This window comes from Cyphomyrmex costatus, unplaced genomic scaffold, assembly GCF_001594065.2.
Source record: "Cyphomyrmex costatus isolate MS0001 unplaced genomic scaffold, Ccosl1.0 scaffold199, whole genome shotgun sequence".
In the NCBI taxonomy this organism is placed as follows: Eukaryota; Metazoa; Arthropoda; class Insecta; order Hymenoptera; family Formicidae; genus Cyphomyrmex; species Cyphomyrmex costatus.
Genome location: NW_017276028.1, coordinates 582,440 through 654,528, shown reverse-complemented (window position 1 = coordinate 654,528; position 72,089 = coordinate 582,440). Strand labels below are relative to the sequence as shown.

The 72,089-nt window shown below is 29.8% G+C and overlaps 10 protein-coding genes across 10 annotated transcripts; 5 read left to right on the top strand and 5 right to left on the bottom strand.

The window, feature by feature from the left end:
* Positions 1-510: 510 nt before the first annotated feature.
* On the bottom strand, positions 511-9,410 carry hrm (solute carrier family 16 member hermes). Its single transcript, XM_018538807.1, has 5 exons — positions 8,724-9,410; positions 4,410-4,622; positions 3,565-3,691; positions 2,841-3,020; positions 511-2,298 (listed from the first exon to the last, which is right to left on the bottom strand). Exons 1-5 carry the CDS (start codon positions 8,857-8,859, stop codon positions 1,056-1,058), a joined length of 1,899 nt encoding a protein of 632 aa, XP_018394309.1. The 5' UTR covers positions 8,860-9,410; the 3' UTR covers positions 511-1,055.
* A 10,727-nt stretch (positions 9,411-20,137) lies between these two features.
* Positions 20,138-22,129, bottom strand: IscU (Iron-sulfur cluster assembly enzyme). Its single transcript, XM_018538823.1, has 4 exons — positions 21,961-22,129; positions 20,994-21,218; positions 20,572-20,650; positions 20,138-20,383 (listed from the first exon to the last, which is right to left on the bottom strand). The coding sequence occupies exons 1-4, from the start codon at positions 22,060-22,062 to the stop codon at positions 20,304-20,306; spliced, it is 486 nt and encodes a 161-aa protein (XP_018394325.1). The 5' UTR covers positions 22,063-22,129; the 3' UTR covers positions 20,138-20,303.
* A 388-nt stretch (positions 22,130-22,517) lies between these two features.
* Positions 22,518-30,893, top strand: LOC108773090 (uncharacterized). Its single transcript, XM_018538808.1, has 16 exons — positions 22,518-22,779; positions 23,378-23,643; positions 23,814-24,024; positions 24,135-24,451; positions 25,080-25,289; positions 25,416-25,595; positions 25,814-25,928; positions 26,209-26,423; positions 26,560-27,118; positions 27,207-27,321; positions 28,765-28,867; positions 28,973-29,493; positions 29,844-30,048; positions 30,197-30,378; positions 30,565-30,622; positions 30,740-30,893. The coding sequence occupies exons 1-16, from the start codon at positions 22,723-22,725 to the stop codon at positions 30,768-30,770; spliced, it is 3,345 nt and encodes a 1,114-aa protein (XP_018394310.1). The 5' UTR covers positions 22,518-22,722; the 3' UTR covers positions 30,771-30,893.
* Positions 30,894-31,616: 723 nt separating this feature from the next.
* LOC108773107 (early endosome antigen 1) lies at positions 31,617-34,337 on the top strand. Its single transcript, XM_018538828.1, has 4 exons — positions 31,617-31,648; positions 32,295-33,558; positions 33,696-33,755; positions 33,893-34,337. The coding sequence occupies exons 2-4, from the start codon at positions 32,371-32,373 to the stop codon at positions 34,208-34,210; spliced, it is 1,566 nt and encodes a 521-aa protein (XP_018394330.1). The 5' UTR covers positions 31,617-31,648; positions 32,295-32,370; the 3' UTR covers positions 34,211-34,337.
* A 7,830-nt stretch (positions 34,338-42,167) lies between these two features.
* Positions 42,168-46,465, bottom strand: LOC108773121 (E3 ubiquitin-protein ligase RNF25). The gene is made up of 6 exons (XM_018538842.1): positions 46,440-46,465; positions 45,817-45,888; positions 44,447-44,687; positions 43,310-43,528; positions 42,863-43,177; positions 42,168-42,353 (listed from the first exon to the last, which is right to left on the bottom strand). Exons 1-6 carry the CDS (start codon positions 46,463-46,465, stop codon positions 42,168-42,170), a joined length of 1,059 nt encoding a protein of 352 aa, XP_018394344.1.
* Positions 46,466-47,384: 919 nt separating this feature from the next.
* LOC108773070 (phosphatidylinositol 4-phosphate 5-kinase 3) lies at positions 47,385-49,193 on the bottom strand. The gene is made up of 3 exons (XM_018538788.1): positions 48,964-49,193; positions 48,558-48,852; positions 47,385-47,564 (listed from the first exon to the last, which is right to left on the bottom strand). Exons 1-3 carry the CDS (start codon positions 49,191-49,193, stop codon positions 47,385-47,387), a joined length of 705 nt encoding a protein of 234 aa, XP_018394290.1.
* Positions 49,194-49,507: 314 nt separating this feature from the next.
* LOC108773069 (uncharacterized) lies at positions 49,508-51,765 on the top strand. Its single transcript, XM_018538787.1, has 4 exons — positions 49,508-49,531; positions 49,880-49,974; positions 50,851-51,072; positions 51,423-51,765. The coding sequence occupies exons 1-4, from the start codon at positions 49,508-49,510 to the stop codon at positions 51,763-51,765; spliced, it is 684 nt and encodes a 227-aa protein (XP_018394289.1).
* A 425-nt stretch (positions 51,766-52,190) lies between these two features.
* Dsk (Drosulfakinin) lies at positions 52,191-55,056 on the bottom strand. The gene is made up of 3 exons (XM_018538841.1): positions 55,034-55,056; positions 52,866-52,995; positions 52,191-52,610 (listed from the first exon to the last, which is right to left on the bottom strand). Exons 2-3 carry the CDS (start codon positions 52,991-52,993, stop codon positions 52,430-52,432), a joined length of 309 nt encoding a protein of 102 aa, XP_018394343.1. The 5' UTR covers positions 52,994-52,995; positions 55,034-55,056; the 3' UTR covers positions 52,191-52,429.
* Positions 55,057-57,051: 1,995 nt separating this feature from the next.
* Positions 57,052-58,288, top strand: LOC108773117 (uncharacterized). The gene is made up of 2 exons (XM_018538838.1): positions 57,052-57,291; positions 57,477-58,288. Exons 1-2 carry the CDS (start codon positions 57,143-57,145, stop codon positions 57,736-57,738), a joined length of 411 nt encoding a protein of 136 aa, XP_018394340.1. The 5' UTR covers positions 57,052-57,142; the 3' UTR covers positions 57,739-58,288.
* A 4,697-nt stretch (positions 58,289-62,985) lies between these two features.
* Positions 62,986-67,339, top strand: LOC108773118 (tetraspanin-7). Its single transcript, XM_018538839.1, is given in 6 exon segments — positions 62,986-63,097; positions 63,157-63,251; positions 65,084-65,272; positions 65,804-65,974; positions 66,201-66,338; positions 67,008-67,339. Coding segments are annotated over 6 exon segments (861 nt in total). The 3' UTR covers positions 67,164-67,339.
* Positions 67,340-72,089: the final 4,750 nt, after the last annotated feature.

Sequence of the window (72,089 nt, the reverse complement as noted above, 5' to 3'; positions counted from 1 at the left end):
AATTACATTTCTATTGTATTAAGTATTATTTATTTTAAGTACCTCTTGCACTTCAACGTCATAAGTACTAGTTTTAAATGCATTTTTCTAAACTTTTTGTGCGCTGTTCTCAATTTTTCGTTTTAATATTAAAACAATATTGAATTTTAATAAAATCATCTTTACTTACTTGGAAAGATGAACGATAAATTAATTTTTAAACAAATTTTTGCTTTAATTTTTTCGTGTTATAATGCACATGCGATATTTGATTTTCATAAGAAAAACATTCTAAATGAATTATTACTTCACTCTGTACATACAATAATCAAAATTGCAATTGAATGTAACAGTATTTACAATAAATTATTTTTCGCTTAATTTACTAAATGTAATGACAATATAGAACAAAACGTTTTTGTTTCGTTTTCTGAGATAAATGTTTTGCACGAATTAATTACTTACATACAAGCATTAGTAATTTCTCAAAACAACAAACAAAAAAGTGCTTAATATATAACTTTTTTTCTCCACATTTACCGCTTGGCGATAAATTATATTTTTTTTACAGTCAATAGTTATTCGACAATTAATTATCGTAGATAGTTCGTATAGTCATCGGACTAAGCGAAAATTTTGATACTTCCTTTCATTATAACTCGCTCGGTCCGAAAACTTCGTCAATGTAACTTCATGACACTCGTACTAACATCACAGTTTAATATTATATTATATAATTATAATATTCGATCACTCTCACACTCTCTCTTTCTCTCTCTTTTTACACACTTAAATATGTATACGCTGCTCGCACGACTTTTAAATGACCGCGTAATTAAGCTCGTGCGTGTCCTCGCAAAATATCGAGTCGCACGCTTCTTTTTTTATAATTTTATATTTAATTTTATATTTTAAAATTTAAAAACCTGGGATATTTTTTTCGTTCGCATGTATATGTTTACGATACACGATTATCCCAAAACTTAAATTCGAAAATATAAAATGAAAAAACTACGATTTTTCAGATACTAACGACGAAGACAGACGTCTATACTTTATTTTGTTTATTTGGTCTACTATATTTTGTCTATCCTGGCGGGCTTTTTCAACGCTGCTTGTCTTTTCCGGATGAACGGCACCATAATCCAAAGAGATGAGCCGAACACCAGAATGATGCCTAGTATACTAAAGATTGGTCCGTAGCTGCCGATCTGCTCGAACACTATACCGCAAATTGGCGGTCCCACCAATTGAATGACACCGTTGACGAACAACGAGATGCCGTAGGACGAGGTGAGTTTCTCCGTGCCCAGCATATCAGCCATGATAACGGCGGTGATACCGACGTAGATGCCGGACGCAAGACCAAAAAAGGCGCAATAAACGGACAGTACGGTATACGTATTGGAAGTGGGCATGATGGCCAAAGAGATCCCGGAGGCGAGCAGACCGCCGATAAAGTACCAATGCTTGGGCATGATCTTGATGTCGGAGAGAGCGGAACCACCGATACGGCCTACCAAGTCGAGCATGGAGACGATCGACAGTAACAACGATGCGTCCCAATTGTTGTAACCTAGAGAAATGGCATAGGCTGGCAGCAGAATGACGAAATTGGTATAGCTGATGGCGTTGGTGGAATTGGAGATGAGGATGACGAGGTAGATGGGATCTTTGAGCAAGCTGAAATCGAAGAATTTGTTCTGTTGATCCTTCTCGTGGTGCTCGCGCCGCTTCTGCTCCCTCATCGTCGACTTTCTGGTGAACGTGCTGGAGATTGCGTTTAACGTCAACGTGGACGCACGTTCTGGATGCAGAACTGAGAGCGTGCTACCGTGATACGGCGTACTGACGTAATTGAAAGACGACGTGCTGGGTGAGTGCAGGGGTGATCTCGTTGTTCTAATATATTTGGTGGATTCGACCATGACACCGCCACGCTCCGGCACGGCATGCAACGTCGGTGTGCTGTGCATCTGACCACTGATCTCGCGTCCAGTGGGCATACTGATCTTTCGCGTACGACTTTGCACCGGGGTGTTCTTGTAATATTCCAAGGCGACGCTCGATGCGCTCTTCGGCACGATCGGCGCAGCCTTTTCGTTCGTCGAGTTGCTCAACGATGCCAGCTGACTGTTGCCCTTCTCTGTCGCTTGCTCAGGGCGACTAGTGACAGTCACCGACATAGTATCTCCATTATCATGCGCCTCGCTATCGTCTGGAGGTCGAGCTGGCACCAAGTGCCATTCTACCGGGTGATACAGGAGCGCGCTTGCCCAGACATTTAGCGTAACAGCACCCATTATTAACACTGCACCTCTGTAAATAAACACACATAGATCTCAATGAACTTTACAGATTATGATTATCGCTGAAAAGGGATTAACAGTTAACAGTACTCGTAGAACCAAGTAGAACGACTGCAATTACTATATGTATATGTATATACTATATGGGCATGGCAACCGATCGAAAAATTATAAATAAGATTGTTTTCACAGTAATTTTATTTGTTACACATAGCGTTTATCAGTTTTCGATAAATATAAGATTATATTTATCCTGTATATTTATCCTCTCCTCTCTCCTGTTATTCTTTATTATTATACATAAAAAAACATTGTTACAATTTAACATCTGATAAGCGCTTAGATAAAACAAGCCAAATTTAAAACTAATTATAACGTTTCAATATGTCTGAGAACCGCTATTTTTCAAATTTATATTTGTTTTAATTTTGATGTAATATTTTCAATTTTCAATGACAGATTTGTTCAAAAAGAAAATATGCAGAAAGTATGAATTTCATTCAGGTAATAGAGCCGTTTTAATTACTTGTCAAATAGTGCACGCAGACTTACCTGTAACCATACTCTCGTAAAAGAAATCCCAGAACGGGCGGAAGAAATATTGAACCTAATGCACTGCCAGATATACAGAGCCCGTTAGCGAGTCCCCGAAACCGTACAAAATAAGATGTCACAATATATACAGTCGGAGGAAATGCTAATCCAGCACCCGTACCTACGAATACACCGTAACTGGAAACAGAGAGCATTGCATAAGAAATGTTTCCGTGTATTATAATATTTATAATATATGTATAATAATTATAATAATAACATGTTACGCAACGAATATCTTGAATTCGAGAAAACGCAATTCCAATAAAGATAATTCCAACTAAGACATTGAATTTTACACTTTTTTGTACTCTCTTCATACACTTGAATACTTTTTCTTTTTCATGTTGTTGCTCATGTTTATTAATGTCGAATAGATTCATCTGAATATACATCCAATTTGCCGTTATAATTTTGCAATTTTTCTTTCTGTAATTCCATTGGAAAAATGTTTTACAGTAATTTTATCTCATTATAGAGTAAAACTAAATACATCGAGAAAATTATGTTCTTTAATAAATCTTGTTTTTTCTTCTTGAAATCTAGAGTTTCTATTTTTTTAAGCAAAGATGTGTACATGTCGTGTGAATACGGAATGGTCTTTTACAAAGACATTCGTTGCACAAGATAATGACCGACTAATTTATCTCTATTTTATATGTGAAGAGTAAAAATGTATTACCTAACGCATAGAAAGGCCACAGAGTTCGCGAAATAACTCAACATCATCCCCGCCGCGGCGAACGTTCCCCCTATTAAAGTTACCGTACGATAGGAATACTTGACCGAAAGTACACTAGAGAGTGGGCCTGGAACAATAAAATATTAGTGAAAATATAACAAATACAAGTAACAACAGCGATATTTGTTCAGAAACTGTTTCTACAGATGTATTTATCGTTCAAATTCTGAATGGAATTTTATCGCGATTATCGGTTTCGTAGAAAATGCATTCTGTCGGTGTGATCTAGATTCTTGTTAGACACAATAATACGCGTAAAGATAAAACAAAGTAATTCCCAACTCTATGTTTGCTCGGAAATGCATCAACGTGATTCATAAATCTACCCGAGGGAAAGCGCGTAAACATCGCGCAGACAATAAGCAAATTAAGTATATGCAAATATTTCTCGGAATTTACTATTTTGCATGAATTACCTTTTTCCTTTGCAAGAACGTAATGTACATTTGCTCGCAGCGTACATCATGACGTAATGTGAAAGTTAATATAATGGTTGCCGATAAACTCCAAGAGTTCTATCTCCTTTCATTATAAAAGTATCATGAAACTATAATCAAATAACGTAAGCACACGGTTTGGACGTTTTGATAAGGCATGATAAGCAGAGATAATGACACGTATCTAAATATTTAATCGTAAATTACGTAAACGCGAAACTGGAACAAGTTACGGAAAAACAGAACCCTCGGCGGGATTCGATCTGAGAAGAGGAGTCTAAAAAAAAAAAAAAAAAAAAAACGTGAACCCGCGACCTCGAAATACTCGACTCTCGCAGCGTTTCTTACCCAGCGAACTGTATAGGAAATAACAAAGCGACGGTATCCACGCAGCTGCCGCTGGTGACGCATTAAATACGTCAAGGAATTCGACGAACAATACCCCGAAGGACTTGATGGTGCCGGGGATAAGAAGGTTGACCATGACGGCAGCTAGGAGTACCAACCATCCCCAGCCTCCGTCCGGTGGGACTAACTCTTCTTCTTTCGTCTCATTTTTCTCTGTAATAAAGATAGAAATCTTCTAGAATCTCTTCATCGAATTATCGATTTTTCTAAAAAACTTTATGTCGCTTATAATATAATAATACAAATCAGTGTTATATATTTCGCGATTGTCTTTCCTCCAATTTAATTTAAATGTTAAATTCATTATCCTCTTTTTTCCCTCAAGTAGTTGAGAGTCAAGAAGTCAAGATTTTTTTTTTTGTTAATCAGATCGATACTCCAAAGTTCATTTGGCTGCTAATAATTTATAAATTTTAATTTCTGGACTTTATACTTTTTCAACGTTGTATTCAATTAAGTAATACAAAAAGTAAAATAGATAATTCTTTAAAAAACATAAGCCAGAGAAAAGGGTTAGTACAGTCGAGATTAGATAGTGCCTAATAATAATCATAATTGTTGTATGTATAAATTCTAAATACACCTTTCGGTTATAAATACAAACTGCGTGTTGCTTATTGTCAGATTTGAAACGTAATCACAAATTGAAACCGGAATAATAATATCACAAATTGAATTGATCGTCGATTTTTCGTTATAAATTATCCTTTTTTGGAAAGATTGAGCAACTGCTTCATGAAACATGTTTATCAAATATCATTTCATTTAAGAAGTAACGTGAAGTAAGATTATTCTTTCAAATTATGAAAAAATAAAAAATTTGTTCACTTCAATGATATTTCATATATATGGTATATGAAAATATAACTCCATTAGATGAAACGAAAATTCAAAATTTACGGAGTTACAAGTTTATTCTTTGAAGCTCGTCCTTACGAAAAACTTTAAACATCGAGTTTTTCTCAAAACGACATTTTTCAAATCGACATACATCATAACTTCTACAATTTTTCTTCTAAAAGTTGCAGAGAATCTTATTAATTAATTATCTTTAATATAATTATCTAAAAAAATAAGCGTTTCTACTTAGCGATTTTTCGATTAGTTAAAAACTATTGTTACCACTTTGTGTAAAATTTTATGGTTAAAAATAATACTTTTTTCAAAATGATGTAGAAATAAAATTTTTTACTAAACCGTTTTGTGATAATCTTGTATGCTGATTAATCGCTCGCTGAAAACCAGTCTATTTGAATCGATCGCAGTGCCATTTAAAAAAAATATTTTGTACATTTCAATACATGTATAATGAATATCTCTTAGATTTTTAATTTATTTTTAATCTTTAAATGAATTATCCTTTTTTAGAAAGATTTCGCAATTACGCTTTATAGAACATGTTTATCAAATATCATTTTATTTAAGAAGTAACATGAAATAATCTAAATCGAATAGATTTTTAATTTATTTTATCCTCTATAGAAACAAATTCCTAAAGATAGCCTTTTTTTTAAAAGAGTATCAAAGTGTAAGGCCTTAAAGAGAAAACGATGAAAGAAAATAGCGAGAATATCTTTTACTTCCGACAGTCTATCTATCACGCGAATAATGGTTCAATGTTCGGTAAATAAAATATGGAATAAGCGCGGTTTGTACATTATTAATCTTGTATAATCGGTTCGCGAGAAGGCTGAGTAAACGGCAGCAATTAGGCCGTCAAACAAGTGGATAATAACAGATATCCCAGCGTATACTCTGCGACAAGAACGCGTCCCGACGATAGCGAGATGAAAATTGGTATGCTAATAAACGCTAACTTCCTCTCATATTTTGATTTTACGAGTGAACCTGGTTAACATCGTCCGACATAATACTGATATGAGCGAGAGCGTCAACATCGTAAATACGGGTAAATCGCATTGAATACGACACGAAAAATCGGGCGATTCATGAGAGAAGTAAGGAAAGACAAAGCCAATCGCCATGTATAACGTATTGGATGGCACGCTCATAGACAAAGGCAAGTTGTAATTTCTCCTGTCGCCGACAAAGAGAAACATTCATCGGTATGCAACGTTGTAATACCAGCCATCTCACACGCGGAAGTCATTTCCGTTGCGAAGTGCAGTCTCATTTGATTTTTATGCGCACGGACAATAGATGAATTAAAAAGAGTCGCGCGACAGGAATTCAATTTGCGTAAACGAGTTTCTTTTTAATTTAAAATCTTTATTTAGTTTTAACATGATTTCCTTCCCTTTCTTACAATAAAAATTTCTTTTAATTTTAAAAAATTTGAATCAAGAGATTCCTTTACGGAGGAAAACACTGATATAAATTATTTGATTTGTTTAATATTAATATATACAATAATCAAATACAATTTTTTTTAAATAATTCGTTTTTTTATCTATCAAATATTTAAAATATCGGTACATTGGGAAAATAGAACGAAACGGGAAGAAATTTTTAAATTAATTTAATATTGTGGCTAATTGCGCTCTTATACACAAAAAAATTGCACTATTTTTTTTTTATTGAAACGTCTATAAGATCGTTTTACTTTTTTATAACAGAAATAAGTTATTTATTTTATTTAAAACTTACATAATTACATGTTTTAGTAGACAATAATATAACATGATTCCTTTAAAAACATAATTCTTTTATTATTAAATCTCAGATATTTGAAATGTCAATATATATGAAAGAAACTCCAATTTTCAGAATTCATTTAATATCTATAGCAAATTTGGTTTTGCACAACATTTCTCTACATAAACTTCTTTACATCTTTTAACATCTAAAAGGAATGATATATTACGGAAGGAACGATATATGTATAATATTATAACGCTTTCAAATGTATAAATCATAGTGTTATATATACTCATATTACGAATAAACGAACATTATCGTTATATTAACAAACTATAAAAGATTTTACGACATCAATAGTAAGTATATGACACATTGTGATTACATCTGTTTTACTGACTCTCATTTTATCTCTTGGCTCTTAAGCCAATTTTTTATTCAATCTTTCTATTTATAAAAGATCTATCTATAACAGTCAATCCTAAATGTTATATGATCCCAAAGATGCAGTAGCACAGAAATGGAAAAAGAGGATATAAGCGAGTAAAACTGCTCTTATTAATGTAGACAGTTATAAGTGCAGACGCGCAGACAAAAAAATATTAAAAAGTAATGATAATATAGCAGCGAGATAATTTGGCGATACAGTCATATCGTGATAAGAAAGTGAAATAAAGATGCGAATCGTGTCAAGCACTAGAACTGTGCTATTTCTGATACGTATAGACATTTTAGATTTAATAAATATTTTGACTTATAATTTTATTTATATATTTTATGTGTGTGTGTAATATATCATAGTATATAACATGTATATAATTTTTTGCTAATTTAAAAAATGCAATCTGTTTTCAGAGTGCATTAAGGTTTATTAGTTATATTAGATTTAATTACAATAAATATAACATAATAATAATAAACATAATCCGATTAAAATTTTATTAAAAAATAAAATAATATTATACAATATATATTAATGTAAAATATTGCATCAGTCACGTCAATAATACTTCATAAAATAACACGCAATATCTATAACAAAACGAAAACGATATCATACAATACTTAATCGAGTATATGAACTTTACTTGTTGGAAGAATTATAAAAAAAAAAAAAACGTGTAAGCGAAACAACATACGTATAACATGCCTCTGAGCTGCGCTGAGGTTATCAGTGACACCAGTTGGCGTTAGCAAAAATCATTACGTATCCAAAAGATAAAAGAAGGATAGCAATCGTTCTAACAACTGTCCCTGAGGCTTCCTCGTGATTCCCATAACTCATCACTATGTAATTGTGATATCATTTGCAAACATCAGCGACAAGGCAAATTCTCTGCTTCGGACAGTTTCAATATACAACATTTGTAATTCATACGTTAGAAATAACGTATGAATATCAACATAAATTTTGAATAACACACGCTTTGTGATTTCTCACGTTTTTGCGCGGAAAAAACTACACAAAAGATGAGATTCGCGTGTAAAACATCGCCGATGTTTGCTGATTGACAAAACGCTGGGAACGCGTTCCCTTTCTTGATTTTCTAGATTTTCCAGAAAATCGATTCGGAACACAAAAACGGCCTAAAAGTGCGAAACGAAGCGTTTTTACTTCCGCGGGCGTGTTGAATCATCCGTCAACGTTGGGCTCACCTGATTTATTGGTCCCATTGTGGTCTTGATTGTTGGAGCTCTGCGACACCAGCCTGTAGTCGCCCTTCCGGGGTTTGCCCGGGCCGAACTTGATGTTAATTCCATTGTCCTGATCTTGAACCCGTTGCATCGTCATCGACCTTTAATCGCGGCTCTCGCGCGCGCGCGTATCATGCAAAAAAAAAAAAGCAAAATGTGCGAGCACACTAAAAATGACACACACGCGACTGCCGTATTGTACAGCACACGTATATATATACGGGGGTACGAGAGAGTAATATGGGGGAGATAAAACGCGCTGGAGGCCGATCGCCGGCTATGGGGAATAAATATATCGCGTGTGCGTATACGCGCGTGAGAGAGACTAAACACAGTGGCGCGAAACGGCAACAGATAAACGTAAAACGACGAGAGAGAGAGAGAGAGAGAGAATTAGAGATGACGAAACAAAGAGGGTGGGAGGGAGAGAGAGAGAGAGAGAAGACAAGGGCAATAGCCGCTTTCCTTCCTTCCTGCTTCTCTCCTTCGAATTATATCTATCTGCCCCTTCTTCAGGACGCGCTTTTTGTCACGCGTGGCGCGGCGCGCGCGCGCGCGCGCGCGCACGAGCGTGCTGTGCGCTCTGTGCGATGAATATTCACAGCGGCGTAGATAGGTGGTGGATAGGTAGATGCCGCGACGATGACATTATCGGGTGCGAGGCGCGGCGTCAATGCTCCGCGCGGAAACGGCGCTGCGTTTCGTCGCACGGCGAAGAGTCGTCCTCCTCTTCGCGGGGCCGTGTCATGAACCCGTGCTTGCCGTCGTCGTCGTCCGTCCTTGTGCGCCTCCACCGTCTACTACCGTCTTCACGATCATCCGCCACCGCCGTTCCAGTCATAGACCCCGTCGGCCGACCGTCGATCGACCCAACCGCGCCGTTCTTCCTCCGCCCTCGCGGGACAATCTCGCCGCCGCAGATTGTCTCCTCCTTCTCGTCGTCGTCGTCGTCGTCGTCGTCGTCGTCTAGGCGCATAGAGAACGCGGAGCGACACCAGGGCATGCACATGAATCACGCTCTCGCTTCGCCCTCAGACCGTCGCCGATCATCCTCTGTGCTCCGCGCGTGTATTACGCGCGGCTCCGCAACCACGCGTACTCGTGACACGCGTACCCGACACGTACGTCACTGTGCGCGTCACGAGCCGACTGATCAGCTGTGTGTCACGACGCGCAGGGGCGTCGAGTATCTCCCCCCCCCCCCCCCTCCTCGCCAATCCCCGCTCGCCGTTCCCTCGCTCTCTCCCTCTCCCTCCTTCGCTCGCTCGCTCCGACAATCTTATCTTTTGTGCACAGACATGCGCCGCAGCGGGAGTCGCAGCTTTTCCTTCTCTTATTGATGGAGTACCTATATATCTCTACTCTATATCCCTCCAGCGGACTGCCGCGGATTCAGTGTTTTTCTCTTTTTCTTTCTCTTTCTTTGTCTCGTGAGTATAAGAGTTGCCACTGTCTTTTTCTTATTTCCGTAATATACCTGCAATAAGGGTGCAATTTAAATTCCCTCAATGCGGTAATGTGGTCGGTGCTGTAGAAGTCTTTTTGTTCGAGAATCAGAAGAGATCGTAAAATGCATCCATCATCGTGACTTCGCGGCGAATTCAACGAATATCGATGTGAAATTATTTGAAATTACGTTACTTTTACTCTTATCATGGAGGTAAACATTCGCATCGGTAATTACGGTTGCTGATAAATAAAATTACCGGATATAACGGAGGATAATACATAAAATATTTTGAAATAAGGAAATTAAAAGAAAGAAGAGGTAAAGGAACTACAAGCTATTATATCTTTATAGCTGATAACGAAGAAAGCAAGCTTCGCATTAATGTTCGGAGTCTCGTATATATGAGATTCGTGAAACGTAAATATTTAAACACCGAGATTGTATACACAGGTCCAGCGTTGTGAAGTAACGCGTCACTCATAACGTCGTTGTTTCGTTACTTTTTTCAGTAACGATCGTTACATTTTTACAATAACGATAAGAAATTCAGCCTTACGTTTATCGTTACCTTAATATCCCTTATTATCCTAATTATGCAATTGATCATTATTTTTAATTGGCTAACTTTTACACAAACACATACACATACACACACATCTGTTCATTGATTTTTTCAATAAAAACAGAATCAATTATAATTGATGATTGATTAAAAATTGTCTCTTATTAATAACTTTTTCGAAAAAGATTACTGTAAAACATACAAAATAAAAGAAGGGCTAAGAGCCAAAAGTTGACATTTAACAAAGACACTTTAATTCAAATTAATAAACATTACAAATTAAATAAAGAGAATACAAATCAAATAAAAATCAAATAAAAATATCAACAATATCAACAGACGTTTCGACACTGATCGGGTCAATTATCAATGTTCACAAAAATTTAAAATGAATATGTATACAAAATTTATGAAATTTAACGTAGTCTTTATGCATACAAAATTTATGAAATTTAACGTAGTCTTTATGCATACAAAATTTATAAAATTTAACGTAGTCTTCATCGTCGAGTCGACATCAATTCGATGTCGATTTTATTGTCATTTCTCACTAGGAAATGGATGTTATAAGGAAGTCAATTTTAACTTTAAAAAAATAACATTTTTGAGATTACTTAATCAAATATCCTCAAATACACACGTAATGTGTTTCTACAAATTGAATAATAAAAGTTGACTCTAAAAAATTATTATTGAAAAAATAACATATTTTTATAGACACATTAAATAAGTAATCTGAAAAACGTCAATTTTTAAAAAGTATTTTTAAACTTTGGCTTAAAATGTTATTGAATATTGTATGTATGGACTATATTGCTTTCAAAAAACTATCTCACATTTCTGAGAAACCACAAATAGAATGAAAGAAACGAGCCGCGGTAAATTTCCATGAAGCGTTATAGTTTCGTATTTTACGAATCTTTAATGTAAGTATTATGATTAACGTTGAGAGCAATTAAGTCAATCCTTATCGCGTGCCAAACACAAGACTGAAAGAAATGAAAGATCGATAAGGATCATTTAACTTGAGTTTTGTAAAGTAGTTTTTCGAAAAATAAGTGAAAGACAAGAAAGGTGTATATACACAGAGAGTAAACGAGGAGATCGTTTTTTTTTAACAGCACTCGTTTCGTTTTAATTCTTTTTTCATGATTTTGAATATTCTCTCATAGCTTTTCTGTATGTGTCTTGTACAACTAGATGAACACATCCGTGAGTCGGATGCCAAGAACTATTTCTCATAAGCTTCGCTTTTGTTTCACACCACGTGCGCTTGACTCGATTTCGGTCTCTCTGTCCACGTCTCTGCCACTCGACCTTGCGGAGCTAAGTGTGAAGAGGAGAGTGATAGGAGAGAGCGAACGGATTGGATACCGGAGAATGGAAAATTTGTCGTGGAAGCGCAAGGCGAGAGGCGTAGAATTTCACGTAGCATTAGTCATAGTTTACCACTGATGAATTCAGTATTTATTATTCGAATCGTGCGCATGCCGCCGGCTGTCCCACTTCACGAACAGTTAGTTAACGGGTGACATATATGGGATGTTACGAGATATAATTGTTTATCTAATAGCAGAATTATTATCTAGACAAGTTTAAATACGTTGTTAGAATTATGTAGAATTTATTTTCAAACAAGTATTATTTTATTATTTTTGTTTAAAATAGTAGGAATGTGTACAATAAACGTACCTATATAGAATATTCCATTTTAATCAATAGATATTGCTTTTGAATATGTTTGGAGATATTGAATTATTAAACGAAATGAAATATAAAGCCAAAATACTATACGATAAAAAATTTAAATATTTACTAGCAAGATGTTACATTGATAATTTTTTCAGCCACGGTTCGGATCCTCTTCATTGTAAATCGGTACAAATAAAAATTGTCCTCTTATGCTTTTTGAAATACCGATTTCGCCTTCTTTTATATTCTTTTTAAATATACATTTACAATAGATCTCAGCAATAACAGTTCATGTTTTTACATTTGTTTTTTCAATTGCACCGAGGAAGACTTAAACTGCGGTTGAAGTATTACGTTATTTAAATATGTAATATTCTACTGAAACATTTAAACTTTACTCTGTAATGTCTGCGTTGGCTTTATATTTCATTTCATTTGATTTATTCTTAGAGTCTTTTTTTATACAATGTCATTGAATTATTACTTTTTAAAAGTTGAATGCTGGTACTAAGACAGATGTATTCTTACATTAAAAATCTGAAAATTCTCAAAACTCTATTTATTACATTAAAAAAATTGTACATTTGGTTCTGTTTACAAAACTTGTATGTATATTATCTTATCTATTTAAATAATGTAAATATTAAAATTGATGTCCTCGAATATAATGAACTGTAAAAAAACTCAATTTCCAAAGAATCGTAAAAGATATCCAGGAATATAAAGCATAACAAATAAGATATTTCTAAGAGAGCTAATTATATTTCAACGTTATGTATCATTCGTGGTGAATTACATTTCTTATAACAATATCTCGAAAGAAAGAAACTTTAGAAGTGATTTATGGAGATTTAAATTTGATGGTAAAATCTAACAATAAGATTATATGTAGGTATCAAAAAAATAAAATAACCTATGTATTTAAACTTGTACATTGGTATAAAGGCAATAGAGTCATAATGTTAGTTGTAGTTTAACAATACTTATTAAATCTAATTCGTCCAATGATCACGATCTATTCCGGACGTTTCGGCAATAGTTTCTTGCCATCTTCAGCAATGATATATATATTCATGTTTCGATTGAAAAATTAATATATCCAAGAATAAGCACAACCCTCGGCCAATGAAGTTCTTCAACTTCTTGGTTACGATATTGTTGTCTGAATCAATTTTAGATTTCAGATTTTTTAAATTATTATTTTAATATTTACGTATTAGTATTTTGAAAAATTATTTACAATACTTTTAATACTAAAATTGATTCAGTACAACAATATCGTAATCAAGAAACTGAAGAATTTCATTGGCCGAGGGTTGTGCTTATTCTTGGATATATTAATTTTTCAATCGAAACATGAATATATATATATCATCGCTGAAGATAGCAAGAAACTATTGCCGAAACGTCCGGAATAGATCGTGATCATTGGATTACGAATTAGATTTAATAAGTATTGTTAAATTACAACTAACATTATGACTCTATTGCCTTTATACCAATGTACAAGTTTAAATACATAGGTTATTTTATTTTTTTGATGTTTAATTGCGAGAGTCGTTAACTTGATATTATTTCAATATTTAAAGTTTTTTAAACTATTATATGTAGGTATATGTAATCATTATAATATATATAATGTATAAGTTATTAATGCGCCTCTCTCACGCATTTTTATAAAAAAAATATAGATAATAATGGACCCACATTTCTATGATATAAAATGTGAACAACCGCCGAATTTTTATCTGTACTCTTTTAAGGAATTTGATAGCTCAATATTTATACGCCTCTCAAAATATTGTATTATTCCATAACTATAGAATGTTTTTCGTTGTCTGATTGTAGAAATCTCTGATTTGTCAAATTGCGTCTCTACAATGATTGCGATACTGACACGCATATATTATAGAGTATATATAAATTAGTGAGATTTAACGGTGTGTTAATAAATCAATAATTGTAAATCATAATAAAGAATATTCAAAAATCTCTGCCTAAATTTTAGAATAAATTAATTGGATGTTTTAAAGAAATATACTTGTCGAGATAATTGTTTTAGTTTCTTGTTGTTAATAAACATAAATACCTCATTTCTAAATTAAATTTAGATAAACGTTAACGTAATATACCTATTTCAAAAAATTTAAAAAAGATATCTAATTATATAAGAAAGTATTTCGAGGATATCAAACTTATATCGTGTTATTGATTAGTAATACGAATATATTGTGACGACAAGTGTCGGAATAATCCATTACATCATATTATTCACATCAGAGCTACGCAGCTGTGATAGAATCATCTGAAAGATAGTCCATGATCGAAAATAAATTCACAATCTGATATTGTATAATAATATTACATAATTTTGAGACTTATCACATATAGAAAGTGATGCACAGAATGTCATATTATCTCATTAAAATTATATTTCTAGAATATCGATTTTTTTAACTGTAAATTTTAATTATGTGCTTTATAAGAAAATTCTGTTAAGTGTGACATATATATTACATCTAACAGGTGTTGGGCGAAACATCATACCATTTGTTTTACATGCATATGTAACGCATTTTTAATAAAATTATCAAATTTATATAGAATTAATTACCAAAGTTCGCGAAAAATTGTCTTTAATGAATAACATTCAATATAACTCCTCACGTTCTTTTGAGGATGCGGCCTTATGTTCGGTTTTTAATGTTTTGGTTACCTCTTTTGACACAAATTTGTAAAAAATGCATAGCATATAATAGCAGTAATATTACGGTCGGCAATGTATTTGTCTTTATCAGCATATTTCTTTGTTTCCGTAAAAACGGTACAACTTTCACTTTATGTTCAACATTTCAAAAAAGTTTGATGTTCTTCATTTCACACTGATGTGTACGCCTTTAATTCAAAGACTTGTGGTATCATATCTAAGACCCGGTTCCACAAATGTAAGATTAACTTTAATCTTGGTTCAACTTACTCTCTTCATTTTTTTATTCTTTTTTCAATTCGAAAATTAGAAAAAAGGTGAAGAGTAACTTGAACCAAAATAAAGTTAATCTTACATTTGTGGAACCAAACCTAATAGAATTTCTACAAAGTATAGTATTATACTACATATATGCGCCGTTCGGATTCGGCGTTAAACTGTATAGGTCCTATACATTTGGTATTTTTAATACTGAAAATAAGTGATTAATTGGCCAGTATTAGTGTTAAATTTCTATAAGGGGCGCCGTTCGGATTCGGCGTTAAACTGTATAGGTCCTATACATCAGCATACGTCAGTATATATTAATAGATATATGTCTCTAATATCTAACTGAGGTAGGATTCTGTGGATCAATCACCCACAAATCTGAAAACAATTTGATTCGAGAAACGAATATAGACCTCGGACAAAAAGTGGAAGAGTTGTCCTATGCTCCACATTAGGAGATGAAAGGAGTCATCATCATATTATACTATAAGCCAAAACCGATACTCCAACAACAAATAGTTTTAATGAGATAATTAAATGGTATATATGACATACATTTTGTGCGCCATCCTATATAATCGATAAATAAAAAAATTAAGATATCAATATAAGAGAAAAATTAATTAAAGTAATTTGAAATTCACATTGTTTTATATGTCACATGTGTAATTTTTTTATCTTTAACAAATAATGAGCGAGATAATAAATGCAACGTACGAAAACGTTCGTACACACGTCTCGTAGAAATATCTCGTGTTTTATCTCCGTAATATGGGGATTTTTCTCGTATAAATTTTTATGGAAAATTCCGCTATTCGCCATAAAAGTCTTTCGATAAGTCCGACAATACTATCCCAGCTATACCATAACGCCGAGGTTATATTGTGCGGAGTAAAATAGTCTCGTGACGCCATGACTTAGCTAATAATTATAGCCATAAACCAAGTGGAAACGTACAAACAAAACAGACACGCGCAGTTACAACATAAATTCGTTCTTATTAAGCATCAATTGGTGTTGTGATGACAATTGCAAGACAAAGAACATGGAGTTAGTGATCATCGTGCGCCCTTGCGCCCATAATGTGTCTTCGACGGTGCGTATTGTTTTTCTAGTTAGAGATGTATCACTTTAGAAAATAACAATATAAAGAATACTATATGTTAGTTTTAACATAGCAAAGCAAGCAAATTTAATTTTTAAACAGTTCAAGAGAAAATAATATAGAATATTTTTGATTTAATTTTTTACTTAAAACATCATGTTTTTTTTTATAAAGAAGTGCGATTAAATAAATTTTACTATAAATTAATCGAAGAGGGTACAAAACAATACCATATTAATTATTTACAAAAAATTGGATATGGTATATTTTTTTCATGTATATCATACAGATTATGTAATTATATAATTAAAATCTCTTTTAAAACAATAATTTTTTGTTTAAATCATTGTAGTACTTTCTATAGAAAATAAGGATCTAAATCGATAGTGACACACAAAGTTAAATTTATTAAAACCGTTTAATTTTATGTGTGTGTGTTTCTCTCTCTCTCTCTCTCTCTCTCTTTTCTTAAATCTTTTTTATTTATTTGAAACCGTTTTGGCAATTCATATTCATCAGATTAAATTATTATACTATACTATATGTAAATGTTATGTGAAGTTATCCATCATATATGTAATACATAACTTTTTTAATTCGCTAAAATTTTTAGTTTTTAGAGAAAAAAATAAATTAACTATTAATGTTTCTAGAAAATTATTATTTTATATAACAAATTTAGAATTTTGATTCATAAAAAAATTATACTGTTTCTTACGACATTCCATTAACTAAAGCTATGCTATATGTAGGAAGGGATGAAGAATTACGAATCAGAATTAATTAATCAAGATTGTCCATGAAATTCCTCACAAGTATTCTTTTACAAACGTTTTTGCTATGTTCGTTCTAATTGCGTTGTTCTTAGAAATAATCTGCAATAAATGCATGTTTTCCGCATCAAGAAGACCGTTATCGAAACAGATTATCTGTTGCGAAATCAACGTCTCGTTATATCGTCTTAAAGAATCATTAAGTACATATTTGTAATTAAATTGACAGCGATAATTCGTCGTGCTGATTCGAATCTGCAACGCTTTCGGTTATTATCAGCATAATTTGTCGAATAAATGACCTCGATTTAATTCATATAAAAAAATTGCTGATTCAAAAAAATGTTAGCGTTTTCTGCATAAATATGTGTATCTAATGTAAATGTAACATTATGCAAAAAAACAATAACTAGATTATTTCTTTAGTTATTAGTTTTTTTTAGTTATTATATATATATATATATATATACATTTAGAGAGTAATTATTATTTTAGAAATTGCAGAATTAATCTTTTTTAAATAAACAGTGTTAAAATATCGTTTCAAATTTATTAAATTAATCTTTGTCTCTCTCTAGATTAAAATATTCCTCAATTAATTTTTAATTAACATTTCAAATTTCAAAATGTATATAGTTTGATTTAAAAAATATGTAGAAAATTACAAAAATTAATAAGATATAATATAAATAAATTAATAATATATAATAAAATAAATTAATAATATATGAGAGTATCTATTTATATTTTTATATAATATAAAGGAGCGTTAATAAAACGAGAAATGACGGACTTGAAACGAAAATTTAAATCAAGAATATACGTGACAAAAGAAGTTCTTGCGAGACATGGATATATTTTATTTATATGAGGAATTGCACAATACATATATTTTCCGTGCACCTTTACGGAGAAAAGCTGTAGAAAATACGCGCGTGTTCACAAAGCACATGTTTTCGTGAGTTACTTAAGTCACATGTTTCTCATATGTTGATTGTGGAGCGCTTTCCATTGATAACGACTAACGTCAATGCACGTTATTTATTATTACGTCAGTCATCATCGTTTACATCACGTTTAATTTAGTATTCGTATAGTTTTGTATTCGTTTGTTTCTTAAGCTCTTCTTTGCTATATCAATTCATGATGAAATCAACATATATGTATTTCACGATAAAAGAAAGAATATCATATGCACGAGGCTTTTTCGTCTTTATGTAATATATGTATAATAAATGCAATTTAAATCGTTGAGATAATCCATTTAATAAAATCGTAACCGAATAACTTTCGTTTAAGACTCGTCGATCGTTACATCGAACATTTTTGAACGCAGATATATATATATAGAAGCCCATATTTAAACACAATTTCGAGCTAAATGGTTTGAGCAACAAAATTCGTCCCAAACCAACAAATTAAGAATAAAATAGCACTAAATTTTTTACCAGGTCCGAACTTGATTTAGATGGAGGTCCAAATGGGAGTATCGTGGAAGGTTCTTTCTTTACGATATATTATTATGTAGAATTTCATTCAAAAAACATCGAAATCTTGTAGATGTTTAAAAATATCTCATTAAAAATATCTTCAAGACATTTTTAGAAAATACTTTTGTAGAATTTCTAAAAGATTATACGTGCCTCTATTAGAGACGTAATGTTAAAAAAAAACATCTCAAAACCTTTTTAAAGCATCTTTAACATATAAAAAGTGTATTCGAGCAAACACAACTAAAATATATATCATATTATTCAATAATATGATAAAAAATATAGAAATATACAAATTAAAACATTTTTTATTTAAATTTTAAATATTCTTCGTTATATATAAATTCTTTAAAAATAGACAGTATATATATATAAACCAATATAAAGATATATGTGTACGTTATTTTTTTTATTAATTATATGATGTAAACATTATAGCTGAATTGTGTATGGTATAAAATACTTGAAACGAAAAAGTTCGGAGTTTCTATATATAATTCAACTTCAAATACCAGAGCTAACTTCAATGGAGAGAAGATTGGAGGCACCTTATATTACAATTTCTAAAAATAAAATATAGAAGAAACTATTCTTTTCAGAAAATTACGTCAAAAGACAAAAAACAGAATTTAAGTGCATGAATATTAATTATGTTTGATAGAATGTTATTTTTTTTTTGGAGTATGAAATATTATCAATCTAATAACGGAGCATGTTTGGAACTGTTTTTCAAATTAAGGGTTTAAAAATTTATTTCTTAAAAAGAAAGATTTATTTCTTAAATATACTTAGAGAATTTGGATGCTAAAAAGTCAAATTTAGCTAAGTCTTAATAGGAAACTAAATAGTCCAAATTTATCATATCACATTAATATTGTTTGCCGAAGTGGTTTTAAAACAATGTTCTTCAAGATAACAATGTATCGAAGTCATCTTCATTCCAAATAGAAAGAAGAAAATGACGTGAGGACTAATATTAAATTGACTCTTGCAGTCACTAGATTCATATCTAATTGACAATGTCTTGAGAGTTAATTTAAATACTACATTAAAAAAAGTACATAATGAAACAATTATTTCAACAAATTCATCCGATACGTCGACGTTTACCTTAAGATTAAACTACCCTACTGTAAAATTGATAAAAAATCATCGCCCTGATATTAAACAATAGTGGTAATTGGATTTATTAAAACGATTTTGTTATTACATATATAAACATTGTAATATATAAGATTTAAATAAATTTATTTCATCAAGTATAAAGAATACAAGTACGATTTATTCACCATATTAGTAAATATTTTAAGAAATTTTACAGGTATTATTTTAAGGGAATGATACTAATCATAATTACTTAGATCGAGCTAATAGAAATTATACATTCTTTATAGGCTATACATACATATTATGTTTTCTATTTTGCTGCTATCACATTGCGTAATTAAAGTACTTCCATTAGTGGATGGAAGTACTTCAATTTACTTGATTACTTTGTCTCGTTAGTCTTTGACTGTTGTTTAATGCGATAATCTGACAGAGCAGCCTTAATTGCGTCCTCGGCAAGCACTGCAATTAGCGAAAAAATTGTAATTAATAAAATTGATAACCAATTGTACTGATCACAAATCCTAATATTTAATTATATTTTATTTTTACATTTTTGATTGGAGTACATATTTGTCTTAAAAAATATTGCAATGACACATTAATTTAAAATTAATAAAACAAAATTTTTAATAAGTATGTGTACTTACTCGAACAGTGTAGCTTGACAGGTGGAAGGCAAAGCTCTTTTGCAATATCAGTATTTTTCAATGTCAATGCCTCATCCACCTGAAAAATTTAATAGTAAATTAAAATTCCTACATTTAAATACACTTTATAGTATATAGTTACAACTCGAATATAAAGTAACTTGAACAAAATTGAGAAAGCTTATAAAAAGTGCATTATTCATTGCAAATATTGAAAATCCATTGTTTGCATTACATACCGTAGATTTTCAGTATTTGCAGTGAATAACAGATTATAATTAGTGATGACACCATAATTTGTATGTTTAAAGTTATAGCTATATAAAATGTTTCAACATATTGCAAGTTCAAAGAATTAATATAATTTAGCATAATTAAGAATTAACCATAGTAAATTATAAATTGACTATAAAAAATCTCACAGTTTTTCCTTTAACCCATTCTGTTGCTAAAGAACTCGAGGCAATAGCAGAACCACAACCAAAAGTCTTGAATTTTGCATCAATTATCTTGCCATCTCCATCAACTTTGATTTGAAGTTTCATCACATCACCACAAGCAGGTGCTCCTACAAGTCCTGTCCCAACTTGCTCATCATTCTTATCCAAGGAACCAACATTTCTAGGATTTTCATAGTGATCGATTACCTGTTTAATTGTAAAGTCAGAACATTTTCATTTAAGATTTTTTAATTTAGAAATTATAATAGACATAAACAATATGTATGGTACATGTAACAATGACTTATTAATAACATCTTTAACATATTATATAAATTAATTATATATTTATATTAAAATATACAAATTAATTGATAAATAAAATTTGTATAATTTGCATAACACATAAATTTTACATGAATGTTTATACTATGAAGTAATAACATGAAATTTTAGATAAAACAAATTGATTACAATAAATAGAAGTCATATGCTATTGACTTTGGAAATGTGACATATATAATTTATAAATATAATAATAAAATAAAAATAAAATGTCATAAAAGAGATGCAAATGCAATTTATGACCATATTTTGATATACAGCCAGTACTCCAAAAATCTATAGTTCATATTACGTATATTATACATCATCAGCACTGACATATATATTGGAACACGAGACACAAACTATATATTTATATACATATAGTAAAGAAGATTACGCCATATTACAACACACAAATAACCAGTAATAAAATATTTTAACAACAGAAAATATAATAAATTTTTATAAAATTATTACACGCGGTCGTTTTCTACATATAATTATGTATATAAGAATGCATTAATGATGCTTATTTAATATAAAAAGTGAGTGCATGTAAGGCACACGTGATTAAAGGTTAGAATTGATATAATGACGGATATAAAAATATGACAGTAGTTACATTTGCGTGATAAAACACAGCCGGTAAACTCTGAGAAATCTTAGTATTCTTAGTTGCGCCGATTCCGGCAGGCAATGCCCGGAATCCCCGGAATAATGCCATCTCGATTCTCGCAGCTCACTGTGCTTTCGGTGTTTTCCAACAACGTACACTGCGTACACAGATGACACAAACACTAGGTTTGTTCTTTTTCGCTGAACTGGCTGCACTAGTTCAAGAAGTGTACACTGAAGCGTTCTTTTTGACGGAAATTACCAACGACATATCGTTGGTCGATGGTCACACTACGGATTGTGGACGTGGATCGGATTGAAGATTGCGGATCTCGCATCGGAATTCAGCCAACCAAGACAAAGCTGCTTTGTTTTGATTGGCTGAATATCGATGCGCAAAATTACAGAGGCAAATTCGTTCGTTTTTCGGAACGCCTGTCCGTGCCCGTCCTGTCACACAACTGTTTACGGAGCGTATGCAGGAACGACGACTAACGGTTCTCGCCCTAAAAATTTTGAATATAACGAAATAGCGTACATCGTCCTTTTCTGTTTGCGAAGGATGCTCGAGCACCGTCGCTACGAGATCGGACGAAATCGCGCGAGTCCGTGATTAAAAGCGATGCTTCGAATGATCGACGCCGCCGAATCGAACACATCACGGTGATCCAGTTCTGGGACATGTGTTTCGCGGACGGCACGATCAGTAAAGTGTTTGATATTCGCCGATAACGGTCTTCACTCGTGCGCAGCGTGCTTTAAATCAAGAATGGCGAGCCGTGACCCGTCGGTCTCCTCCAAAATCGCGGACGACCATAGCGTCGAGGTTAGCATTGAGGTCGACTGGTTCCGTTTTTTCGTTCTCTAGCTGCGCCCTTATTTTATTTCAATACAAAAAGTAACGTGAGAAGGCACAGTCAGAGCAACGAACGGATCTATTATTATTGCGTAACGACAGCTATGAAACTCTATTAATGCCTTTTTTCATTTCAAAAATTTACAATAATATTTTTGCTGTAAATCCGAAACTTTTGTTTCAAACATATTTCATTATTCTGAATCAGTATCCTTATAATTAAGTAAATTTTTTAACATTAGATGCTCATAATTTGTTCATTATTTATATTTTTATTTATATCTAAGTAGAACATTGACATTTTATTTTGTAGATTATTGTAACAGAAGTCAGATATAAAGATTCTAAAATATATATTAATGATAAAATTAATGACAGAATGATATAATGAAAACTAATACTTATTTTATTATAAAATTATAAATAATTATTATAAAATACACTATAAAAAATACATTATTATATACATATTAGACTGATTATTTATGAATCATAATGTTATAATTGCATACTATAATATGAGATTATTAAAGGTAATAATTAAAAAGAATCTCTTTTTTTATTATAGACATTGGCAGAAGTTTTCCGATGTTTTATTTGTATGGAAAAGCTGAGAGATGCGCATCTTTGTCCTCACTGTAGTAAATTGTGTTGTTACACCTGTATTAGAAGGTGGCTTACTGAGCAGCGCTCTCAATGTCCTCACTGTCGAGCTTCCCTTCATTTACACGAACTAGTAAATTGTCGTTGGGTTGAGGAAGTAACTCAGCAACTTGATACATTGCAAGCTGTTTGTATATCTAACTTTCGACATGACGATTCTAGCAGAGACAGGTGTGAAATATTCTGGAATTTTAGAGACATTTATTCTTTTTATAAACTTGAAATTTTAATATATTTTCTAATAATTTGATTTTTTATTCCTATTATTAATTTAAAGCATTCATATTTTTATATGTAACTTTTATTTGTAATATTTGAACTTTTATTTGTTATTATTACAGATGCACAGCACATCAGGAAAAATTATCTGTGTATTGCTGGACTTGCCGTAAATGTATTTGTCATCAGTGTGCTCTTTGGGGAGGTACTCACTCAGGACACACATTTAAACCTTTAGAAGATGTTTATGAGCAACATGTTTCTCAGATAAAAGCAGAACTAGGTCAATTAAATAGACGACACGTGGAATTAATCAGCCTTGTTCAAGAAGTGGTATGTTTATAAATATGAAGTTTAAAAAAATGGAAGAAAATTGAAAATATCTAGTAATTCGAATTTATTCGATCACATTTTATAATTTTATCATGTTTATATGTTATTAGGAGAGAAATGTTGAATCAGTAAGAGCTGCAAAAGATGAAAGAGTCAGAGAGATCAGAAACGCAATAGAGTTAATGATAGCTCGTCTGGATTCTCAATTGAAAGCTAAGCTACTAACTCTGATGGGTCAGAAGAATTCGTTGACTTTGGAAACCGAACAGTTAGAGGCTCTGTTACAAGAGGTGGAATATCAATTGCACACATGTACACGCTCCGAATTGATCGTTAAAAGCGCCGAGCTTTCTCGCAAGATACATCAAGTTCGCAAGAAACCAATGACAAGTTTTGTCACTGCGCCAGTACCTGCTGATTTTCACAGGTAAAATTTCTAAAGTAAAGATTAGTATAATTCAAAATACAATAAAATAAGGGCAAAGAACCAGTAACAACAAACAAATATAAAAAATAATCAAATTTAAAAAATAATAATCATATGTAAATAAAGTAACAAAGAAGTTTAATATAATAAATAAATAAATGACTAATACATACGTTTTGACTCCAATCGGGTCATTCTCAATGTTACATTAAAAAAATCTTAAAACGGTGATTAAATTACAAAAAATAGTGTCTACAAAAAATTAATTAGATTATTATTCAAGTAATAAAGTCGTCGTAATTCTGATTCCGCATTCCTCACTCTGTTCAATGTTGCAAGTCAAAAGTTAACAATAAAAAGACCATGTTAGTCAAATAAAAAAGAAGATGAGAGAAGCGTGTATATTGTCATCCATTTTATGATGGCACAATTTACTTTCTTTAAAACAATTTTGCAAATTACTATCATTAAAGAGACACATCTGAACTCGACTTCATATGATGTGTATATTAATATAATTATTGTACATGTACATATTTATATATAAAATTTGTTTACATAACTGTAATGATTAATGGATTATTATTATAATTTTATATTAAATTTCATAAGAGTCATTTTATTCTAGTGAAATTGTGCCAGGCTACGACAGTGCAACATTTGCCATGCAAAATTTTACTCAACTTCAACTAAAAGCTGATCCAGTATATTCTACGCCATTGCACGTGAATGGGCTGTGCTGGCGATTGAAAGTATATCCGGATGGTAATGGAGTTGTACGTGGAAATTATTTGTCGGTATTTTTAGAGCTCAGCGCTGGATTGCCGGAGACTTCAAAGTATGTAAATTTATAAGTAATGATTTATACATTTTTTGCACTAATATTTATAGGTCATATATCTCTAAAAATATAAAACAAAAAAAAATATATATATATATTGTTATATTCTAAATATTTTTATAGGTATGAGTACAGAGTTGAAATGATTCATCAGGGCTCTCGTGATACGAGTAAAAATATTGTTCGTGAATTTGCTTCTGATTTCGAGATCGGCGAATGTTGGGGATATAATAGATTCTTTCGATTAGATCTACTCGCGACGGAAGGTTACTTAAACACAGAATTAGATACCCTTATATTGAGGTAAATATTTTTATGTTATATCATTCTTTAATAAATGTTGCTAAATTTAAAGTTTTGAATATTAATATTTGTGTACATAAACAACTTTTTATATCTTATATATTTTATATAGATTAAAACGATTAAAACTATAGTCATTAGCATTATCATTATGAATATATTGAATTATAAGTAATACCTTACAAATTATATATAATTATGTAATGTAAACTTGATAGATTCCAAGTACGACCACCGACATTTTACCAACGCTGTAGAGATCAACAGTGGTACATTAGCCAATTATTAACTGTCCAAAATCAATACATCACTCAAATTAATGAATTGAAAGAGGTAAATGGTTCAAAATAAAATCTGAAAATATAAAATAATATATAGTACACAATTATAAAATAATTTAAAATAATTATAAAATAATTCTATGTACACAAAAATTTATTTTATGAAATGTTTAACTAAAAAAGGAATATAAGCTAATTTTGGTATTGTGTACATTATACACATATAATTCAGTACTTATCGATTATATACAATATAATAATACAAAGAAAATTTTTTTTAGGATATAATATAGAAATATTTTATGTTAAAGAAATACTTTTTTTATACACAGAGACTAGCGATAGAAATTTCTCGTAATGCCATGGCGGCTACCAGAGCTACTAGTGGAACTAATGGAACAATGAGCACAGCAACTGTAAATACATCATCTGTATCTATGCAACAGCAACAACAACAGCAGCAACAGGATGCAGGCGAGCCAATGACCAATTCAAATACTACACGAACAATCGATGCGTATCCTACTATGAATGGAACACCAGTGAGGTATAAACGCTGCAAAATTGCATTGTGGATTAGTTGAACCTTCATATATTTTAAACAAAAGGCTTTATCATTTTTAGTTTTCAATATTCTGAGCACAAGTAGATATTCTATAATAAAACATTTTTTTTTGTAATAGATCAATACCGAGTACACTTCCTAATAATAATGGCAACTCGACGATACCAAGCGATCAATTGATGCCAATGTGTGAGCTGAGCGAGCTCTCGAATATGCATACTCTCAGTTCTACGTCGACATTGTTGTCGAAAACATCATTAAAAACGCACCGTGCCAACGGCAATTTGAATGTTATCGAGATCGAAAATACTTCATCGCCACGTCGTGCTAACGACACGTCACCCGAGGAATGTCAAGCCACAGGAATTCACCTAATTTCCTCGTCGCCTTATTCATCATCTAACGTACTTGGTCATCAACCGCTGAACTTATTGTCCAATAATAGCGCCAGCGATCCCCTGCTGTCTACGTCGGTATTATCGTCGATGACAAGTAATGTGCATCGAGTTAATAGCTCAAGTGTCGCGGAAGGCGAAACCGTGCAACGTTGCACCAATGATGCACCTCTCCTGTCACCAGGAGAGTGTCAGGCTGCCAACACCGGTGTCCATTCACCATCATCATTTTACTTGTCTCCGTTAAATCTCTCATCTGATAGCAGTATCAGCAGTAGCGACGTGAGTATAGTCTTTATATTTTTTTAATTTTTAATTTTATATTTTTAACTAACTTTATTAAGAATGATCTATTATCACATCATTATAGGAATTAAATGAACATGACATTTTTATGGACGAATGTGAACACAACGAGCCTAACATCACGACGCTTTTGGATTTAACGAATGACGAAAATGATGTAGATGACGAGACTATGTCAGGTATGCAAATTATATATAACATGTATGTGTGTGTGTGTGTATGTGTGTGTATATATGTGTATATATGTGTATATGTGTATATATGTGTATATATTACATGTAATATATGACACTTTACAGATATTATTATTATCTATTGCTCTTATACGGACGTTTGACTTTTTTAATTTGACTATTATAAGAACTTCCAATTTATTAATTTGACTATTCCAATACAACTACAATATTCAACAAAATGAAGACTGCGTTACTTTATATCTGAAATGAAGACTACGTTAAATTTTATAAATTTTGTATGCATAAAGACTACGTTAAATTTCATAAATTTTGTATACATATTCATTTTAAATTTTTGTGAACATTGATAATGACCCGATCGGTGTCGATATCTGTTGATATTGTTGATATTTTTATTTTATTTTTATTTAATTTGTATTGTTTTTATTTAATTTGTAATGTTTATTAATTTGAATTAAAGTGTCTTTGTTAAATGTCAACATTTGACTCTTGGCCCTTCTTTTATTTTGTATGATATATATATATATATATTTTTATATAGGTAGAAAATAACGTTTTATCTTAATATGTATTTATATAATAAAAGAAATGCATTAAATAAGAATTTTAAGGTCAAAGATTAATTGTTAGCTAAAATAAATAATACGTAGTTGTATAAGTCATAATTAAAGTTACAAAAGATGTATGTTCGAGATGTTAAGTAGTGTATTGTAAAATTAGGTGCTAGCTCGAACGGAGATTTATCCAGAGGCCAGCAAGGACGACGATCGTGTACTGTCGATAGAGATGTTGAAAGTGAAAATCCCATGAATGAAAGACAACATGAAGAATGTGTGAAAGAAATCCCTACGTCCATCATTCCTAATAGTTTTTATGCAAGCTCTTAGAATCCTATTTTTATTCTTATCCCATATTTAAATCTGATTTACACTTTGCGCAGTTTAAATCACTCTGTATTTAACTGTACTCCTCCTAATGTGTGTACGTATCCTATATTATTAATCCTATATTATTAATATTTAAATACTCATTAAAATTACTCATACTAAAATTACTTTGTTCTAGTGCATCTGCGTATCCTATGTATAATTAATATAAATTGTTAAAATTACTCCGTAATTAGTCAAGCTATTCTGTACATTTTCATGTACATAAAAAGTACTTCTATTTATGAAAACTACTTGATTATTCGAAAATAACAAAAATTTCTTATTTGACAAATATTAAATCATAACTGTGTTAACTATGATTATAGATTCTTTGTTTTTAAATAAATATAGACACTTAATATTAATATACACTAAACATAATTAAAATAATTCTGATAAGAAAAAAATACGATAAATAAAAAATTTATAGGATAAAAACGATTAATTGATATAAATTTATTTATAGTAGTGATATAAATCAGAATATTTTTTTTAGGGGAGAACGATGTTGAAGTTGCGGAATCTCTTACATCTTGGGTTCAAAATAAGCAACGTACAAAGCAACAAAATAATAGGGATACCGTTACGGATACATGCAGGTATATTTACTGCATTTGTAATATAAAACAATAAGAAAAAATATATGATCGTTTCATAAATATTATAAAAATAATTATTTAAGTATAGAATCTTTTGTGATTTAGGTTAAGGGAAATAATGTTGCTGCATCTTTTCGAGATGCAAGACAGAAATTCAACATGGAATTCTTTATGTCTTGGTCAACAAGCAGATAGGAGCTGTGATTCCAGGAATTCACTCGCAAGTTTACGACGTCACAGTTCAAGTCCATTGCACTTCAATGCTCCGGTGCAATCTACAACGCCCGTGGTGTACTCGCACAAGCATCCTGAACTAGATACTGCCGCTTGCAATGATTTAAATTTAAATACTGACAACAAGCATCCTAATTGCGCTTTTCACCATTCCCAACCGCAAGCACTTTGCGGTGCTAAGACCAAGTTGAATCGACTACCGAGCATCTGTCAGTCGGAACTAGCTGCAACATTAGCTTCCAGCAGTCAAATACCGATAACCAGATCCGAACCAGCGACGCGTTCCAATTCAATAGACTGTGAAAATGATATCCCGAAACTGCCAGTAGCTAATAAAATCAATCATAATATGGAATCGTCTAGATTGCGTCTAGATCTCATAGTGCCAAATGGTGAGTAATGAGATTAATTAGAAAACATAATATTGAATTGATAATAGTTCATCTCACAGATAATGTAGAAGTATCAGTAAATATACTATTTTTGAACAGATTAAAATTAATTATATATATAAATTAAATAATTAAAATTAAAAAACTTAAATTTGTGTATACGTGCGTGCGTATGTGAATACATACAACAGCTTCTGCAACAAATAATTTAATATTGGGTATAAAAGTAGCAGAAAGTTTATTTTATATTGTTATGAACCAATGTTATTCAATTTATGGTTTTAACAAATGACAAAATTATGAGAGAAGCAGCAATAATATATTTACGTGTTTGAATAATATTGTTTCAGTACTCCTAGACAGTAATAAAATTATGTCAAAGCATTTATTATCTCGGCGTCAATCATCTCCGAGTTCATCCACTAGCATGAATTTAATAAATGACAGTAATAAGATATTCAAGTTTGATCAACTATTCGAATCCATTCAATTGTCACCAGATTCACAGAAAGATGCAACAACTGCTAGTGTCACAAGCAAATCATCAAAATCAAGGTAAAATTTGAATATTTAGTGTCATTATACGATTAAAATAAAAATGAAGCATTTTAAATTAAACACAAATATAAAGAGAGGTACCTTTACACTTATTGCCTTTACTTTAACAGTTTTAATCGATTTGTGTTTTATATTTGATGTGTAGAAAAAATGTTATGTCCGATTCAAAAAACAACACTTGCACTGCTAATGGAAGTTCTGCTGCACTCTCATTGGCGCAAGAGAGTACATCATCATCGTTATCATCATCTACAAACACTGCTATAACAGTGGACACTATTCCTAGTCCTAACAGTTACAGCTGGTCACCGGCATTGTATCAGCATGGTAATTATTACAAAAAGAAAATAATATATTTTGCATAAAATTTACATGTAATTATATATGTATATTATGTAAAAGTTTAAATTAATTGAAATTATCTTTTTCCTTTTAAAATCACTTTCTTTTTGAAATATCAAAGTTTGATATTTTTTAAATTTCCCATTGAAAAACATTTGTTTCATCTTTCAGGACAAAAAACTGTTTTACAAGGTTCTTCGAATAATACTCCTAGTAAGACTATTGATAAGTAAGTAAATTACTTGCTAATTATATCTTTTAACAGTCTTTCAAAGATGGATGTATATGTTTTATTATAAAATAAATCATGAAATTACATTCTTTTCGCTTTTGTCCATTTGTGCAGGTCCACAGAGGAAGCCACCAGTTTGCCGTAATAATTTATAATTTAAATAACTATATATAGCAGATGTTCTGTGATTTCCATTTTATCAAATATTAATTATAATCGAGAGGTTGAAAAAGAGAAAAGAATAATTATTCTGACAAATAGAATTCTGGGATGCATATACATTAACATTATATGTACGTTTTATTTTGTTCGTTGCTTCGAAAATCAACAAGATATTTCTCAGATCTGTTACGTATTGTGCAACATAAAATGTAACAGGCACAATCGCTCTATTTCAGCTGTTACTTATGACTATGTACATGAAATTATTATCTTTAAACTTGCATTCCAAGAAGTGCATGGGCTAAGATGATTTATTAGAATATATTATTTAATATTTATTTCTCATATGTGAGTTACACGTCTAGAAAGAACAAATAAAGATTAGCAATGAATTATAGCCAGACGAACTTATATTCCATTTCCATTCCCCATCAACAAATACTTTTAACAAAATTTTATTTATTATATTTGAATTTAAAAAAAAAAATTAAAGATTTCTTTATGTGTACAATTAAAATAGGAAGATTAAAAAGAGTCAAATTTAACAACTTGATCTGCAATATGTATAATTATCAAAATCTTTGAATATACACATTCGATTCTTTTTTCTTTGAAAAATGAGAAGACGAAAGTATACAGATACACCTCGGTATCGGTAGTTCGGAGCAAAGTGGTACAGAGTAGACTACAGAGTGCAGTTCTGAGTTCGGATAAACAGAATCAAAATGGCGGCGCGCTGTAAGGATGTTAATTATTAGATTAATTGTTGCTAATTTTAAGCAATTTAAGTTGCTGACATCGCCGAATGATAACACAGTTTACGAGAGAGATTTAATTAAAGATGATAAAATCGCAAATGAGGTATGTCATTCTGTATCTTTCATTGCGACAAAATGTAAAATATGCATAACACTTGTCATTGAAAATATTAACACTTTGCGTAATCACAGCTGTTATTAATTTATAATTCGAGAAAGAAAACTGCACTGTCAGAAACTTACTTAAAAATATTCTATTTTTTATACTTAATAGAAAAACTTAAAGTCTTTCAACAAACGAATCTCAAAGAAGGGTTAAGTCAACTTTCACCGATTAATTTTACCATATTTTTGATAATATCTGTTATATATTATCATATGTTATATAAAATTTATTGAGAAAAAAAAATGGTTAACATTTTATCATGCAAGAATTACGTGTTTGGTCTTTTTGTAAAATTGCAGTTTCAATTATTTTTTTTCATTAATTTAATTTATTATTTCTTTCTCACGTTCTCGTTTAGAAAAAATGGATGATAATTTAACGGGAAATATATAACAGAAACTACAGAAATACCTTTTATTTGTTAATGATACAATAACATTATTGTAATTGTCAACATCTCTCGTCATTCCTAGCTTGAATATATACTATACTCTCTCTTGGCTTTATATCTCATCAGTTAACATATACTATACTTATATATTAATTATTAATCTTCAATACAAATTGTTATGTGTGTATTCAGGTGATCATTTCTTGTTGACTATATGGATACAAGAGTTATGTACAATTAAATATTGGTCTGCTATCAAATTAACACAATGGACAATCTATCAGACTCATTTCGAGGAGAGTTGGATTCCGTGACCTCTACGGATTCTCTTCAATTGATCACCGATGAATTCCATCTACGACACCTGTCCACACCTGATGTTTCCAACATTGAACTGTCTAAGCGAGTGGCTTTGTTGGAATTAGATAATGAACGACTGCGTGTCGACTTGGAAAATGTGCGAATTGATTTAAACGCTCGGATCGCCGCAAATCAGGGTCTTAAGGGCAAGATAACCGAGCTATTTGTGGAAATGCAAACGGTGGTACAGGATAAACAAAAGTTACAAAATATATTGACCGATACTAATAATCGTCTGTCTGCCGCGGAGACTTCCGCAAAGTGGTATCAGTCGCAAATGCATATCCTGATGGCCAGCAAGAAGTGTTTGCAGGTGGAAATAGACACGTATCAGAATGTACTGAAACAACGACAGCATGCGATAGAGGATATAAATGCTAGTTACAATAAACTGAGTACTGAATTCATAGAACTTACCCAGCAACATCAGAGGGAAAAGCAAGAAATGCAAAATACAATGAGGGATTTGCAATCACATATTCGAGCTATCAACACCGTGCAAGATACATTAGACGGAAATTCGACAGACAGTCCGATAGATACATCCATGATGTTGGAGGCGACCGAAAACGAATTACAAAACACTAAAACTGAAATGAAGATTCTAGAGCAACGCTTGTTGAGCAACGATATGGCCAGAATGTCGATGGAGAATACACTGAGCAAGCAGCGTGTCCTGATTTCGTCCATGGAAGAAAACATGCAAGAATCCGAAATGGAGAAAAACAAGACTGCCGATCTGTTACGGAAAACACAATTTGAGATACAGAAGCTAAGATCCGAAAATGAAACGTTACAGACTTCGTTATTGACGTCCAAACAAGAGCAAAGTCAAGTGGAGGATGCAATATCTTATCTGAGACTGCAGCTGACTAAAATGATAACGCAATATAAACTGTTAAAATCCAAAAACGCGGAATCCGAAGAGAAATTGAATACTATGCAGGATCTCATAACCGAAAATAAACGTTTAAAGACTTTATCATACAAAGCGAATAGTGCGCTGCTTAAAAAACTCAGAGAAGAGAAGACTAAGATGAAGAATTTGGAACGCAATTTTTACTACAAGCAAACGAACGTTCAACTTGGCAATGTGGTATTATTACTATATATTTATATCACTCGATAATCATCTATTTATTTATTGCATAGCTTGTAAAAATATATGCAAGTATCAAAATTCTGTGTTGTGACATGGAATTGCTATATGCTAAGTCTTCTTCTATTTTTCAGAAAAACAAAACGGAACGTTCTTTGCAAGAATATCTGAAACAAGTTCTGTCGAAAAACAAGGTAATTTTTGATTTTGTATGAATATCACAATAAATGATGTTCTATATTTGTTTAATTAAAAACAATATTGTTATTAAAGTATTTTTTGTATTTTAAAGTACCTTTTGTGTATAACAAAGTATTTTTGCACTTTATAGGATTTAAAAGACCAATTAAAATCGATAACTAGAATAGCCGATGAAAGTATTGACGAGGGATACGGTGACAGCAATAGCATTAATACTTCCTCGAACTCGTTGGACATACTGTCGCCGTCTCCTATAAATTCAGTATTATTAAACAACGCTGTCAACGTTCTTACGCGAAGTAAAGACTTTGGTTCGCCAATGCAAGAAGAGCTAAACTCACTTCGATCGAAGATAGAGATAGTTCAAAATCAATGCAACATATTGAACCAACAAAAAGATCATTCCAATGTCAGCGATATGACTTATGTTCCAAAAGATTCTACGTAGTTTGTGGCTTGTTTCTTGTTCGTGAATATGCAAATAGGATACAATCCTAGTAAATACACATTCATTTTACACGATATATTTATATATATCGTGTATTTAATTGAATTTAATTTTAGAATTATATATATGTGGCAAAAATAAACTGAAAGTAGATATTGCTGTGTATTAAACAGATGTTTACATAATAGTACCAATGGTATTGTTGAAATATGTAAAGAAGGTTGTAAAATGACATTAATATTTATTTGTATTTTTAGACATTATATAACTGTTATTTATTATATATATTTATTCCTAGTTTTGTATTCGACACTCGGTTTATAATATTGAAATTGATTAAAAAATACGACTAAAAGTATGGAAGAAATCTATCATTATTTTGCAAATAAGTATAAATAATAATACTTATCACAATTACGAAAACTGTGTACAGTGCCGCGCGCGTAGTAATTGTATATTATATAATATAGTGCTTATTATTCTAATATATAAAATGTGGCTGTAATACAAATGTCAGTATTATAAAATGACATGGAGTATTATTGTTATTAAAGAGAAATTAAAATTTTAAGAGATACGTTAATTTCGAAAAGAAATTTCTGTAAAAATGTACGCGACCTGTACAAATATTTTTATTAAAAATATATTCGGAATAAATTAGAAATGGGTGCGACGTATTACGATGTAGTACATCGTCTTATGTACTTATAACTATAGTAGAGCAAATGAAGAGAAGAAAATCATAAATATTTCTTTGCATTTTGCAATAAAGCGTTCAAAGGAGCGGGATAAAGTTGCTGATCTTCCAAATACTTGCAAAAACTGAAAGTTCTATTCGATAGTCTTGATACTTAAGTTCACTATCAAAACAAATCATAAAAATGTGAATTACATCAATCCCATTTATATACATATAACAATAGATATATAATTACATATATAATATGTAGTATAACAGCGTTGAGATATTACTATGAAATAATTATCTCGATTTTGTATTGTATTGTTTTTATAATTCAGTGCGAATAAACGCACTGAAAATATGTCGACAGAGATTAAATATATGCATATACTACACGTTATTTGAAGATTTATATATGTTATTTCTCGATAATCTCATAAGTTTAAATAATTTTCTATATTCCATTTATTTTATAATGCTAAGCCACGTAAGAAGGGCGGCTCAATTCGATGTTAATTAAATGCCTGGACATTAATGAAAAAAATCCTATATATTAATAATATCACACCTTTTTTAATTATGAATTGCCTTTTTAATTATGAAACTAATTTTTCTAACGAAAGTGATAATATAAAGCTTAAGAAAATGCTTCTATTAATATAAAACTATAAAAAATTTCACTTCTATAAATTCAAAATGAAAAAAAAAAAACCTTAATGACTGTTAATCATATCAAAATACAAAGAAAATACATTATATGTAAATAATATAAACAGCTTTACTAATTTACTAGATAATAAAGAAAAGTTAAGTAGTGTGTTTAGAAATATTAAGTTAAAGTTTAGAAAAACATTGACATAATAGATATACAGCGAATATAGCCTATATATAATAGATCAGCTTAGACTTCACACTAATTCCATGCTGGATAATGATATAGTTGTATGTAACAAAAATAAACTAAAGATTTTCAACTAAAAATTTAATTTTATCTTATACATATGTTTTTCTTAATCAGAGGAATTATGCAATAAACGCATTGCATTGTACAGAAGCTCGTATAATTCGGCAAGCTCTTGAGCTTGAGGCATGTCAAGGATTGCTCACAAACAGTGATATTTATATATATCTAAAAAAGTGGTGTCATAAAAACTAAATAAAAACCATTGCTCTCTAAAATATCACAGACATACGTAAAACACGTAAGAAAGGAGTAAATAGGTACTCCCTATATGTGTATATATATATGTATATATATATATATATATATAAAGTCAATCCCTGTGTAATTTTTTATCTTCTTTTTCCTCTTTTAATAATCCGACATTCTTTGGTATACTTACAAATAGAGAGAAATAGAGATAGTAGTAACTTAAGATTATATCCATCATACACACACACACAGAGACAATATTTTTTTCATATTTAAAACATCAAGAATCTTTAAAACTAAATCGGTACGAATGTTTACTTATTTTCGCAGCATTACGCTATCAGTTTATATATAAAAATAAAAAATACTTGCATTTTAAATGAATAACATATAATATTTTGTAACACTAAAAGAAAGAGAAAACTATTAAATATAAATATTAGATATAAATATTTAAAAACTTCTGCATTTTGAATAAGGTCTTTAAAATTAAATATTTAATGATTACATGTTTTTCGTTTCTATAGAAAAATAAATTTCGAATAAAATATAACAAAAATTAATGTTAAGAAATTCAACAGATTTTTAATATCTAAGAAAAGTTATCTAAAGAAAAGTTTATGATTAATGTTGTGCCATAATTTATACTTAACGCAAAGTCAAAATACATTTCAATTGACGCGAAAGATACAATTCTTAAAATAATACAATTTAGTTTTCTTCGAATATTCTTTTCACAATGGCATTATTACAATGACTAAAATAATTTATGTATTATATTTGATCTCAGGATCTACGCTTTAATTGTGTTTTTTCCATTTTAATCGTCATAAATTTATTATAAATATGATTTCTTTTTTGCGGAAAATTTAATGGAAAGTTTTATTGGAAAAAAATTAAATAGCTGGCGAATTAAATTCTAAAGTAGATTAAACACTTAATTTGAATAGAAACGATACAATTTTACGAGTAAATTTTGATAAATCTAAATTACTTGAATTTTCATGTGTTTCATGTTCCAAAATTTCCTTACTCTTTAGCCTATTACCCTTTTGTAAGTATCACATTCATGTGGAAGAGTTTATGCACAAGGTTGCTAACAATTTTTTTTTTATCGATATAATATTTAATATATGTATATATATGTGTATATATACATATATATAGAATGAGGGAGTATCTACAATAGACGATGCCTTCGCCTCCTTAAACTTAAAGTCCAGTTTTACGCAAAAAAATAAATTGAATTATAATATAATAATACAGTGAGAGAATGCAAGGAACTTTGCGAAAGAGGAATATAACTTAAAGTAACAGACTTAGTTCTTAGCCGTATTTAATACGAAATACGTTCTGCTCTCAAATTTGAGGCGATGAATATATTTCGCTTCTTTTTTTTTTATCACAATTGTCTATACTTATCGATCACAAGCATTTCGATAATAAACTCGAATTACGAGTGACATAAAAAGACAAATCTAAAAATTCACATTACTTTAAAGTGTATCAATTTGCAAAACGTCTGCAGGAAATTGTCATAGATGCCATATACAATACTTTCTTCATGAGTGAACGATATTGTTAAATGGCACAATTTATATACAGAATGTTCTAAAGGTCGCTCTGATGTAAATATTTTTTGCACATACGATCAAAAAATTTTCAAAATTATTAATTATATCTATTTCTTTTAATGGTCGACAGGAGTGATGAGCTAACTCATTTATATCTCATTTGCGGTGTAGATGTGTATATATATATATATATATTAGAAAGTAATTATTACTTGTAACTAAGTTAGAATTACTTCCTTTTAATAGTTTTAACTTAATTTCTTTCCCCTCTTTACAAGCTGTAACTGTAAGCCTTTTTTCCAAATTCTGAACTAGTTACACTGGTGCAATAAGTTAGAGTGAGACAGATATAGTTTGTTTCACTCTAATTCATTGCACTAGTTCAGAAGATAAACGGTATGTTCAAAAATAAATTTGATTACTTCTTTTATTGTAGTACACTTATTTTCGAATGCATTAAAAGCTACTGTTTTAATCGCTTACATAAGCAATAGACAAAGCGGTAATCACAGTAGAGAATATAAAGTTTTATTACTGTTTTACATTTTCTATTGTGATTGGCTGTTTCGCTTAGTGTTTACATCTTACTGCCTTACATTTTTCTATGTAATTCTAGTTTAACAATTTCTATCTTTTAAATAAAATCGTATAACATATATTAGGTGTATAAATAAGTTTTCCGTCGTTTTTTCATCAAAAAATTGGCATTTATTGTAAAAGAACGGTACCTAAGGTTTTATTCGAAGTATTGTCCATCGCTAGCCACTACTTTTTCCCATCTTTCTGGTAATTGGTGGATATCATGTCGAAAAAACAAAAAACGTCGAAACTACATTCTTTGTCTTCTTAAACTTTTGAAACCACTTACGGCAACTTCTCTCACTTAAGCAGCCTCACCATATGCTTCTACAAGCAATCGATGCGCCTCAGCTGCAGATTTCTTCAAATTAAAGAAGCTCCCGCAAATGACGCTTATTCGGCTCAAAACTCGATATTTTCACACGAAAAAAGATATATTCTTCTTCTTCTTTAATTAATGGCTCCCGCCTCTAAATAATAGAATAGGAGGTTGATACGGCCAGATCACGTCTTTAATGTAAACCGTATAAATATGAAAACAAATGGATGATGCAAAAAAGATATTATATTGTTAAACAATGTCTAAATTAAGTATCGACTAATTAAATGTTTTATTGTATGAACAAATATCTTTTTGACTCATATCGCCCTTGACATCATTTATTTATTTTTATATAACGAGTCATTGTTTCTTTTGTATTAATTTTTCAAAAAAGATATATAATGCTGATACAAAATCGCTAATATTTCAAGGTTATGCTGTTGCCAGATGTCCAACTTTACGATATGACATTTTACAGCAGACAATTTTAACCATAACATACTGGTGGCGCCATCTTTTGTCAAACGGCGGAAACTTATTTATACTCCTAATAAAAAAAATTATAAACCATTCTTAAGATATAAACCAATCTTTTTCTTTTTTGATCCTAATAATATCAAAATGTACTTATGTTCTATAATGGTAACAGAAAAGTAACTGAAAAGTAACTCATTATTTTTATAAAATAACTTTTCCAATCCAGCATTCTATATATTGTAGAGTAGAAGAAATATTTTAGCATGAAACTTTTTTTTTTCTTATATTTTATGAAACTACAAAGCCTACTAAAGAACAAAGCAGAATTTTACAATTTTGTTTTTAAAAGCATAATAATTGATAAAATTATCTGCTTCTTACTCGCAAATACATGTCTGTATACTATTTTATCTCCTAGAAATAATATTGCGTTATCACATATTTTTATCTTTTTTTTTTATAAAATTACAAAGGCGCATACACAGCAGAATTTTTGTTCTTAAAACATTATAATAAACAAAATTATCTGCACCTCAACTGTAGTATAATGCAAATCGAGTGAGATATTGTATAAAATACATATTTTTATTTTATCTTTTTTACCAATAAAAACGTTCTGTATGAGCCTTTAAACGACTTTTATAATTACGAATGTCATAATTATATTGTGATTTTCTCAAGATTTTAGCTGTAATTTCAGCTGAAAAATTCATCTTATATCTTAAAGAAAGTCATCAACAGAAGTTTCTTTAGTTTTTCCTGTCGACCCTTAAAAGTTTACGCGCGCGCGTGTGAGTGGATTCTGCTATTAATAATTTTCCAACTACTATAATCTTGTATAGCTTAATCAAATGTAACATATTTCTTAAGTTATAAACCACGACATAAAAATTCAATCTAATGTAATAAGGAACCTGTCTAATTAATATAATTTTAATAAAGCGACATTTTGGACACTCTATATACATATACATTTTGACAATTGTAATTAAATATTCTAAAGAATGTTAAATAGGAGTTGAAATTGGTGTAATTTCGTTAAGCTTGAGTCACTTAAAACTTATCGAAATTATACTAATTAGAATACATTATACTTGATAATATCGTACACTAAATAATTAGTGTCTGTTAATTTTGATTAGTTCAATTTTATACCAACGTATAAAATATTTTGTTTCCGTAGACAGAAGAGATTTTTGATTGCTTAAAATTTTCTTGTCATTGTTTCTGTTGCACGAGAAACGGAGAATTGAACTATTCGCATTGTTACATTGTTCAATGTTATCGTCTGATTTTATCCTTAAAAAATTGAGAAGTCCAATATGAATGTTTATACAAGTCATATTGTGTCGAGTAATAAATATTTTAGTTGCAAATTGTTTGACAAATTTATAATATTATTTATTTTTTTAACAAAAGATCCAAAAACATGAAAAACAAAATTACATTATCAACTGATAAATGAATATACGTTTACGAAATTTATTTTCTGTGCAGAGAAACACCTTCAACTTCAATATCAATATTTTAATATTATTTTCGCTTCGAGCTTTTCATTTCGAGATAATTTATCGATATTTTTAAAAGTTTGTATCATAAAAATCATAAATCTGTCAAAGAAAATTTGTTTCTAAAATATTTGCTTGTTCTGGAACTTCCTATATAAAAATGGCTACCTCTCGTAAGCATTCTCATTTAGCATTACATGTAACTATTTTAAACTTCGTTTAAATACTTTCTTTAAAAATGAAGAATGTATTTCGTTGATATAACAAAAGATAATCCATAGTAACATCTAATGTGCGGTGAGAAATGTCCATGTGAATGCGTAATCAGCAAAGACGACAAAAAGATAATCATTAAAGATAATGAATCTGAGACCTATCCATAATCGCGGCAGTGGATATGAAGATAATTATATTATTATGTAAATCATTGGTTTTCTTCGTCTTTCAAAGTTGTGTCGCTTCAAAATACTTATGTAAATATATGTATGTGCATGTATAAAATGTTATTTATATATATTTTATATAAAAGTATTCGCTAAACTATTTCAAGGAGATAAGTATATTTTTTTCTTTTATTTAGTAATTTTAGATCTAATGCAATTATAATAAAGAAAATAGATTTATTAAATACAAATCTTGCAGTATCATATAATCTTCTATTATTTATATATTTTTAGATAATTCAGATAGCTTCCTAAGCAAAAATAAAAGTGTAGGCTATTCTTTTCATTTTTAAAAGCAATAATATTAAAACAAAATACTAATCTTTTTTAAACCATTTCTTTAATAATAAAAAAACAGCTAATTTTATTTTATTTATAATTTTAATACTATTTCTTAATTATTTTAAACTATAATGATAGAATAAAATAGAATTTAATATAATAAATATAAATTATAATTAATTTAACACATCACTCAATAAGTCCCGGACCTGACATAATAGATGGCGCACTAATAACAAATCCATATGATTTTTAGAAAGTACTAAATCTCCAAACATACGTGTCAAAATTTTAGCTCAATCCGACCTTTACTTTACAAGTTACAGTGATTTAAGTGACGCTACTTTATGTCCGGCTCGGGACTTATTGAGTGATGTGTTAAATATAAGGTTCAAATCTTTTGATTCATTATAATAATCCATACATATAAATAAAAATGTATGAATTTTTTCTTTTTTTATAAATACATTTTTTAAATATCGCAAAAAAATATTTTTGCCAATTTCTTTAAAATATGAAACATTGTTAATTTATATTTTGCGAAAGACGAAGAGAACCAATGGATTGAATGTCACGAAATTCTGCGTGAATTAAATAGTAAAGAAAAAGGAACTAAAGCAAAACGATATCAACTACTTTGTACGATTACGAATTGTTCGAAGAAAGAGCACCATGGCTTCGATCTACATAGACAGTCCAGAGAGGAAATCGCGACGCATCCCATCGCCATTATAATGACGAAGGAAATCTTGTTGTCAAACAACGACACCTATAAGTTTATTATCGCAATGAGACTATTCGAGGAGGACAAACAGCCATCATATATTACACTGACGATTATACTACTAATGCTAAATAGAATATTGTATACACTTAGCGAAAGAGCGAAGAGGAGACCAGACCAGACTTGGGCGGCGAACTTATCACCAGCCCATTGTCATCTGGGAGTAGATTCCGTCTGCCTGACTTTGTCAAAGTGGCGTCGGTAATGAGCTCGACCGCGACCTCGGTGGCGATGGCCATGATTGTGATTGTTGTGACCGTGATTGTGCTGCATCTGACGTGATTGATATTGTGAGTGATGATGATTCTGTGACTGGTGCGTCGACTGCTTAGAGTGTTGCTACGATAAAAATAAAAAATATTTATTTCAGTTAATTAAAGATTCGATGTGTCAAATTAGAATTGAATGATAAGAAATATACCAGATTAAGTAAATAATTATTGATAATAATTCCTGGTAGAAACTTTGTTAATTATATTTAAAATTAATCTATTTTTTGAAGCTTTGATAAGAAAATATCCTGTGTTATTCTATCAAGTGTAAAATTATGTACAATATTATAATATTTGTTTAATCTGATTAATATAAAATTTGAAGTAAACATCAAATTTAATTTTAATACTGCAGATATTTTAGAATTTTTGGAAAAAAAAACTCAACATTAGAACAAATTGTTAATAATTAAAAAAAAACATTAGAACAGATTATTTTATCATTATTGTAACACTTAGTCATTTTCCTTTATTTTTCAATATTTTAATGGAATTTATTATGAGTTTAGCATATTCTGTTAAAACAATATCGTCCAATGCACTGTATCGCAATCATTGAGACGACTGATTACTTACCATTTGTGTGACTGATTGCATGGTGGTGGTATTCGAATATGCATTCAAACTCGTACCGGGTGGACTGACTTCTTCTGCAGCAGCCACAGGATCATCCTCTGTCCTCACCAACATCTTCACGCCTTCGGCTTCTAGATCGATTATACCGCCTCGCTGTTGCTGCCGCAGATACAGAGCAGCCATGTGCTTCTGCAGTTCCCTCAATTCGGCGGTGACAGAGAAATCGGTGGCAGCTTCGACGTCAATCGGCGGCGGCGCTGACCACAAGCTCTCAACGTCGCAGTTGATTGATTCTCGGCAAACGGGACATATAGCCTAACAAAATGAACATTTATGAATAAATATAAATACAGAATATAAAAGATGAACATTAGCAAATGTTATTACAATAACGGTGAAAAGAAATATGTATTTTTTAGTAATATTTTATTTGTAACACAAACATACTTGGAACTTATTTGTAGTATCCTGTTGCCATTGCGGTAATTTCTCTTGCTCTTCCCTGTAATATCTCTCGGCAGCGGCGACGTGTGCCGCCAAACAGTGTGAATGAAAATAATGATAGCATTCCGTCTTCGTAAATTCATCTCCTTCTCGAAAACCATACAAGCATACGGCGCACTGATCAGTGGGAAGATTGCTTCTTGTCAGATGTTCTCGTATTAACTGGATTATTACCATTATCATTGAATTAAAATTAATATTATTATTATTATGTATTATTATTATACTATTATACTATAATAATTAAAATTGCTATTATCATTGTCACCGCATTTTTATCAATATATCTAATACTGAATGAAATAATTATCTGTTCATAAGTGGTATTTTTTACTATAATTTTTATATAAAAATCAAAACAAAAGATTCTATATTTATCGTATTTTATTCTGAATTAGAATATACAAGTTTTTTATTGTATCACGTTTTATTTGATTGCAAAACCATGTAAAAAAATTATCAATATAAATTGTAAATTATAAAATAAATAAGATACAAATTAATCAAAGATCTAATTTGTGAATTAAACATAATTACTATTAATTATATATAATTATGTATAATTTTAATAATATAAACAATTTTAAATATTTTTATATAGTAGTAACTAATAAGGTTAATAATCTTATATGAAGACTCTAAATATCTCTATATCTATATCTATATATTTAATTTTGATAAATATATTTTCTCTAGAAAATATATATCTATATTGCATAGATACCAACATTGCAATTATCTAGTGAGTATTTTAAAGATATATATACATACATATATATATTATATATATTATATATGTATAACTTTTATATACATATATATTTTTTTTGTTCTTACAATTTGAATATTAAAATAAGAATTACATAAGTATATAAAAAAAAAAACATAAAAGTATGAACTTATTGTATAAGATGATAATTCATTTCATGAAGAATAAATTAATACATGTATAATACAAAAACATAAATTATGGAAATTACTGAGATATTAATAATAGATCCATTATATTATTTTTTTACAAAGTGATTGTAAAGAGAGGAAAATTATTTTCAAAAAGAAACTGATAGAATAACTTCTTACCTCAATTAATTCAAACATGACTGGCTGACCTATGAAATCTTTACATTTGGCTTCAGCATCAGATTGCATCAGCTTTACCGTATTCTCGTCCAATCCTCTTGGATTTCTTAAATTGATAGTCGGTGAAATGTCAGGATAACCCGAAGGTAATCGTACAATCAGTGTAACACAAACATATTGCGATTGTGAGTCCTCGCCGGTTGATGGAAATAGTATTGTTTCGATATATTCTGGCTCCCCTCTAGATAGACATAATTAATCAATAATATGTAAAAAAAGAACTGAATAAAATTATAATTTTAGCTAACATATGTTGAATAAAAAATTACAGTTATGTGGTCAACAATGTATGATAATTTTTTAGATACTTAATACAGCAAAATTATAATTAACACACTGTATGCTGATTCCGTCACAATAGGATTATATCGTAAAAATGGAATCATCCCGATAAATTGAAAACGCGAATTACAAGCCTATCAAACCATTTTGTCGACAACACTATCAAATGTGTTGCGATTTAGACATTGAATTGCTCTCTGCATTCGTAGTCAGAGACAGCAGTTCGAACATGTACGAAGGTGATTATTAAAGTTCATTGGCTATTTCATTTTCAATATCCTTGAGTTATACTGCATTGAACTCGTAATAAATATGGTTACAAATGTAGGTGTTTAAAAAATTAAATTTTCATTTACAAAAATAAAGTTGATCTTTAATGTGTCCATCCAAGGTCAAACCCTGTTTATCAAAATATGTCTCTCTCCATACCAAAATGAAAATAGTATTTCGATATCTTGCATAGTTCCAGAGAAATTAAAAAAAACATTCTTATATCATCAAACATAATATAAGAAATGTTTATTACAAAAATTATAATAAAATAAATCTTTTCATTCATAAAAAGTACATTTTTGCCTTTTTGTAATCTTACTATTGAAAGTCATTTATCCCCACATATAGGGTGACTAAATTGACATGTAAAAAAATATAAATTTTAAAAAATTCTAATTTATTTAACAATTTTTTTAATTTTTACAAATGATAATCAAAATTGTAGTAAAAATATACATTGTCCTTTTTATCCTCTCATAGAAATTAGAAGAAATAGACAAACCTTAAGCTTGTCATCTTACACCTCTTTTTCATACCTTTCGGTATGTTTGAAACATTCAGAATTCATGTTCATGGAATATATAATATTGTACAATTCTCTGGACTAAAAGAATTAACTTTTTCTCTGGCAAAATTATATTCAAATAGTATTTTTCTCTTATTTTTTGACATAAAAAATCATATTATGTTATTAGAAAATTATAATATCCTATGTGCATGTAAATAATTTTTAATAATTCTATGTATACATATACCTATCATTTTCCTTGATGTTAAGTTCATTATCCAATAGGATTGCTTTCAATGCCTCAATCTCATCAGTCACTCTGTAAACACCATAAACAATGGCATTTGAATATATATAGTCTTAATTTAAAATAACTAAACCTATTTAGAATAATCAAAATGATTAATTTAATAAATCTGTTACATGATGTATAGAAGATCTACTGCCATTTTAGATTTACAAAGGCAAATCCATTTAATAATTCGCATCTTTATTTGAAAATTGACAGACATTTCCATCTTTCTTTTTCTCATACACGACATGGAAATATCGTTTAAATAAAGTAAATATTATGAAAATAATTGACAAAAGAATACATGAAATAAAAATTGGCAATAAAAATAGAATAATTGTGTTAATGGTGAGTCTACGTAATATATGTCGCAAATTGACAAAGCAAAACGTATGACTAAAATTATTAGGATACATATATTATTAAACAGAGTAAAAAAACGAATCGATAAAACGTAATCGGAGAATATCTTTCAGGACGGCCGAAGGGACTTTACTCAATCGAAGTAACATCGTGAATTCCAGGAGGGATGTCAGATCAATTCATGTTAATTATTGACTAATATTGATGATAGTTACCGTTCATCCATCATCGCGTCCGACATGGTTTCCCGTTTCAGTGAACGTCGCCGAAAAGCCGTATTTCTTTAGCCGTGAAAGGCAACTTCTTTCGAGGATAAACGATCACTTACTCTCGCAAACTATACGACACAATCGCGATGAGAGCGTCGAATCACATCGAATACGCCATACGAATTACGATACGCGTCGATATTGAAATCTTTCTGCTAGCACAGCCAGAGGACGAGCGAATTCGATTGACATTATTGGCTCGCCTGTTCACCAATCACCATTCACCACTATGGGCAGGAGCAGACCGTTCATTGGTTCAGCGCCGCTCTTGTCCGACAATTTGAAAATTGGCCTAATGTCCATGCATGATATCCTTAGGGTGCAGCCACAATAGAAGGAATAAGGAATAAGAAATTTCAGCCTATCAAAAACTATGTATACCAATGTATTCGATTTCTGATAGGTTGAAATTTTATAATCCTTCTATGTGGCTGCACCCTTTCTTGAAAAATATTGCATACGTAAAAATAGGGAAATACTATATATAGATTGTCCAGTTCTATTTTAATTAATTATACGATATAGTCATAATTCTATTTGCAAAAAATGGATTTTTTTATCTTGATTATATGAAACTTTATAAGAAATACATCTACAGTAGATAATTTATTATTTATTGAAAACTTTACTATAAAAAAAAATTTTAACATAAAAAAAACTCTTCAAATATACCTTAAAATTTATTTGGATGATATATATAATATATATAATACATTATATTATTTATTTTGTATATGTAAGATATATCTTTTAATAGACATATATACCTACATATATTATTACCGTATATATCAATCATCAATTACAATTACATAATAATATCAGGAAATATTTTAAAATACACTATTAATATTAAATATTATGATAAATATGTGTGCCTCAACATTTTTATTATTCTTTTTGACACATGTGGCCCATACACCACTGACCAATATATATACGATTATTTGCTCTATCCACCAGAATGCCTTTGCCATGTCGAAGACCATCTACAAAATTGCCTTCATACCAACAGTTATTGTTCCACTTCAAGAGACCTTTCCCCTGAATTTTATTTTGTTCGAATTGGCCCTGCATAATTTTTTAAATTTATTCTTACTAAAATTATTACAAATTTTCCTATTTATATTAGATTTATTCTTGCTAATTCAAATATAATATTATAGAGTAAAAAATTATATTGACTCAATTAATTTTGAAACTCGCATGTATTGTTGTATTAAAAAAAAATATTAAATTTAAAATATTTTCTATTATAATATATGTGTATATTTTAAGTATAAATATAATCCCATATTTAGCGCTTCTGTTCGATACGTAGGCGGTTCTCTTTTATTTATAAAATCTTATTTTTTTATATAATATAAACTAGTATATATAATATTAATATCTCACACACACACACACACGCGCGCGCGCGCACACACAATTCTTATTGGACTGCTAAATTTCAAACCGAATGAGACTGTCACAGTGGTCTAATAAGCTGGTTCTAAATATAGTTATGTGTGAATTTATATATAAATATACTATATATGTAATTATTCAATTGCGCGACGAAACTTTTTCAGGCTTGAAACGTAACGTACACTAATAATTATATATTACATCATGAGTTAAATTGACTAACAATTTAACGATTATTGATACTGTTTACACATCTTATATCGATCTTAATAATGTTGAATAATCTATTAAAATGTAAATGATTAAGTTTTAATTGCGAAAAATATTACCTCGGTCGGAAGTCAAACCCGGATCTTTGGTATTTCGTGCGAGAGTTAGGACTTGGTAGTCCGCTAAAGCCTTTAGACTACCAAAAGTCTTAATAACTAATATAATATATAATTATATTGTTATTATATTATTATATAATATAATAATATCATTTTTATATTATCATATAATATTTAGTATAATATAAACTTTCATAGTGTATAAACTACATTCTAAATGCGCGCTAACATTGTTATAAGCTAGAGCATTTTGAGTATAAACTATAAATTTTCTTATTTTTATGTTACATTTTAAATATGACCCAAATATATTTATTACTATTAATACCTTATATTGAACGCCATTGTACCACGTGTAGGTTCCTTCACCTTCCATCATTTTCCTACTAATGCGACCGCAATAAGAATTATTGTTATAAAATTTTATGTCTACAAATTCATCCGGTAGTGACAACTTCCAAAATGGAACGGTTATTATTTTATTCTTTTTGTCTTGTTCTTCTATGAACAAAACATCATTTTTGTTATAATCATCGAGTTTTTCATTTTCCTCTATTATTTTAGCATCGTCCTGATTAAATTTCTTCGTAAACTGTTTCTTTCGTAAGAAATATTCGTTCCATCTGAATTGAACAAAACGAATTAATAATGTAATAATAGTTTTTAGTTGTATATATTGCATTAAAACATAATTATGATACTTGGTTACAAAGGCTGGAAGTATGTTGTTGTACAATGAATAGATAAACTCTTGTTTAGTCGTATATTTACGGCGTTTCTCAGCCAATACATCTTCGAATGGTAATTCTTCGGTCGTAGTTTTTTCAGTTTCTACTGAGATTACGTCTTCCTCATATAAATCTTCTTCTTTAAATTCTTCATCGTTTTCCATTTTATCAGGAAAAATTAAAGATTCCGTCTTCTTTCTACATTTACGTAAAATTTCTTCCTGTAATGTTTTCATATCTAATTCTTTTATCGCGTGCTCCATGTTTTATATATATTTGTATATACAATTAATGTTATATATAAAAATCATGATGACTCATGAATTATGTGTAAGATTATAATAAGCAGTATAAAAATGTATGTATAAAACTATATTCACGTGATATATAAAATGACATAATAAAAAGTAGGTTGTTGAATCATTATGTCATTTTTGTAGATATTTAATAAAGAAGTTACTTAATGAGTATCGACTAACAAACGTTTCATTTCTACATTTAATTTATGAAAAGAAAATATACACACATCTATATAGATATAAAACACAAAATGCTGAAAAAGGAGAAAATAACCGTAAGACTACATTAATTTGCATTAATTTACATTAATCTGCACATGAATGTTTTAGATATAAAAATTATATATTTTTTAAATAAAAAATATAATATCTAATAAATCTAAAATGTTAATTATTATATAATTTTATTCCGTCGCATATATATTTTTAACAAATATTTGATTTAAAAGATATGTATTGTATCATAAAAATATAATGTATAGAAACATAATAATATAAGAATATGAAAAATATTTTATTTTCGATCTGTAAAAGTATGTGTACATATATAATATACTTAAAATTTAACAGTTTTTGATTATTACTTTCTGTAGAGTTTTTTACATATTTCTTTTGTATTACAGTCTATCTCATCTTATAGTAATGAAGATGAAAACAATGAGCCTATTATATTTCATGTTCCAGCAGTGTATAATGATAAAGTTAAAATTCATGATTGGTTAGTATTGCAATCTATTTCTATTTATTAGAATAAACTTAATAATGTAAAAAATATTATATTTAATAATTAAAACATCTATTAATATTTTAGAGATACCAGAGAATGTCAAAAATATTATTTTATTTACTTTTAATTATATTATATGTAATTAAAATTTTATTTAAAATTTCACTTTTAAAATCTTTAATTTTTAATATAATAACAAATTGAATATTTATTGCAAAATGATTTTGTTTTTTTCACTAAATTCGTTCTTATATGTTTTCTTAACTATCTATTTCATTTATATAAATCTTTTAACTTTCTAATTAGATATACATAATTTTTTTAACGATCCATTTTTCTGTAAGTAAGAAAAAACTTTTACATGCGAGAATTCATGCATATTATTTACATAAATAAATCATGATAAAATTATGTACATGCAAGTATATCACACATGCATTTATATAAGGAAACATGGGGGAGTAGTTACCGTGGAGAAAACCATGTGTTGTTAATCATAGCAACGTATAGTACTTTATTTCACACTTTACAAGAATATTCTCGTTTTTGTGTGTCGTTTTTAGAGATATAGTACAAGTTTATGTAATATTTGAATTATTTAACGTGATAATAATTATTATTTAAAAAAATATCATTTTGCATCAAGATAAATCCTTATTGTTGTCAGAAAAAATAGAAAAGTAAGTATACATACAAAATATACATATGTACGTGTCTGTATGAAATACATATATTTTTTTATTCCCGCTAACTAATTGAAAAGTTATATAGTTGTTTTTAGTAAGAAACATCGATGTTTTTTTAATATCTTTTGCATTTAAATAAAACTCAAATTTCTTAATGTTTTTTATTTGAACTAATTAACAGGCAAATGAAAACTTTATCAGAGCCTAGAGATAACGTGGATATATTTCCACCGCATGGGAATCTTCACAAATCCTCATATCAAAGACTTGGACCAGAAAACGAAGTCATTGGAATTTCAGAGACATCCGCTATGTTATCACAAATTAAATTAAAAGATGAATATAAGCCGGTTGCTTATCCACGACGTAGTTTACTCACAATGCAATCGCTCGCTTCAGCGGAGTATGTCTTATATGTTTATATTTCCAAAAATAAATTATACATATGTATATATTTAAAGAATTTATTTTACAACAATAAAACTTTTATCTTTGGAATATCTCTCAAGAATAATTAATTTACAATTTTCTACTGTTGTTTTTTATCTTTTTGCTATAAAGAGTAAAAAAACTGCTAAAAATACGTTGCTCTTCCTCTTTATAATATCTGAATATTTAATATAATTTAATATCAATGTAATTTAATGTTACTTATATATTATTAATATTAATTATAAGATTATTATTACTTTATAAATATTAGTTATAAAAATTGATTTAAAATTTTTTTTTAATTTATTTTGGAAACATTAGGAAGGATTACGAGGAAAAAATATTAAAATTGACGGACATCCTTTTGGATCCCATGGTCAGTTGTCAGATGAATTATTACACCACTACAAGCAGTGATTATCGGTTGCCTTATCCTCTGAAACCAAAACCACCACCATCATCACCACTATCTGAACCGTGGTTATTAAATCGACGTACCATTGGCTATAATCTTCAGGCTTTGGAAAATCGTTGCGGATACCATACATTTTTAGATGATAATATGGATCTTCATCAAAGAATAGCAGAATTGAAAATGCAAAGAAGGAAACTGTATGAAATTTTAACAAATACTGAACATCAACAAGATTCTATTAATAATTAAAAAGTTTTCATATAAAAATATATAAAACTATTATTTTATGAAAAAGATTTATATGCACGCACTAAGATGAAAGAAGAAAATATTTATTGCAAAGTTATTTAAAGTGTTAGATAAATCTAAACTAGAATATCTTGAAGAAATTAGGGATACCTAACGAGAATAATATACAGAATAAATGTAATGATTATCCATTTATTCATAAAAATAAGATACGTAAGAACTAACAGAATATTTTTTGGCGAGTAGGAGCTGATTTTATTTCTACATTTCATCATGTCTCATTTTCGGTACATTTTAACACACAAAAGAAGTTGAATTGGTTAAAATTTACGGGTTTTTAAAATAATGTCTTTAAATTTTTACCATTTATAAAATTTATAAAATGTTATCCCTTTAATAAATGAAAGCGTCATTGTGTTGTAATATTCGAAGGAAATATAGTAGAGTTATAAAATTATAAATTCGAGATAATGAACTTGTCAGCGTATTTTTGAAAAGCGCAGATTAAATTCACAGTATAAAGAACGAAGATGAAGAAACTGGAGAAGGTAGAATAACGTGATACGATCGTGCAATAGCTGCAATGTAAAATATATTCTATCTACATCTAGCACACGAGTGTGAACGATTACTATCTAATAGAGAAACCCGGCATGATGATGTTTTATTCAACATTTCTGCCAAGTCGCAAATGCCCATACTCTTCGTCGTCACCATTGGACCGCTTGCCGAATCTCATGTGACCGTAATCGTCCAGCTGCTGGCGTTTGCTGAGTCGTAGATTATCCTCGTCTTCGCCGACGAGATCCTCTACGAGATCCTTCACGAGGCCTTCTACGGCGTACCTGCGACAAGACACGCGATACATAGAAGAATATCATTCATGCCTATTTTTAATATATAATTCTTTTAACTCGTGTCAAGTTACACCGACATCTAATTTTATCGTTCAATTCTTCAGTTCGATTTGTAAGTATACTCGCTTATATACGTATATGTTCTAAAACTTTAAAATATGCTCGACGGGAGACGCGGTAGCTACCTCGTCTTTTGTCAAGTATATTTTAAAGTTTTAGTACACATATACCGACAGCAATTACCCGCGGATATGTGGATGATTTCCTAAATTGCGATGGACGCCACTGATTAATCCAGGGGCTGCTTTACATCTTCCACAGAATAGCCACATGATCGCGATCATGTAAGACAGTGCAAGAGTCAAATTCATGTCTGTAATCATATTAATTATTTTTTTACTGCAAATTGTTGCCAAAAATATAAAGGGATTGTTAATCACTGAATATACTTAATTTTTTTTGTAATAGCAATGATCTATAACGATAGTTGGATTATAACGTAATCTTCATTTTTTTATGAGATTCTTTGAAGTAAATGTATGAAATTGAAATAAGTATTTTCAATAAATGCTACGAGTCGAATTATTTGGTTTCTATTTCCCATATATTGTCAAGAATCTATATTGATTTTAATTAGTTTACTTAATTAATAATTATAGATCTATACTTTATAAGAATAATACTATAATTACAATAAAAGTTTAGAAATATCGTTCCATTAATTCAAATATGACTTAAAAAATGTGAACCGAAAAGTGTAACATTTATATTTATTATCTATTTTTTATTTATTATCTTATTTTAAAGGCGAATTATCGTTAAGTAATGTCTAAATTAAGTAGTGACTAATTAAATGTTTTATTGTTTTATTGTTTGAACAAATATCTTTTTGACTCATATCGCCCTTGACATCATTTATTTATTTTTAAAAAATGTGATTTTTGAGTTATTATTACATGAATGAGTTAAGTGTATGAGAGAATCACTCTGTCAATAATTAAAAATAAATTAACTTACTCATAAAAAATCGTTGAAATCGCAAAAAGAATAGTTTTTTGAAGATTTCAAAGTAAAAATGACAAAAATAACATTTGTAATCATATTAAGAATGTATTCTTTTTTCCGATATTATTCGATTAGTCAATAATTTTCTGTAATGTCAAATTAAAAATAGTTTTTTTTCATTTTTTTTTTTCTTGGAAGCTTAATTTTTTAAGTTAACTGTGTTATACTTTGAACTGTATACATCATATAAATATACCTTTATTATAGATAATACATATAATATATCATAACAGTTATTAAAGATAAAAAAGTAATTAAAATTTTATTAAGAATAATAAAGTATAAGATACTTGTTACATGTTAGATACAGTAAGTAAAAAGTACACGTATCTTCAATATACGTTCAAAAATCCATGATCTCTAATAAAAGGGAATAATGCATAAAATTAATATTCTTATACTTTTATTATTACTAAGTATTGTATTTGATATAAAATATATATATATATTAAATATATTAAATATTTCATTAAAAGTTTTCTTGTCTATCAATAAGTAATTTATTGTATGTGTGTGCGTTTATCAAGAAGTTATTTAAATCTCATACATTCAGGGGCCTTCAACTGATTCGGTGAGCAAACATCGGTGCAAGCAGTGTGACTTTTCGACAAGTCCCAGGATCCACGGGTTCCCACAAGAAGACTTAAGAATTATCTAAAGCCTATTCTACAATGTGCTTGTTTTCCGTTTTTTTTTTGTTCTTTTGCTATTTTTCACATCAACAATATTATCAAGAAATTTATATCGATTAAAGTTTGAAAAGGTGTTTATAAATGCAAATAAAATATTAAAAAATTCTGATCACTCATACAGCAAAGAAGTTTACATTGTTGTAATATTTGCAATATTGTAACAATATTACTGAAATGTTACAATGACGCAAAAAAGATCTGTGCTATATAGGAATTGTCTTGAATTAATAGTAATGCCCGGCTCTCTCAACCGTATAATAATATTTTTGAAGAAAAGTTGTTTCTAAAATTAACAAGAAGATGCTACGATAATAGATCATTTATTTGTGTGCATTTTGGTACAAGTGTAATAAAAATTTATTAAATTAAAAACTTATTACTGTATATACAGTTTTCTTTGCCTTTTAATTTCATACGACCGTATTCCTTGATATCAAGAATTAATTAAAAACAAATAAAAGCAAAGAAAAAACGGAGAAAACAGTTTAATAATGTTTTTAACAAATGTAAGTAATAATACATATTAACGATCGATTGAATTATAATAAACGAGATATCGAAAATCGCTCGGTGAATTTGTCCGCGTCTATAAATTGTAAGAACTTGCGAATGTGTAAGGAGATAGTGATACAAAACAATTCTATGCCCACTTACCTGCGGGTACTGAATGTCGGGGAAATCGGCGACGGAATGTATACGAAAAGCACAGCGGTGGCTTTTTATATCGCAACCGACATCATTCCCCTTCCTGGAGCTAAAAAAAAACGCGCGGGGGTGAAATCGCGTGCGGGATGGTGTTGAATTTTAATTCACTGCTGCAAGTACCGATAAACAATTTTCTTCCGTCTTTCTGTGAACCATTTCCGCCACTAACCATTTCAATATTCCACGATGTTACGCGATGATTGGCAGGGCACCGGCTAAACGTATTACCGATGTCACGTCCTGGCTTTTTTATATTCCCTTCTGTGAAAAACTCATAAGAAAACTCAGACATTAAAATCCTCTGGGATGGAAGTGTGGGCAGCGACCGTTGATAAATAACGACATGAACAAGCGTACTTATCTATCGACTATGAGGTATTTTTATGTAGCCACTTCTTTTGATTGTCCGATTAAAAGGTAAGTACACTGACGAGAACAATAAATGCAAATAATAAATTATTATACGTAAGATAAAATATTTTAATATAGGAGTTTTAATTATTGTTTTAATAAACAATTCTAAAGATTTAATTTAATAAATTTGTATTATATTAAAATTTATACGAATTCGTTCCAATCGCATTATTTTTTAATTACAGATGTATTTATATGTATGTATTTTCTTGAAGATTTACCTTATAAATTTTTAATGAAGATTACCTTATAGATTTTTAATGTCAAGCTCAATTTGACATAAATGTTATATATATATATATGTATGTGGCGTCGAGTGGCTCACCGCTCTGTGCGATTGACTCGCGATTTGTAGACCCGAGTTCAATCCCACGTGCGCCCAAACGCGATGATTTTTCGCGTTTAATGAGCCAAAAAATGGCTCCACCTGGTGATCAAAAGATCTATGATCATCAGCGCCGTTCGGATTCGGCGTTAAAAACTGTAGGTCCTATACATCAGTAGTATATCAGTAGATATTTGTCTCTAATATCTAACTGAGGTAGGATTCTGTGGACTAATCACCCACAAATCAGAAAAACTATCTGATTCGAGAAACGAATATAGGCCTCGGACAAAAGAGGTCTATAGACGTCCTATGCTCCACATAAGGAGATAAAAGGTGTCGTTATATATATGTATATGTATGTATAATGTCAAATTGAGCTACATGTTAAATTGAGATATATGTTATATATATATATATGTATAATGTCAAATTGAGCTTGACATTAAAAATCTATAAGGTAAAGTTTCCTAAAAAAATACAATAAATTAAAAAACAATATTAAACAAAGTATCTTTCAAAATTATAATGCACGCGAATACACACAACTATATAAATATAGGAAATAAAAGCTCAAAATGGTCAAGTTGAATAGTTATATACTTAAATAATATTTTATAACATTATACTTAAATATGCAGTTAAATGAGCATTTTATATGCGCATATCCAATATATAATATATTCTACACAAACTATTTCAATTTAATTTCTAATCTTGAATTCTAACAGAACTAGAATAGTATTATATGTATAATATTAGTATTTAATATATCACAATTTATTAGATTGACTGTAATTTAATATTGTACAATATTGATGCTAATATTGATGTAATTTAATAATATTGATATGCGTATAGGAAGATATATTAATAAAATATTAATAATCTAAAATCTTTAAAATAATTTTATTGCACAAAATAGTAATATAAATTAAGGAATACCATATTTGCTATTTTTAAACTGAAATTAAATATATTTTGAAATCAAAATGAAGTATAAATATTAGTCTATACATTTTTTGTCAAAGATACTTTATGTTGAGGTGATTTATCTTGATATAATTTTTCGCAATGTGTGTGTTTCGAATCAACGAAAACTAACACGATGAAAACTTTATGCGCGGTCATGGTCACAATCATTAATGGCTTCCGTATTTGAGGTGCTTCTTGCGAGACTTATAAATCGACTCTACCAGAATTACTTTTACAGTTGTGAACTCTCTCTACAGTTTGTACTGATCATTTATTTAGCATCACTATGAAACTTTACAAATAATCATCATATAATTCTTGCAGTTCTCATCTTCATTTGCAATATGAAAATGACATCCATAACGGAGAACAGGGACATTATGGTGCAAAAAAATTTGTCAGAATGGTGGAGCAAAGAAACCGAATACATTTTCCAGAGAATTGAGAGATGGGCGGCCTTTGCACGTGGTTACAATCGTTTTCAATCGCAAAGGTGAGAGTGAGTGAGTGAGACAGAGAGAGAGAGAGAGAGAGAGAGAGAGAGAGAGACTTCCGATAATTTTTATTATTTAAAAAAGTCTGCTAAAGATTATATATAATAATAAACAACTAGATATACAAATCTAATTCAATATGTATAAAAAAGTAATGTTTCTAATACAAACAAAAATAAATCAGGTGGTTCAAGACTCAGCAAATAATTCAAAATAACTGGAACATGTTTTCCAACGAAACTCCGACACAACTGCATAGTCTCAAACAATCCAAATGGAAATTGTCTCCGGAGGAGATTAAAATAAACTGCTGCGGTACTTTCAATTATCAATCAAACAGTAAGCTGGACAGCAACTGTTTAGAAACATACCAGTATGACCATAGCATCTACTTCAAGACTATCGGGGATATTATAAATGATAAGAGACATCAAAATCAGAATTAGGACGATGCATTTATCAGCAGCGATGAGTAAATTGAGAGGGATGCTATAGAACTCACCGAACCGATTTCTAATAAATCATTTTACAAAGAAATCAATAATGTTTCAAATACTGTTGTTGAACAGAGCAGAGCGACGTAAAATATCTGGCCAATCGTGTATCTACTCAAATTTAACCCGAATCTGATAAATTATCGAAGAACAGACAAGTGGCTCTCTCGTTTGGCTGAAGGTAATCATAGACGAGATAGAAGGCAAATGAAGAACAATAATATAATATCTTTAGATAATTTAGTGAATAAAATGGATAAGGCAGATCAAAAAGATGATATAAACTATTTAAAGAATCAGGAAAGAAGCACTTTTCGGTCGTTCCAAAAAAAATTAACGATCTTCCATGAATCCGTGGGGATTATCAATTGTCAATGAAAACAACGTTGTTCGGGAGTTCTTTTAAATTAGGTACACTAATAATTTCGTTGTAGCCAGCAACTCTTCAAAAGATCAATAAAAGTAAAAAACGTCGAGCGGAAAAATTTGCATATATATATATATATATATAAACGCATGAAGGTTTTAATCAATAAATTGTTCAATTTTTTAAAATGAATCGCAATTTACATTGGTTTTATTAGTTAAAATGTATATGTTTTTAATTTTTTTCTGTATGTCCTTTCCGTTATTTTTTATTAATATGCATAAAATTATACATTTTTTAAATATTACATTTTAATCATTTATTTACTTTATCTGTTATTTTTTTTTTTTTTAAATTTTTGAATTCACAGAACAAGAAAATAGAATAAAAACTTAACAATCCAAGATAAAATAGAAAATAGAATACTACAAATTTCAATAAAAAACAAGATATTTAAAAGTAAATTTTTTTATTGTAACGAAATTGTTACAAGCTTTATAAATTATTGAATATTGAAAATGATGTCCAAGCATGAAAAATCTAAATATTGCGCCTTTAAACAATAAAATGTTATTAATGACGAAAGAATTTATTAAGTCATTTATAGAGTTGCAAAATACATATATTAATATACAAACTATGAGAATTAAAGGGCTTTCGACCTCTAATCTGTAGAAAATATTGCATATTTGCAATATAAATAGTTAAATGACAGTAATTAAGAGATTTATGTATAACCTTTCTGCAATAAATTATCATTATAAAATATTATCACTTTTTGAATAATTATCACATGAAACGCTGTGCGCAATATTTAATCTTTTACAGTTAGTGAAATTTCAGACAGACAATTTTTGTATTTATAACAATATCTTTATTAAATTTTAAATAAATCATATATACATATTAGGATTTAATTATTCTAATAAAAAAAATATTTCTATCAAGTACTTCATACTGTAAATGCTTTGTATCTTTTGATTAATCAAAATTTTTTCTTCTCATTAATCAACAAAGTATTTGCAGCGTTAAATAATCACACCCATAATCTCCTCATTTTTTAATGCAAATTATACTATAATACTATAATCAGGGAATGGAAGTAACTCGTTACTTGTAACGAAGTTACAGTTACAAGTTACTTTTTTGGTAACTTTACTGGTAACTGCGTTACTTTCTTTTTTTGGTAACTGATGTAACGGTAACGAGTTACATTTTTTGGGTAACGGTAACGAAATTTACAGTTACTTTTGTCGTTACTTTGCACACGATTGAAATAAGACTTGAAAGCCCTTAGACATTCGGCCGTTATGATTCAGTAATTATTTTACACTTCTATCTTCTATTTAATACATAGGACATACAAATATTTCAGTTTGCTGCATATTTGACAGGTTTTAGAATTACAAAATTGTGTTTAAAAAAAATTAAAAAATAAATTAAATAATAGTAAAATGAGAAGGACTACGAACCCAAAAGCGAAACAGTTTAAAAGACGATGACAATAAGTGTGGAAACGTCGTTTGTTTTTATCTTGTTTTATCCATGTTGTTGTTCTAATATATATTTATACATTTAATTACATTGTCATCGTCGTTCTTATCGGAAATAAACTGTTTCATTTTTGGCTCGTAACCCTTCTCATTTTACTTTTATTTAATTTATTATTTGAGCCATTCTACATTGTTTTTTTTTTTTTAATAAAACTATATATATATTTGTCAGTATTACATATAAAAAAAAATGCAAAAGTACATTTTTAAATTGATTTTAAAAAAGTAACGGAAAAGTAACGAAAAGTTATTTTTCAAGTAACGGTAACTGTAACGAGTTACTTTTAAAAAGCGATAACTGTAACTGTAACTAGTTACATTTTTTACTCGGTAACGAGTAACTGTAACTAGTTACTTTTAAAAAGTAACTTTCCATTCCCTGACTATAATTAACAATTAACATCAATAAAGATTTAAAGAATCTTAAGAAGTTTATTTATCCTAATAAAAAAGTTAATAAAAAAATGATTGAGAACGAGATATATATACAGGATTTCTATCAAAATTTGTATCGTTTTCTATAAAACTATTAATTTCTGTTGTCGACCTCGCAAGCATCACGATTAATCGGATAAGAAATCTTATATTGTATTTTATCGGATTCTATGAAATTTGTACAATAAGATTCTTATAAGATTTGATTTAAATTAGTGAATTCACGAACCAAATTTCATATTTAAAGCAATAGGATTTTTCGTCTATTATTCTCTATTAACTTTTTTTACCAGAGTAAACTCTTTTACACGTTATTTATCGAATAGTTATGTGATATATTTGCTGATTTATCAGAAATTATTATAATAAAGGAAATTGATACCAGTACAGCACTCAATATTTTATTCTTATCTGGGATATTCCAAGAAAATATCGTAAAATGTTATAAAATTTCATAGGATATTATAAAATATTCTATCAATATCTTAAGATATCCTACAATATTCAAATCCTTCCACCGCATAACATATAGAAATATCTTAAGAATGCCCAGAATACAGCAAAGGTTTGCAGTTGAAGAGTGTCAGAACTATAAAAGATTAGAAGCAAAAATATAGCTATACTTTTTGACACAAATAATACGACTATGTGTCAAAATAAGACATGTCAGTAACTATAATAGGCTATAAGGACATCTTTTGGAAATTCTGTACTGTCGATATAGAGGATGGCTGAAGTTGTGTAGGTTGCAATATTGAAAATTTTATAATAAAATTTATACTTATGATATATCTCTCATGGAGTTTTTTGGATATCTCGTGAATATCATCTAATCTAAGATGTCCATGAGAGACTTCTACATGCAGACACTTATACATCTCCTGGATATCCATTGGATAACTGGGCCATCCACGAATATCACAAGATTATCGCGATATCCCAAAATGACGTCCGTTTAACATCCCTAGGATAAAGTGTGCTATGTGGGGTCTCTCGAAGAAGAGAGCCTCTATATGTTCTAAGATAGAATTTATATGACATTAAGGATACGCACACTTGCTTCCCTTACATATTGGAGGGTTCAGATAAGGGTAGTTTCCAACGTTGCCACAGCATTTTTACAGGGTAGCGCGCATGCACCGCGGTTGAGAGAAGAAGGGCAGGAGCATACACCCAAAATATAGATGTATTCACAAATCTTCTTGCGATCGATCGAGCGGACTCTGGTCACTGCTCATGTGAGACCTATGTAGTGCGTAATAGGTTATACTTTATTTGTATCGAAAGGGTCTTGTCACAAGCAAAGGAAGAAAACATATTTCACACGATGACAAAAATTACGGAATTTCGTGACCAGGACGAAGATCCTGCAGATATTTTTCTATGTCATCTATTTTGTAAGCAGAAACCTCCATTACCATATTATCATATATATACGTATAACGCTCATAGCCCTGCTTAAAATTTTCTATAAAAAACTATAGGAACATATAGAGTTTGTATAGGCATTTATAGTTTTTAATAGTTTCTATAGTAGCGCACGAGAGCGACTATAGAAGCTCTACAGTTATCAATAAGATTCCATGAGTATAATAATAGAAAACTATTGCGGATTAGGATTTACCGATTCAAAACGCTCATTAAAAACTATAGAATTTTCTTGATAGTTTTCTATAGAAAATTTTAAGCAGGGAGGACTCCTTAATTATCAGAATACTCACACAGCACATATTATCCTGAAAGGATATCCCAAATTGTTCCATATTGACAAAAGCGATTCCATCCCTTTATTCCTATATTTCCTATAATGTGATAATAATGAAATGTAATAGCGATCTCTAAAAAAATCTACGATCGCTAGAGAGAGAGGATTAAAAGTTTTCAACTTCTGTAATTTGTATGAAATACTTATTATCCGTATAAGTAATTAATAGACAGTACATACTTTTATTCAAATTAAAGAGATTCATATATGTATCCTATTGAGATATATAATCTTCACACACTGTGCGCCATATCGAATCTTTTATGGATAGTCTAAAATTTCAGATCTTATTACAAATCATTTTTATATCTATGACAACGCTTTTTACAATTATAATATAACAAATACTTTATTAAAAAGTTATTCTAATAAAAATATGAAAAAAAAATTTTACCTTAATTATCAAGTGCGCGCTCATATGTCAATACAAGCTTTTGACAATACAAGTGTAATTTTGAATTTATGTTGTTTTTACTATCAGAAGACGCGGTAGTGTCTCTGGCCACGTTCAAAAAAGCTTTATATTATTTATGTCATCCCTCACATTTCAATTTAGTATATATATATTAAGGTTCAATTATTCTAATAAAGAAATTACTACTGCCATGATATCTTCAATTTTTTAATGCAATAAACTCTTAATTAACAACATCAATTTAGTACATATTAAAAAAAATTCAATTATTCTAACAAAATTACTACTGTCATAATGTCCTCAATTTTGTAATGTATGATAATGAATTTTTATCAACATCAATGGAATTTTAAAGAATCTTTCTTTTTTACGTTATGTATCGAATATTTATGTCATCCGTGATGTACTCGCTGATACATCAGCAATTATTCCAATAAAGGAAACTGTTACTATTTTAGCATTCAAAATTTCAATCCAGTAGAAACATTTAAGATAGGTATATGTCTCTGAAGTAAGAGAGGCTCTACCTCGGCCTTAACGACATTCTACTATAATTTCGTTTGACGTATACTTGTATGTGATATTTCCGGTACATATATGTATAGAATTGTTCAGATAAGGGGAGTTCCCACTATAGCTACACCATTCTCGCGGGGTAGAGCGCATGCACCGGTTAAAATTGTAGAGAGAGGGGCAGGAGCCACGCACGCAACACGTATTCGCAAATCCTCTTGCAAATCGATTGCACGAACTTGCTCAGGTGAAACTGGTAGTGCGTAATAACCCGTACCCCGACTATATCGAAAGGGTTTCATCGCAAGCAAATAAACGAAAGACGGACATTGCAACATGAGCAAAGCTCGACTGGAGACCGTGGCCACGATGACCTGCATGAAGACTCTGCTAATGCTCTTCAATTTCATCTTCTGGGTAAGCAGAAACCTTTAAAACCTCTCAACATTGGGTCAATTATGGAATGGTTATATTCTTATCACGTATATATCCTGGTCCTACCCAACTGTTGCACAATAATTGATTAGCGTCTTAATACCGGGTATTAACTGAATTTGTTTATTTCACGAGGGACAGGGGAATATACATAATAATGATCCGTTATCAATGTCTAATTTCCTGCACGAAATAAAGTCGAGCAACTGGGGAAAATAAGTAACCAAGCGGTAAATGCGCAGCGATTTGATGGACATGACCTTGAATGTTATGCCCGTTTAGATAATGTGAAAAGCTCTTAAATAAATAATATTAAATAACAAGTATAATAATATTAATATTATTATATGATACAAAAAAAATTTTGAATATTTATGAATTCTTCAAAATTTAAGAATATGCAATTTTAAATTGAAACGCGTCCACATAGTTACACGCGCGCGCGCGCACACATATATATTTATAATATACAGTATAATAGTAAAGGATAAATAATGAAATTTTTAACTTCTATCAAAGCAAATTAAAAAGGTAATGTACTTATGCATAAATTAAATTCTACATATGTGTGTAAAGTTTTTATTTGTTTATATTTGATGTAAAATATAATAAAAATATATATCATATATGAAAATATATTTTTTTTATTTTTGATTTGTGAGTTATGTGACATTTTGATAAATTATACATTTCTATCATTTATATTTAGCCTTGAACCTTTGAACCAATTCAGAAATTTCAAGCGCGTTAATTATATATGGCTTATCTGCAGACCACACGTTCGTAAACATATGAATACATACGCGACTATTATCGCTTCTCTAACATTATAGTAACCATTACTTTTGTCAGCTTAAAAATATTATTGTCATCAAACTGATGATTACTAAATCATTCATAATATCTCTCGATTATGTGTGTGTGTGTGTCGATATTATTTTATTATATATTCTTTAATTAATGGTGAATTCGATCATTTACATTATACTGGATTAGTACGCATTAAAAAGACTACTTTATATATTCTATGAACACAATAGCATAATATGAACTACGACAATATGAGATGACATATATTTATTAAGTAATGATGATATCATTATTAAATATTTAATTGTTCAAAATATTTATAAGCTTTTACATCTGTTTCGCTAATTTTATCATGTGTAACATTTTTTGATATTCATTATTTAAATATAATGCAAATTACCTTTAATTATTGGATCCTAGAGGCACTTGGATCCACTCTAGGACTAAGTTCATTAGAGGTCAAATTTAATGCAGAATTAATGCAAATAACTGAATTCGTTATAATAAAGATTTTACATCTAAGATATGCACAATTAATATGTACCTTCGAACATGACGTTCATACATTATTTCGCACAGCATTATACTCCAAATACTCCAATGATGGAGATCGATATACCACAGAGAAACTTATTTTAAGATACAAATTTTTATCAGAACCAATGGTCTAATAGTAATTATTTATTAATAAGCGCGCTTTTTTCTTATAGTTGAAGGGCTCTCTAAATAAACGTTGCAATTATTTTTATCATAATATTTACATGTAGTGGTTTGTTTTATTGAAAAAGTGATATTTTAATGGGAAAACGCGCACGTTGCTTGTTTTTGCTGTTCTTTTTTTATTTTCTGTATTTATTTTACAATTTAAGAAATGTTGGATGCAACGTTCTTTCCGGAAACCCTTTTTTAATTTTTTTTCAAAAACAATTAGACAATTCGAATTACTTCGTGATAAATACATTATTCGGCGAGGAGTTCCTTGATGTTTTGTATGTTTTTTTCAGGCGTCTGGAGTGTTGATGTTATGCATCGGCATATGGATGCGCATCCAGCTGCGAGATTATATGAATATGAGCGTGCAGGGCAGCGGAGCCGCTTTGCTGGCACTTTCGAGTTTAGGTGCGGTGTTAGCTGTCGCAGCGGTCCTCGCCTGTTGCTGCACCGCACGCGGTCATCCTGCTCTCCTGTATTTGGTAGGCACTCTCGATCTATTTCAGAGTTTAGAAATCTATTGATTTCATAATTTATATAATTAAGGATCCGTACTAAGAACACGTGTATGTATCACACCTACGCGTTGTATAAATAGAATTCCGTCGTGAATTAAAGTCGGCTTCAGGTCCCTCAGGAACGACAGGATGAAGTTACAAACCGATACTCGATGTTACTATCATTATTGAGGCCCTTAGGGAGAAAAACGATACTCGCTGCGTTTGCGTAATATTATTATAGGTATCTTAACAAATTTTATTGTAAATGTGTGTGTGCGCGAAAGTTGCAAATCTGCAACACTTGGAATTATTTATACTTTTAAATCGGAACCATGTTGAGTATTTTGGAATTGAAAATTAGCGAAATAAAGGCGCGTCTCAGAGGTTCATGGAAAATAATACTTCCGATTAAAGTGTGTACAGCAATAATGAATATCTCGACGAGTAGAAAATCTCTAGTAGTAGAGAAATAATCGATTTACCTTTATAACGCTTTTCTTTTCGTTTGTATAGTACGGTGCGTTCCTAGCCGTTGTGGCCTTGCTGGAACTTGGCGCGGGCGCGTCGGTTTACGCTTATCGCACGAGCTTGAACGAGGGATTTGATCAAGGTCTGAACGAGAGCATGGCTGCCTATGGACAGGATAATTCCAAGAGCAGTCACATCGATACCATGCAATCAACTGTGAGTATCTTCATATAGTATCACCCTCAGTTATTCCGAATGTCAATTGAATGTCGATTGACTCGATTGTTCGAACTGATTAGAGGATAATTGAACATTCGTATTTCAATATATGGAAATAATTACAACAGATGAAGTAAGAGAGATGAAAACTTGTTCATTTTTCATTCTTTGCGACGTGCAGTTGCGTTGTGTCGTATATTTAAAAAAAATTAATGAATTACAGTTGCATTGCTGCGGGAATCGTGGTTATGCTGATTGGCTCAATCTGGATCCGCAAAAGAATCCAGTTGTCCCTATGTCCTGCTGCAAAGTGCCACTGGATAGCTGCGATACGCGGGATGTAGAGGACATTTATACCGAGGTAACATTTTATTAATTATTTAAATTTTTGTAAGACAGAGAAAAAGAGAAAGAAAGACACAGAAAAAAAGAAAAAAAATTTTTATTTATAATATATCACAGAATGCTTAAAATACAAAGTAGTGAATTATTAACATATTGACTATCTTGGTGTTTATTCATTATGGGCGTCTTAATGATTATTAATAATAAACTAATAAAATTTTGTAAAAAAATACTTGTAAAAGTAAATATCTGATATAAATTTTCGAATGATAAAATACAAAGCATACAATTAAACGTACTATCTATCAGGGGATTATTTAATCAGTCTTGTTTAATTATTAAATAATATTTTATTTTAAGATTTTATTTATTATATGCATATTTTTAATGAAAATTCTATCATACCTAATAATAGTAAGTCATAAAATTTGCTGAGCAGTCGTGTTAAAATTTTAATTGCTATCTCGTAGTAATTGACAATTACAATTCGTAATAGAAACTAAGAAAGGAATATTAAACGTAATAGAAATTTAAAAAAATATAATGAATAAAAAAAGATAGAAAAGAGGATAATTGAATGAGAAATTGATGTCAAATCTGAGCAGCTCTTTTTTTATTTATTTTTTGTTTGTTTTTTCTTGGGGAGGAGTTTCTATAATTCTTTTCACTCTTTTTTTTTTTACAGGGATGTTACAATCGCGTGCTGGATTTCATAAATAGCAACATTGGTCTGGTGGCCGGTACAGCGATCGGCGTAGCTTTTTTCCCACTAGTCGGTATCTTCCTAGCATGTTGTCTAGCCAGCAATATCAATAAGGCTGAGTATGAGCAGGTTGCTTAGGCATGGCACTTGCGCAAACTGCAACGACGGTCCTATCAGAAAACAAAGCCTGTATCGCTAATGACGGCGAGCATGTATGATTTAATGGGAACACGGAAATGATCTCAATCGAGGCAAGAACGCACTTTACTTCGATTTTAATTGACAATTTGGTACGAAAATTTATTAAAAATTTATAATATGAGATCCACTTGAAGTTATATCTAATGGATCTTATACAAAATTATGTTTTTTATTTGCATTATTTGCATTATTCTTCTCTACAACCTTTTATAATTTTTATTGTACTTAAGCTTTCGATTAAATTTGTGCTTTCATGTTCTACGAATCATTCCAATCAAAATTAATATAAATTATATCGAATATTTACTTGATATCATTACAAGACGTAATAATCTTCTCATACATTCAGAACTTATTTGAAGATTAATTTTTAAATATATTTCATACAATAATTAAAAATAACATATACAGATCTTAATATAGATACAGATTACTTAAAATCTTTAAACAAAAGAAAAGCATTTTTATAAACTTAACATGTTACCAGACAGAAGAGAATACGAAATATACTAATTTGAGACTAATAATATGTATTCAATTTAGTGACTCGTGTCAATGATCTGTTCTGTTTAGCTGTAAAAGAAGAGCTAAACCATGTAAAAAATGGAGCTGACAAGAACAGAGCATTGGCTCGGTATCGAATCGAGTCAGTAAATCAAATACGCTAAAATATAGTATCTAATGAGTAAGTTTCTTTCATTTAGATTTGTCATTTCAAGATAGTGAAAGAAAATGTGTAATATGATTTATGAAACTTTTTTAATGTTAAAAAACGTATGAGAGAGAGAGAGAGAGAGAGAGAGAAAGAGAGATATCTTATAAATTATTGAACAAAACATTATAACATATTCTTTTGCACGAGAAGATTAAATAATGTTGTAGAATGCGAACAACGCATAACTAACATTTTTACGGATCAACAATAAAAATGGTTTGATTACTGCTAACTTTAAAAATATCGAATTGCATTCTCATTGTACAAAAAGTTTTGATTCAGATATGAGTTCTAAAATTTGAAAATCAAATGACGTGTGTGTATACATATATATATATATTAGGGTGTATTTTCAAAAATTTTACGGAGTAGCGATAAAATGATAGTTTAATATGCACTATTCACGAAAATTGATATAAAAAAAATTTAAAAAAATATCTAGCATTCGCGCACGCGCCTCCAATACAGCGTTTTTTGACGTTTTTTTATTCATCTCTCCGTGACTTAGTCATTTTTCAACTTTTTTTTAATTTGTGCCCAGAGTATGTACCTTTCAAACCCATATCACAAAAAATTTTTTGAAATTTTTCTGAGCCCTGGAAAAATCGCTAAATATGACCACTTTTGATCTAATTAATGGTTAATTATAATTTAATACAATGTATCATATAGCGATTTTCACTGGCCGCATTAGTGTGGCATAATGTGCACTGAATGTATCTCTGGATGCGTTCTTTTTTCGTTCAGTTCAGTATTCAGTTCAGTACTCACTTTTCTCGAAAAATGGGACGTGATAGAGGAATTCTCCTAGTGCCATCGTTTTCAGCGCAAAAAAATCTACTAAAATCACCCCTACCCATTCTTGCAACTGACAAAAGTGAAATTTCGCAGGTCTGTGTTATTAACCATTAATTTGATCAAACGCGGTCATATTTAGCGATTTTTCAAGGGCTCAGAAAAATTTCAAAAAATTTTTTGTGATATGGGTTTGGAAGGTACATACTCTGGGCACAAATTAAAAAAAAAAAAGAAAAGTTGAAAAATGACTAAGTTATGGAGAGGTGAATAAAAAAAACGCTGTATTGGAAGCGCGTGCGCGAATGCTAGATATTTTTTTTAATTTTTTTTGTATCAATTTTCGTGAATAGTGCATACTGAACTATCGTTTTATCGCTACTCCGTAAAATTTTCGAAAATTCGATACACCCTAATATATATATATATATATATGCATACATATAATATATTATATATGGTATATAGTACATATACATATACATACATTCATACACACATACACACTGATACATATATATGAAGATAGAACAAAACATAAAAATATGCTGACAGTATAAATAATTATTTTTATCGATAGAATCATAATGCGAAGAATAGTTACGATAGAGTTCATTTCACGAATGCCTGTGTATGACAACGATATGGTGAGAAAGATAAAACAAACTTCTACATTTTTTAATGTTCTATGAACCTTTTATAAATATAGCAACGATTTTTTCTCTTCGCATCTAAAGCCTATCGCATATGAAATGCATAATAGTGCATAAACATAATATAAGACCATTGAACCCATGAGCATCCAGCATAAAGTTGCCATATTGATTTACATAACATGCTTATTATGCTCTGTTATGCATTTCATGTGTGATAGGCTTTATAGTCTCTTACAAACTCGTACTCCATAAGTCTTTAAATCAAATTCTTCATATTCTTGAATCTTCCATATTTCCATTTTCATAATTCATTAGCATTCTTAAAAATTCTATATAGTCTATGTATAATATTATATAGAGTCACATGTATTGTCTTCTACAAAATCCGCCTTTAAATATTTAATCATGATTCATTGTGCTTTTAAGATCGATGATGTCCTTATTTCATATAAATTGGCTTTAATTTTGTTTTAATAAATAAAAAATAAAATCAGACAATCAACAGAATCAGTATTAAATATACATAAAATGGAAATAAAATGTCTATTTTGATTTGTTACCGAATGAAAATAGTGAAACAAGCAAACATTTTCTTCTTATAAAATGTTACTTTATATCCTATTACATATAATATTTAACAATTAATTTAATTTTATATAAATATTAATTTAATTTAGTTTTAACTTTTTTGTTGCAAAATTAAAAAATAAAAAAATATATAATAAAAAATAAACAATATAAATAAATATAACAGTCGAACGTAACTGACATAATTATACGATCTTCTTAAATAAATGGCAAGACATAAATGTAAATTCGTTTGAAGAGAGAGAGAGAGAGAGAGAGAGAGAGAGAGAGAGAAAGAGGCATAAATATTGCGCTGTTCAAGCAAATGGTTCACAAATTGATATTATAAATGAATTCCCTCCAAAACAAAAATCATATATTCAATTAATTTTGTATTATATATTTGTATAATTCTTTTCTTGAAATAAGTGGGAATAATAATCCAGTTAATTTAAGTAGAAATTTATTTAATTTATTCGGAAAAAAAATATTGAAATGAGAAATGTTTCAAATAACGTAAAATCTTCTAAAAAGAATCCACATAGTAAAAGATAAAAAAAAGTTTACGAGTTCCATTAGTCCAATTCTGTGATACCTTCTAAATTTTTCTGCTTTTTAAACTTTTGAAATATAACTTGAAAAAAATATAATCTAAAAAATATCACGAAAACTTTTAGAAAATTAGACATTAATTATTTAAATATTTTCTAATCTTTTGTATCATTGATTTACATTGTTTAATTCAAATATTATTGATCCACTTATCTTAATTCTTTACACTAATTATCACGTCGATAGTGATTCCAGCAAAACATTAGTATTATGTACATGTTATTTTAATTATCGAACAAAAAATAATCGAAGTTTATTACTGAGACTATACCGACAATTATTCCATGACAACTATTGTAATTATTTTTTATATATATAAAATGATTGTTGCGAAAAAAATTCCACGTTATATAAGTAATTGTGATTATATACATATAAACATTTTATTTCTTGAAGCAAGATTAAGATGTAACGTCCTATTACAAAACAAAATTTGATTATCTGTGTACTGTCATATTTCTATATATACATATATGATATGAAAGTTGAAATATAAATAACAGTTATTATGTTACATTGTGAAAAGAGATACACTCTGCTTAAAATTTTCTATAGAAAACTATTAAGAAAATTGTATAGTTTTTAATGAGCGTTTTGAATCGCGGTAAATCCCAATCCGCAATAATTTCGTATTATTATACTCATAGAATCTTATTGATAACTGTAGAGCTTCTATAGTCGCTCTCGTGAGCTACTATAGAAACTATTAAAAACTATAAATACCTATACAAACTCTATATATATGTTTCTATAGTTTTTTATAGAAAATTTTAAGCAGGGATACACATATATTGTGTACTATAAGAATTTCATATATAAAATAAAAAATCTTACAGAATATATGTATGTATATGTGTGTGTATAAATATATGCATATATGTACATATACATATATGTACGTTTATTTATTTATTATGGAAATTTAATGTATACAAAATTGATCATTTTTTCTATTTCTATTAGAAAAAAATGAAAAAGTGCTAAAACTACTTCAATTTGAAAAACTTGTTATATTATTTTTGCAGAGAATGGAAGTAACTCGTTACTTGTAACGAAGTTACAGTTACAAGTTACTTTTTTGGTAACTTTACTGGTAACTGCGTTACTTTCTTTTTTTGGTAACTGTAACTGTAACGAGTTATATTTTTTGGGTAACGGTAACGAAATTTACAGTTACTTTTGTCGTTACTTTGCACACGATTAAACACGGTTCGATTGGATACATGCTATCTATAGCGCTTATCAATAAGACTTGAAAGCCCTTAGACATTCGGCCGTTATGATTCAGTAATTATTTTACACTTCTATCTTCTATGTAATACATAGGACATACAAATATTTCAGTTTGCTGCATATTTTACAGGTTTTAGAATTACAAAATTGTGTTTAAAAAAAATTAAAAAATAAATTAAATAATAGTAAAATGAGAAGGGCTATGAACCCAAAAGGCGAAACAGTTTAAAAGACGATGACAATAAGTGTCGAAACGTCGTTTGTTTTTATCTTGTTTTATCTATG

What these genes read in the sequence shown, in the direction of transcription:
- hrm (XM_018538807.1), bottom strand. Translation starts at nt 8,859, where the DNA reads ATGACGATGCAACGGGTTCAAGATCAGGACAATGGAATTAACATCAAG. An exon ending in GTGGCCTTTCTATGCGTTAG is followed by an intron (nt 3,021 to 3,564) that starts GTAATACATTTT and finishes CTCTGTTTCCAG; the next exon opens with TTACGGTGTATTCGTAGGTA. An exon ending in TTACGAGAGTATGGTTACAG is followed by an intron (nt 2,299 to 2,840) that starts GTAAGTCTGCGT and finishes GTTTATTTACAG; the next exon opens with AGGTGCAGTGTTAATAATGG.
- IscU (XM_018538823.1), bottom strand. Translation starts at nt 22,062, where the DNA reads ATGGCATTATTCCGGGGATTCCGGGCATTGCCTGCCGGAATCGGCGCA. An exon ending in CTGTGTTTTATCACGCAAAT is followed by an intron (nt 21,219 to 21,960) that starts GTAACTACTGTC and finishes ACAATTAAACAG; the next exon opens with GTAATCGATCACTATGAAAA. An exon ending in TGTCAAGCTACACTGTTCGA is followed by an intron (nt 20,384 to 20,571) that starts GTAAGTACACAT and finishes CGCTAATTGCAG; the next exon opens with TGCTTGCCGAGGACGCAATT.
- LOC108773090 (XM_018538808.1), top strand. Translation starts at nt 22,723, where the DNA reads ATGGCGAGCCGTGACCCGTCGGTCTCCTCCAAAATCGCGGACGACCAT. An exon ending in GACGATTCTAGCAGAGACAG is followed by an intron (nt 23,644 to 23,813) that starts GTGTGAAATATT and finishes TTATTATTACAG; the next exon opens with ATGCACAGCACATCAGGAAA. An exon ending in GGATTGCCGGAGACTTCAAA is followed by an intron (nt 25,290 to 25,415) that starts GTATGTAAATTT and finishes ATATTTTTATAG; the next exon opens with GTATGAGTACAGAGTTGAAA.
- LOC108773107 (XM_018538828.1), top strand. Translation starts at nt 32,371, where the DNA reads ATGGACAATCTATCAGACTCATTTCGAGGAGAGTTGGATTCCGTGACC. An exon ending in ACGTTCAACTTGGCAATGTG is followed by an intron (nt 33,559 to 33,695) that starts GTATTATTACTA and finishes TCTATTTTTCAG; the next exon opens with AAAAACAAAACGGAACGTTC. An exon ending in AAGTTCTGTCGAAAAACAAG is followed by an intron (nt 33,756 to 33,892) that starts GTAATTTTTGAT and finishes TGCACTTTATAG; the next exon opens with GATTTAAAAGACCAATTAAA.
- LOC108773121 (XM_018538842.1), bottom strand. Translation starts at nt 46,465, where the DNA reads ATGTCGGACGCGATGATGGATGAACG. An exon ending in GACGCGATGATGGATGAACG is followed by an intron (nt 45,889 to 46,439) that starts GTAACTATCATC and finishes TGGTGTTTACAG; the next exon opens with AGTGACTGATGAGATTGAGG. An exon ending in TGCAATCAGTCACACAAATG is followed by an intron (nt 42,354 to 42,862) that starts GTAAGTAATCAG and finishes TTTTTATCGTAG; the next exon opens with CAACACTCTAAGCAGTCGAC.
- LOC108773070 (XM_018538788.1), bottom strand. Translation starts at nt 49,193, where the DNA reads ATGAAAACATTACAGGAAGAAATTTTACGTAAATGTAGAAAGAAGACG. An exon ending in CAAGAGTTTATCTATTCATT is followed by an intron (nt 48,853 to 48,963) that starts GTACAACAACAT and finishes TGTTCAATTCAG; the next exon opens with ATGGAACGAATATTTCTTAC. An exon ending in ACAATGGCGTTCAATATAAG is followed by an intron (nt 47,565 to 48,557) that starts GTATTAATAGTA and finishes AAAATTATGCAG; the next exon opens with GGCCAATTCGAACAAAATAA.
- LOC108773069 (XM_018538787.1), top strand. Translation starts at nt 49,508, where the DNA reads ATGCTGAAAAAGGAGAAAATAACC. An exon ending in TGAAAAAGGAGAAAATAACC is followed by an intron (nt 49,532 to 49,879) that starts GTAAGACTACAT and finishes TTTGTATTACAG; the next exon opens with TCTATCTCATCTTATAGTAA. An exon ending in AAAGTTAAAATTCATGATTG is followed by an intron (nt 49,975 to 50,850) that starts GTTAGTATTGCA and finishes ACTAATTAACAG; the next exon opens with GCAAATGAAAACTTTATCAG.
- Dsk (XM_018538841.1), bottom strand. Translation starts at nt 52,993, where the DNA reads ATGAATTTGACTCTTGCACTGTCTTACATGATCGCGATCATGTGGCTA. An exon ending in AATCATCCACATATCCGCGG is followed by an intron (nt 52,611 to 52,865) that starts GTAATTGCTGTC and finishes GTCTTGTCGCAG; the next exon opens with GTACGCCGTAGAAGGCCTCG.
- LOC108773117 (XM_018538838.1), top strand. Translation starts at nt 57,143, where the DNA reads ATGAAAATGACATCCATAACGGAGAACAGGGACATTATGGTGCAAAAA. An exon ending in AATCGTTTTCAATCGCAAAG is followed by an intron (nt 57,292 to 57,476) that starts GTGAGAGTGAGT and finishes AAAATAAATCAG; the next exon opens with GTGGTTCAAGACTCAGCAAA.